At 42.8% G+C, this 72,089-nt stretch overlaps 1 protein-coding gene across 2 annotated transcripts; it reads right to left on the reverse strand.

Moving 5' to 3' along the window:
* Window positions 1-2,376: 2,376 nt before the first annotated feature.
* lmo3 (LIM domain only 3) lies at window positions 2,377-54,676 on the reverse strand. 2 transcript variants are annotated; one of them, XM_085769542.1, is made up of 4 exons: window positions 54,638-54,676; window positions 49,705-49,918; window positions 14,198-14,323; window positions 2,377-4,517 (listed from the first exon to the last, which is right to left on the reverse strand). In XM_085769542.1, the coding sequence occupies exons 2-4, from the start codon at window positions 49,908-49,910 to the stop codon at window positions 4,412-4,414; spliced, it is 438 nt and encodes a 145-aa protein (XP_085625668.1). In that variant the 5' UTR covers window positions 49,911-49,918; window positions 54,638-54,676; the 3' UTR covers window positions 2,377-4,411. The 2 variants fall into 2 exon arrangements, with proteins under 2 accessions (XP_085625668.1, XP_085625667.1); XM_085769541.1 differs by lacking the exon at window positions 54,638-54,676 and adding an exon at window positions 53,693-53,875.
* Window positions 54,677-72,089: the final 17,413 nt, after the last annotated feature.

Consider the following 72,089-nt stretch of genomic DNA (forward strand, 5'->3'; position numbering starts at 1 on the left):
CTCTTTGTTTTACCTAAATCTTTTCATGATGCCAGTCAATCCTCAAAGATCCCCATAGATAGAGAACGCTGCCTGACTCCCGACTCCTGATATCTATGGAAAAAGGAACATAATCCAGGCCTCTGATCTGCCCATACCGGAGAAACCCCTGAACAGGAGGAAGATCTGGTCCAGGAAAGAAGATGCTATGTCAGATACTGTGCTGATCAAGGAACCGGTGTCTCCATGCACAATTCAGATGGGACTATATCAAGTTCTATATCTTTGCAAATTCAATTGCACTCTCTTCATAGAAGGAGGCAAAGGTTACGTCTCTGATTACATGAATTCATTCCTCTAAAGAGGTTATATATTATTTCATTTGTTTTAAGTGTAAATTATAATTAGGTACAGTTGCTAATGGAGGTCACAAGGTGGCAGTGATGTTTGAGCCAGAGTAATTAGCGCAACACAGGAGTGTTGTACAATCCAAGAAGACTTTGACATGAGAGATTAAATAATGTCATTAATGTTATAATGCTCAGTTGTTCAGTCAAACAGTAGAGTACCGGTACCCATAATATAACAACTGAATGTGATCTATGGATAAGTTACTGTGGCAGCTGTGTTTGTTACTTCATTTCAGGTCAAATCTGTGGTATTCTTTTATCAGGCGATGTGTTCAGTCCTGTGTACCGAGAGTAACCTGGACATTTTACAGAAAAATATGTGGATATTTTGAATGGTAGTTTTTGCAATACAGAACTCCTTTAAAAAAAATGGTATTATTCAGATTTTTAAAACCCTGTATTTTGGGTGAACTTATATAGGTTAGGTAAGGGCATTTTGTTATAAATAATATAAATACAACATTTGGATTATTCTGAATAACAAAAACAACAAAAAATATTATTATCTAATAGTTACCATTGCCTTCCATTACCCACTCCTCTTGCCATATACAAGCCATGAAAAAATTGTCTATCATTATGTTCATTGCACCATCTGATATACATGGCAAATGGTTTGGTAATGTTGATTTTATTCTAAATAATATATTTCGATTATTCTAAATAATCAAAAAATGATTATTATCTAATAGTTAACACTGGCTTCCATTACCCACTCCTCTTGCCATATACAAGCCATGAAAATATTCTGTCCATTGCACCGTCTGATATACATGGCGAGTGCTTGAAGTATTCCACAGTGAGCTTCTCCCAGGCCGACCAAAGATACATTTGCTCTGGGTTGTCAGAAACACCACCTTCATTTAGGCTGTATACGTTGTAATGGTGCAGATGACTATCACATTGTGTTGCATCATCCCTGTGACCACAGACAACATGGCAGTAATGATGTCACATTATCAGCAGCGGGACTCGGGGGTTAACATCTGAGTCTGGGGGGGGCGGTGGGTGGTGGCTCAGCCGTAATAACACACGACACATGTCTGCCGTTAGTGAGGATTCTTCATATGGTTGCCACACTTTCTTTTAATTTGACTAGGCTGTAATCTCCATCTACTCTGGGTGTTTTCATCTACTAAAGGACTTTCAACAGCTTGAGCCTAATCAAAGAGTTTCTCTCTCTTCTTTGTGTCTGTGGATAAGGAAATTCAATTAGCTTAATTGGCCTGGATATTATGCTCTGTAATGTGGTGTCGACAAACTTCACAGGGCACTTTAGAAGCACCTCGCTAATGAGAGCAATAACTTTAATCCAAATGTTTTACCTCGACATTCCAGATGATTCTAAATTGAAATCCAGGTAATTAGTTGAAATAACCCATGAGGAGATGGATGGCACCCCCTTCTTGAAGTCGGCTAATGGCAAAGTATAAATGAAGTGTTGCAGTGTTTTTTTTTTTCTCCTCTTGTTCCATGTGTGACACATGACAGTACCAAAATAGAAAATCCACTTTTTACTATGACAAGATGAAAGCCTATTGTGTTTTTAGAGCCGAACAAAAGATGGATTTGAAAAATGTGTGAAGATCTCATTTGAATGGGAGATTTCAACCCTGGAACCGAGGCTCTTCACTCTGATGTTTTGTGAGCTCCCTTTCATTTTAACAAAACCAAAAAGGGCATTTTACAAGCAGCAGAGACAATAAACCGAGGAAATGATTGCACTTTAGATCAATCATATATCACAGGCTGCAACATGCTTTGCTGGTTGGGGTAATGAACGGGGGGGAACGGGAACGGGCGGTTTGCATGCGATGCTGCGCTCCTGAGCTTGATGCTTAACCTTAGTTGCTTCAGTAAACATGGTGACTTCTAAATGGATGTATAAAATATGAAAGTGCAAAGTGTCCTCAGATGTAAACTTCTGCCTTGAGACTTAAAAACAAAACAAAACAGGAAGAGACAAAGGACACCACACTCACTGGTAACACAATAAAACTGTATTACATTTGTGCTTAAAATTATTACAATTACAGTATTTACAAGCGTTGTCCTAAAAATAAACATCTCATGCTGGATGACACATAAAAAGAAATCATTGTACAATAGCAAGCAAAAATGAATATTTCTTTTATGTACACCCATAATTTACAAATTAGAGAAGGATCTTTTCTTTTTCAGCTAAGAAATGTTACTGAGCCGTTGCACACACTCAGCTGCTGATCGTTTAATATAGAAATATCAATGGTTTGTTGGTTTTGAAAAGGATGGAGCCGCTCTGCAGCAGGGCGTCACCGCGTCGTCGTGTGAGCGACCTGTCGGAGAGGAACGGTTAACTGAACCTAAAAAGCGTTAAAATTACACAGCCATCATGATCCAGTGATTGAGAAAAATCAACAATTGGATTCAAGTAACCAGCATGTCAAACAATGCCAAACTTTGGACAACTGGTGATTACACTGAATGCTTATCAAATAAATAGTGTACAAAAAGTAACCAACCCCCCAACCATCCCAGACCGATCTCTACACCCCCCTACCATCGCTACAACAACCATACGAGAACCTCCCCGTGTTTTTAACTTTGACCAGTGTGAAAGCAAATGTTTTTTTTTCTTTTTTAATAAATAGAAAGACTGTTTCCAGCAAAAAAATACACAGCCTTCCTTCACAAGAACAAGAGTCTGGAGTCCACGAGTCCAAACCCAAGGTTGCCCAAATACTGCTGAAAGTAGCTCTGACGGAATGCATTTAAAGAATGGATCTGACTCTCTTCACCCCATTAAAGACGTCTCACACGGCCGCAGTCTGGTCCATAACATTTAAAGCTGCTTTAATTGATTTTTTTTTTTTTTTTTGGCCACTTGGGGGCTGCAGAACAAGCTGAAAACACAACATCCTGAACTATCAACACATTGGCGAACAAATGGTTTCTTTGTTGCACAGCCGATCATTCTTGTACTTGACGGTTATGGAATAAAAACAAACGTACAGAATGTAGCACGACTCGAGTCATCATGGGGTTAACAGCACAATGGCGCGATGGTGTTTGGGGTGATGTAGCAGTTACAGATCTCATCCATCCATTAAAGAAAAAAAAAAGCAGTGATTATATCACACTGTCTGATTGTTTGCCCGTTAGCCAATGTGAGGTGACAGCATGTCCACAACCCATGTGATCAGCTTTGGGATCCTACAGTACGGGACTGTAAGGACTGTACGGACCAGACCGAGCCTTGTGAGACTGCAGGGCGGACAAGTCCTAATCCTGAAGAGGGATCCACATGCTCACACACACACACACACACACAAACACACACACACACACACACACTGCAACAAATCAATCATCCAAAAAGGCGTTATTTTTGCCGCTCTTCAGTTTACATTCACCGTGTTTTTAATCTGATATCATACAGTAAAAAGGTCTTCATCGCAAAATTACATTGATTGACAATACCTCAGTGTATTTTTCGATTCAAGTAGAAGTTGTTGGACTGTGCAGTCAGGCGGGACAGTGTCTGTACTTGTCAGATAAAATGAGACAAGTCGGGTTTTGGGTGTTCTTTTTTTTTTTTTTTTTTGCTGTTTTTTTTTTTTAACGTTCTTTTTTCCCCCCAACAATTAGGAACACCTGTTGGTTAGAAATTGCTCTGAAGCCGGTTTGTTTGTTTGTTGGCCAGAAGGGAAGAGGCAGCATCCGTCAGTCACAAACAAAGAAATGGACAAACTGTTTTTTTTCATAGTCGTAGTTTGTTGTTGTTGTTGTTGTTGTTGTTGTTGTTGTATGCTTCCATGGCCTTCCCCTGCGTCTCTATGGCTATTTTGTACAGCAGAATGTGTCCCCTCCCCTCCCAGGGAGACTTGCTTTAGTTATGTACATGTGGGGGACAGGAGATGGACAAGGAGGCAATAGTGCTTTTTGTTGTGTGATTGCAAGCTCTCCTTTCGGTATCTCTCCTTTCTCCCACTCCTCCTCCTCCTCTTCCTCCACGCTGGTCTGTAAGGGGTGGGGTGGGGGGGTCAGCGGACCTGGGGAGCGTAGCCCTCCTTCATCAGCCCCTCCTCGTAGTCCGTCTGGCACAGGATCATGTTGTTCTTCAGGAAAAACTTGTCTCCCACACAAAACCTGCACCACACAAAGAGAAAGAGAGAAAAAAAGAGGTGAGGGGGGGGGGTTTACATAAGCATCAAAGGTAGAATCTCATCATTAGTACTGAGCTGTAGGCTAGCAGGCCCAGCCGGCTGCAGCGCTAGCTCCCCGGCTATAGTGCAGTATCTCTGCCGTAGCTAGCATCCCCCCCCATCACCCCCCCTTCAGCTGCAGCGCTACAGACAAGGAGTTCTCCTCTAGGAAACAGTCAACTCAATTACAAGGGGGGAGATGCAGGGCTTGGGGGTTGGCTGTTAGTTTGAGCGGAGGGTGGGGTGGGGAGGTATAGGGGGGGGGGCTCCGGTGTGTACAAGTGGAATTATCTCTGTTTCGGGGGCCAGGGTTCCTTTCCACCTGCAGCTACAACAGAAACCCCCCAACCGACCACGGCAATCCTGTCCTGCTCCAGCCGGGGGGGCCCACAGTTACGCTTGACCTTTTAGCACAGCACCAAGTGGAGATTATGTTGAACACGTAAGAGTGGTAACTCTCCGCTGTATTGTCCTGAGGGCTGCTTATCTCTCTCAATGTGCAGGTTGGACAAGGTCGGAAACGCAGCAGTGCCAGTGTTTACCGGGGAGGGGGGTGGGGGGGTGGAGCTGAGCTGCTGCTGCTGCTGCTGCTGCTGCTGCTGGTGGTGGTGGTGGGGGGAAACTCTCAGGGACAGTGAGTCTCGCCTCCGTTTGACTTCCCTGGATGTCAAGACTGCTGAGTTCAGTGCTGGGAGCTGCACACAATGGATGCAGCTCTGCTACCTGACAAGCCCGGGCTGTTTGTAGCATTTATTCAGGGCTGCAGGGCAGATTGAGAGCATGATTTGTTACATCCACCTGGGACCAATTAGCAGGATTCAAATGCACCGTAGGTATTGGCACAAAATACTAAAAAGTGTGAGAATGGTGTGTTTTTCTTGAAATGAAGCCAAATATTCTGAGGAGGAGATGACATTTTTTTTTTTTTTGGGAAAGAAATATGATGTAAAGCTTTCACGTTCCGCGTAGGAATGGATGGAATCTGAAGGATGAAATGGGGATAAAGTGTATAAAGGTAGAGGTAGGGTGGGTAACTCCTGCTGGTTTTAAGGACACCAACCTGCCAACGTTCTCAGTACGAGTGGAATTAAATGAAGTGGCCTTTTCCCGCTCATTCTTAGAAGCTTTGTCCAAAGAAACTTGCCATCATCCCATTAGGAAGAACTTTTCTTTTTAAACCCGTGCCCATTAATGCCTGCATGGGCCAGTGACAGGCAGACGCTGCAGCTTTTTGTTGTTGTTTTAAAGCTGAACTTCAGCAATGGCTAACACAAACTTGAAAAATCCCAATATCTGCTCACAGAAATCAGAGATTCAAATCCTATGTTTGATGAAAAACAAGTAAAACCATAGGATTTTTTTTTCATTATATGATTTTTTAACTTCTCCTATGATCCTATGACATTCCTTGTCCTAAAAGCTCCCTATTCAAAACAGCACAACAAGAATGGATTTGAATGATGGCTTTGAAAGTATTAACTTGGACTGATTATAAAATTGTATATACGAGATTATTATCAATCCAATACAAGATTATCAATTCAAATTCAAGCTTTATTTATAAAGTGCATTCATGCACAAGGGAGACTCAGTGTGCTTCACAACTGGTTACAATAAAAAATCAACCAGAAATCAATATCTATGTTTTTCTCAGTAGATTCTTCCTTCATTAGCAGACATATAGACAACTGGTGTCCATTCATCTGAGCTGTGTGACACAGTGAGCAAAGGCAAAGCCCTGTTTTACCAAACGGTGTCATTCACTCTAATAAAAACATCCTGTTTAAATGACATGTTCTCTCCCACAATCTATTAATGTCTGTCTTTACTGACACCGTGCCCACTCCCGTTTTAGCTTTATCTCCTTTTATTTATATATTTTTAAACCTTCTCTCCACTAGTAGCACTTTCTCTCTCTCTCTCTCTCTCTCTCTCTCTCTCTCTCTCTCTCTCTCTCTCTCTCTCTCTCTCTCTCTCTCTCTCTCTCTCTCTCTCTTTGTCACTCTCTCCCTCCCCCCTTCTCCTCCCTTTCTTCCCACAGCTCTTATCCCTGCCCTGCACTTATTTCACACAGCCAAATTGTTTCTGCTCGGTGAAATGTCAACAGCATATGTGACATATGTGCACCAATTATGATGAGGATATTACACTGGGCCCATCACAGGCATGTCTAATAAAAGACCTTGTGACGCCCTAGTACTTCCACTTCCCCTGCAAACAATTGCAGTAACATCTTCTATCCAGCTCTATTAGGGCCTGTTGATATATTGGTTTGCTGCTGCTACACTTTCAATCAACATCTGAATATCAGCTAGTTTGTGTTGCTCACTGCTGATAGAACAAATAAGGATACAATGTCACTATATTAAATAGAGCGGTATAAGCCTATAAAAACTGCAGTGGAGCCTGTTTCATACATTTTGAGGAGCTTTTCATCCACTTCAAACTTTCATCAGTTCCCCTGAATGAATAGAGATATTGAGTTAAGGCCCGCTGTGCTTGCTTAGCATTTACACAGGATATCAAATCACCAGGAAAACCTTCATTTCAGTATTTGCTTTACTGAGTGTATTTTAAGGTTTTATTATCACTCATATCTCATTTTTAAATATGAGTACGAAGGAATATCATGCAATCTTACAATATATAATGCATATTGATGTGGAAAATATACAATATAAATATGCAGTTAATTTTATTGTTGGTTAAAGCCGAACAAATAAATGGAAAATGCAACTGTAAGTGTGCTGAACCTGCATTATAGCTTTGTTCTGATTATAGTCCTATTATAAGACTACTTGTAATCAGACTAATTAGATTATTTTGGTTGTGCCTGGGGGGATATCATTTGTAAAATAAAATTAAAGATGATAAATTATGGTTAGTTATTTCTTCTCTGCTGCAAAATCTTGAGATTTCAGACACCTCTTGTGTTTAATTCCACCCACAAAGCTGTGATTGGTCAATTCCTTCTCCAGACTTGCTGAGATGGTCGTTAATGAGCCACAATACCTGATCTATGTTAAAAAAAAAAAAAAAAAAAGTCACAAGGATCTTAGCTGTGGGCAGTGACTCTGAGGTTTGGATCCAGGCTGGCTGACTCACACGCTCCTTGGCTGCTTTGGGGAGAGACTCTCCTGAAAGTGTGTCTCAGTTAATGATGGCAGTCTTTTCACCTACTCTTCTTCCACTGAGGCAGATACAGTACAAACACATACATATCCCTTCATAAGACATACAGTATCCTCTGAACTAGATCATTCGAAGCACACAGATGCCACAACATGCCCGCTGCCGGATCGAACACCGGTGTGAAATTAGGTAGTAATCTGGAGACAACATAACACAGCGTATGTTTTATATTCTTTTCACATTTTCACAATCAATAGGCTACATTTTTTTTGTTCTTTTCACCCAGGCACAGATAGATATTCCTTTATTATGTCACCCATCTGTACCTATACACACGTTACTGCTCAGCGCTCATCACAGGAGCCAGCTCTGGCCCAGCCTTCATTATCGGTCTCCCTTAACATCACATCTGTTATCACATGTATAATAATACAGTGTGCGGTCGTATCACGGTTTCTGCTTTTACAGTCAGTCGGCTTCTGCTGGTGCTGTCTCCCCCCGAACACCCCCCAACCCCCTGTACCTGTGCTGCCTTCACTTTCTTCCCTCCATCTTCCTTTACTTAGAGGTGACTGTGACTAATGAGTCTTTAGAGACCTATTGTTGTAGGAGGAAGAGAAAGAATGGCTTCCACAGGCACACACTTAAAAGATGTATTGCGATGCCAGCGAGTTGCCTCGGGGGCTCGTGTTAACTAGAGTATTCACTTTCCACTCAAATGAAGAAACAGGGAGATTGTCAAAGAGAGAAAATAGTCTCAACTGCACCAAATCTAATTACTGATAGGATGCATACAGGTTCACAAACACTTGGCCCTACGACACTGATGCTTAATTGTAACAGTATGTTGTAAATCTTCCCTGGCAGATTGCTGCCGGGCAACCGACACAACAGCGGCACAAGGACACGCTGGAGATGGGTTTTCTTGAGGGAGGTGAATGTAAGAAAATATCATTTCACATTTGTAAAAAAGAGTCGATAGAGAGTTTATTTTTATTTATTTTGCTTCCACTTAGCGCTAAACATCCACCGCAGAATGCAATGTTTTATTATCGCTGTCATTTCTTCATCTAAGATGCTCAGATGTTGTGTTTCTGAGGCTGTCATGTTAGACCTTCCTCCTTAATATGACCCTGCTGTGTTGGTGTATAGGCAATAAAGGAGTCTCCAGTCAGTTGTGGCAAAAGATCGTGCTCAGAGCTTGTGCTTACAAGCAGAAAACAAACTAAAGTTACATAAAAGATACAATTCTGGCCTGAGAATTCACCGAAAAAAGGCTATCCTATTTTAAAAGTCCCATGTTCTACTTAACTGTTTTGTTTTATAAGTGTTAATCCATATAATGATATCTATGTTTTTCTAAGTAATGAAAGCTAAATGTAGTTTTACATCTCTCTCTTCTATCTGACAGTTCCGAGGCTCAGTTTCTGAACACTGGCTTTGATACTTTTACAGTATTAATATAGAACCTAGACCTGCTTTATAAACAGAAAAGACAATAATATCTACCATTATGCAATATATGACCTTTAAATATAAACTAATAATGTGCACAGTGTTCCATCATGATGAGTTCAGTCTTAACATGCAGGCACTGAAAGAAGAATCTGAAAATGTATGAACTTGACTATGGGTTGAAGCACTTCTCTATTATCTCCATGCACAGAGACAAATTGGCATTTATTTGTATGAATTTTGTCATTTTTACTTTGTGATTTGTCCCCATAGTGCCCGGATTATATCGTTGAATTGTGTTCTCCAGTATAGGCTGGCTGCACACAGGCTCCGAGTCCTCAACACCAATCATACACAAAGTGACAACTGTGTCCCTTATTGCCTATTAGGCCCCTGTCTAACAAGCCTTACTCGTGACATACAAGGCACCAGTGGTTGAGCTTAGCTGTGCTGAACCCAATTGGTGTCAGTTTCTCCTTTCAAAGCTCCAGCATGGAGCCTCCTCCCTATATCAGCGCTGACCTTCCCCTGCACTGTCACCCATCCTGCTCCCCTCTCCTCTAACCTTCCTCCAGCCTCCCTAGACTGTGGCCTCCAGCTCATCAGGGGGAAATTGGGCCAGCACTGGCTAGATGATGAGGCTGGACGACAGCCCCATCGATTAGCTGTCCCCCAGGGCTGATCTGTGGCTAACTGCTTGCTGGATGGAGTCTCATATCACTTTCCTTATTCCCCCACCACCACACACACACACACATACACATACACACATACACACACCCTCACCAAAACCTCCTCATCCTCCTCCTCAGAACCGGCTCATCCCCGCCCCCTTTCCAGCTCTAAGACCACTGCCGGTGCTTCCCTTCCCCGGCTCAGGTAGGGGAAAATAACAGGTCTGACTGGTGGGAAGGTCACGCCGGTAGATTTATGTCCAGTTTAACAGAGTAAGGCCACAGTGGGTGCAGACATGAGCAATCAGAGCCAATGTAGGATCCTATATTTTCACTGATAGACCAGGGACAGGAGCTATTCACTCCCCTCAGCTTGATACCATTTCAAAGTCATGCACAGAAGTGAAGAAAGAGAGAAGGGCGGCTGGCAGATACACAAGTAAGATAACTGTTTAGGCTGTTCCATTCATCTCATTCTGAAGCCTCGTGTCGTGACAAGAGAGAAACCGGTGACAATTTGATGGTGATGATGACAGAGAACAAGGAAGCCACCGCGGGTCAGGATGTCGGCTACTCTGCTCACCTCTGCCCTGCACTAATTAGTCTGTCATTTTAAGCAAAAGCTGAACATATTGTAGGAAGGACCATTAAGAGTCCTGCAGTGACGGGAATCTGAATTGAGGTACAGTAGGACGGTTGTGCCAACGAAAGCTATCCAAAACCGGACAAATGTGTACATGTGTGTGTGTGTGTGTAGCGGTGGAGGGGAGGGAGCGGCTGTGTGTGCGTGTGTGTGTTCATACTTTGATTGTAGCAATTCAACCTTCAAACGTCAACACGGGTTTTGCGGCTGACCTGCAGGAGCGGCGGATAATTACACGGCGCGACCCCCGGTGACCTTGTGATTGCCTGCTCTGTTTATCAGATTTCACATTTTATGACAATGTTCCGCGGAGAAATCTCTGGGCCATTTGTGAGATGGATTAGATTGCTTTATCGAAGGGCCCGTTGGGGAGGAGGAGGAGGGGGGGTCGGGGTTTTCATGTTTGTTTGAGGCTGGGAAACAAGAAAGGCGATGGAGGGAGGGAGGGAGGAGGTGTAGATGAACAAGGCGGCAGATCGGTATGCCAGACAAAGAACAGCAGCCCCATTTCCAGCACGGCTGCAACAAGATGTTGAGAAACTATTCAGGGAATCTTAAGTGAGATCTGATAGATCACAGGCTGAGGCTGAGAAAATTTTGGAAAAGGTCATTCTATTAGTCGGGACACAAATGTTGAGAAACCCACTTAGTGATGTGAACGCTGCTTCTGTCATAGATGTTGGCTTCATTTCTTCTGTTGTCTTGTTTACAGGCACAGATCGTGCGCACATGAGAGTTTATTTCAAATTTATTTCAGATTAGGGTTGCAAAATTCCGGGAATTTTCAAAGTTGGAAACTTTCCATGGGATTTAACGGGAATATATGGGAATTAACGGGAATATATGGGAATAAACGGGAATAAATTGGAATAAATCCGGCTATCTAATCTTGGCTAAAACAACCAGATTTAATGCAAGTGCACTTGAATATCTATGCTATTCCTCAATCATCACAATCATTCATGCAGTGGGGGGATGTAATATTTTACTCAACATTCATGTTTTTGTTGTTCAGTGAAATAATTGATTGTTCATACAAGAATTAAAACTTGATAAAGTTCTACTCACAAATAAATCTGTTGAAATGTCATGTTTTTTAATTGTATTATTTTGCAATATTTACATTTATGTTTGGATATGATACAGTTTGTTTAAATTACCCCCAATTTCCAGTTAATTCCCATAAATTCCCATAAATTCCCATAATTCCCATGGAAGGTGTCCAATTTGGAATATTTCCAAAATTCCCCAACTTAATATCCCATGGAAAGTTTCTGGAAATTTTTTCCACCCCTTTGCAACCCTATTTCATATTGATATATGCAGGTATCTTTCCAAACAAAATGGTAAAACAGAAGCCAGAGGCGGGGGGGTGGGTGGGGGGTGGAGGGGGAGCAGCTTCAATTAAAGCCGGTGCCATGCGATAAATCTTGGCCGGGTCGCGGCGGAAAATTGTGATGGGCATCTGAACGGCGCTCGGCCGAGCCGCGGCGGGCCGCGCGAAACACACTGACGTCGATTTTATTCAACAGTCCAGCAGGCGCCCTAATGTAAAAAGAAAGATTTGCTCGCGCTTAAATGGGTTTTAATGTGGGAGAGCAGAGTTGGCCTGCCTGGGCCTGGCTGATGAAGATTAGCTGACTTCTTCCATTAGGAGAGGCTGTCTGGTGCAGCCGGCTGAAGTGGCAAGACAATAACCGAGTGCTAATTGTGCGTAACCGGGGTCCTTTGCCTTTAGCATGCACAATGTGTCTGGTTTATGTGTGTGTGTGTGTGCGTGCGCTTGTGTCTATGTGTCTGCAACAAAGTGGGAGTTTTGGGGGGAAAAAGGATGAGAGAGAAACACAGGAACCGAGCCAATGTGTAACCTTCCCGATGCTCCCCTAAGATTCTCTGCTCAGCACCGTTTCTTCTAACCTTGAAAGGAAAAAAAAACTTTACTAACATTCTGATTTGTTTGTTAGCTCCCAAGAAGTCTTCGCAGCGTGGCCGTAATAGCGGCACGACTACTGCCGGGGGACATGGGGGATCTGGGTTGGAGGCTATGAGGGGACGCTGTGTGTTTAGATGTGCTTGGACGAAGTGTCAGATGTTTGACTTTTTCCAAGGATCCACCACTCCAACACTCTCACCGCGTCTCCCCTGAGGCTTACGGCCTGAGCCCCGGACCCTCACCGGCCAAATTGACATCTCCTTCCAAGTGATTGAGTGTGAGAGGCTGCAGGGACAATGATATGTGATGAATCCTGTTACTCTGACAACAGCAGAAGATGCTGCATACAGTTGTTGGTTTGGGACTATTGAATTTGCATTCAACAGATAAAACCCTATTTGTTGTGTATGTGTAATGTATGCATCTCCCAACATCACATCATCATACAACAAATAATGGAACAGGATGTTTATGCTACAGAAAGCCAGAGCAAATTATACTTAACTCTACTTAATGTTGACATTAGACTTTGTTCCTTTATGCTCGCCTCTCTTTGTAATTTTTCTGTTTATGCCAGTCGTTTACATCCCCTGGTAACCTTGGCAACCCAGTGTTTGACATCACAATGCTATATAATCTATGAGAGCTCCAGTGTTGACATTAGAGTTTGTTCCTTCCATGCTTTCGTCTTCTATTTTTGTCATTTTTCTGTTAACGAAACGCCAGTTGTTTACCCTGCCCCCATGGTAACCATGGCAACCCAGTGTTTAACATCACAATGCTGTAATCTATGGGTAAATCACAAACATACAGTATCAAAGCATCAGCTAGGGAGTCACCATACACTGGTTTTACAGTGGGACAGCACGGTGGTGGGTCGGTTAGGGACTGTGTCTTTAAAATTCGGCTCTCACACTGTTTTTTTTTTTTAAAGTAAAATAAGTGGAATTGGGAAATAAATACTAAATAAATCAAAGACAAAACGTGTAATATTCTTTTCATGCATTAAAATGGGATGAACAAAACATTCCCTTACAGAAAAACCACATGAACTTCACATGTGATTCACATGTGACAAATTTTGCACATGTGAATCATGTTATTTGCACATGGGAAACATGTGGTTTTGGTCAAATTTTATGTGAATCACATGTGAATTCCCATGTGCACCCATTTTCCACATGTGGTAACAAGTTTTACACATGTGCTCTACATGGTAACACATGGTAGCTAACACATGGTAACACATGTGGTCACGCTACCACATGTGTTACCATGTAGAGCACATGTTTTTCTGTAAGGGTTAAAAGCACTTAAACTATTTCAATTCAACCCACCACCTCTATTCATGCAACAATAGTGAGTATTATAAGCCATGTGTTGCACGGCGGCTGGGTTGGATTCTAACTGCTCTCTCTCTCTGCTGCTGTGTGTAGAAGCAGTGTCCTGAAGTCTCTGACCACATCCTGATGCAGGTGGAGGCCCAGTAATGAAGACTGATGGGAAGCATATGTACGGACATGTAACTGCGCCTGTAGCTCTAGACCGACACGGTGCAGTACTAGTGGAGCATCGTAATCACTGTTCCGGGACCAGCAGGCGTCCTTAAGGCCGGGGATGTGTCTATTTGGTCACTGGTCGGAGCGATAAATCTTAGCTGAGGGATTTTTTTCCTTGACTATGAGCATCACTCGGGATTCACCGTGCTGCGGCGTTGGTTCCCTGACCGGCCATCCGCCCCGGCGCAGGTATGTGAGAGGAAGCGGGGGTGTGGTCTAATCACTCACCTCTGATTGCAGAGCTGGCATGCGAAGCAGTCCAGGTGGTAGACGTTCTCCTTGGCCCTCATGACCATCTCGAAGGCTGGGATTAGTTTGCTGCAGGCCGCGCAGTTTCCCGTTACACCAAACAACCTGAAGCACACACACAAAGAAGATACATGATGTGAAGTCATTTCTTGCAAAAACCTTAGTACACAAGTGTGTGTTTGATTGGTTCTTCATTTATATGTTCAATGTTGTTCATTAAATCCTGTAAGAGAAGTAAAATGTGGCAACCAGTGGAATTAAGTAGGCTAAACACACCCTACAATAGCACTGGAACTTCCTGTCAGAAAATTTCAGAATAAAAGCTTATGACAGCTTTAAATACAGCATCCGTGTAGAAAAACAAAAAAACATTGCACTTTTATTTTGTAGGCAAAGTCAACAATGTGGGACTATCAGTCTGATTTGAAAAAATAAAAACTAAATAAATAAGAAGATTAAAAGATATTATTGGTGGTGGCCAGATTTGGCCTGCAAGGTGTTAGTTGTATGTATTGCTCAACATCCATAAAGTAACAGTTACATCACTTCAAATGTGAGTTCATATATACAGTGGGTGTAAATGAGACCTTCCTTGTCTGCGCTGGTGAAGTTTTTCATCCGATTCTTGTCTAAGAAGACAGTCAAGCATAACGCAAGTTTTTCCATAAATTGTGTGAAACAAAGGACTGTACCTTTTATCCTAAACACATAGGAATTTGACAGTGACACATTTGCCACATCAAATGGCCATAGAAAACTCGGTGGTCTTAGATGTACACTGACTACCGCTGACTGCTAATTGCATAATACAACCTTTAATATGAATAAGTGCACAGCTGTCAGATATATTCTGAAGGCTTCAAAATGAGATTTAATGAGATTTTTCAGTCTATTAGTTTTTAAGAAAAGCAATAAAAATGACAAGGACTCACAAACTCAGTGCTGTCTTTTATACTGATGAATATTTTGGGCACAATTTTCAGCATTTTGGCCCACAGCATCAAACACATTATTATTATTATTATTATTATTATACAAGCCAGACTTTGTGACATATGTACAGCACAATTCCAACCCCACCCACCATTATGTCCCACCTTTGCTTCCCATAACCCCTGGATATACATCAAGACAGAACAACAGGAGCATCACAACTGCTTCTTGCCTGGCCACTTTGAGCACGAGAGTGACAGCTGTCAAAGCGATCATGATAAACACACTAACATGCGTTTCCTGGACGGAGACAGTCTCTTAATCAGTTACAAAAATAGGCCGGGCCGAGCCGGGCTACAGTAGCATGGTAAAAAATAGCAGGGCCACAGCTTGTGCCATAGAAATAGATTCGACATGGCTAGCACCACTGCCCTGGGAGGACCCTATTATTTCTTCGCCTGCTCCGGGGACATTAATGTGAGTATTCATTAGGGATTCAGGGCTGTTACTACACAGCGACCTAGACCAGGCTAGCAAAGGAAAAAAAAAATCTGATAACGAAATCATATAACAAAATAACCTATTAGGCGGACTTCTTGAGGCACTTTTAGCCGTCGTTGTTAAAATGATAAAACGGCATGCCACTCTCAGAGTCTGTAAGAGATCGCAATCTGATAAATGATCTCAGGGCTTGGGATATGCAGGGTTGTTTATTAACCTTCAGAAAGTATGTTTCCCAGAGGCAAAGGAAGCAGATAGATTGTGCCCTCATAAATACCTACAGAATTAAGGACCACTGTCAACACACCACGAGACAATGAAGGATATCTCTTGTAACATGGTAGGTGGGTGAAAACACAGAGGGCCCATTGGATGGATTAGCGCCGACTTAATTAAAAGAATTATGCCTTTTCCTTTGAGCAATTTAAATTTAGATACATTTGTGGTGCTGCTTGTCCTTTCTCTTTTTCTGCACAAATGTGCATTGCCTGAAGCGCTTCACATGAATTAGATGAAATGATGATTTCTCTCCTTACAGAGCCGAGTAATTGATCTAAAAAAAAAAAAAATCTTTTAAAAAAAAAAAGAACAAGAAATGATAGATTTAGTGTGAGATAATGAGCTTGAGTGTTTGAGCATAACAGCGGCACTTTATGTGGTAGCTTGCGACAAAGAGTCATAATGCAGCCACCTCTCACTGAGCAGGGGGTGAGTGTCCTTGTCTTCCAGTAACCTGAATCATTTTCAGATAGCATACACTCAAGGCTCTGGATTATAAATGATGGAGGGCATTTGTGTAAAAAAGCAACGTTTTAAGCTTTCTGCCTGTCAGCTTGAATCAAAATGGTGTTCTGTTTCACTGTTCATCGTGTCTGTCCATGCTCTTCTCTCATCTCTTGCAAATTTAAGCCGGCCTGTGCTGCTGAGAAGGGACTGTCACACTACTTTGCTCTGAAGCATTCTGGGTGAAAGTCCTCGTATATCTGCGAACATCCAGCACTTGTGCGCGTGTGTCTCCTGTTCGGTGAGCACTTGAATCAATAAGTGAGGCCAGCTCATATGATAAAGAAGCATCTTACATATGTGTGTGTGTGCGTGTTTGCAACTGGTTTCCTTTTCTATGCGTTACATTTACTGAGCTGTGCTCTGCTTGTGCAACTGGTGTGATAAATGTGAGTATGGCTTCCCATGCTCGTGAAATAGAAACACAAAATGCAAAAAGAAAAATAATATTATAATATGGATTGAATTTAAAGGTCACAACCCTTTGGTTTAGGTGTGTGGCCCAGCTGTCACTCAATGTAGCCTGGCCCTCAATTATGCAAAACCCTAAAGGGATAGTTCAACATTTTGGCAAATTTGCCCATTGCCATAATCCCTATAGTGTTAGGAGTAGGTTCGTTACCTTTAATTGTCGGTGCAAGCTATTTTTAGAACGGCGGAGCAGAGCCGTGAGCTGTTCAGAGCTACGCTACAGAGGCTAATGGGATTTCTTGGTTTCCCTCATCAGACTCATCAAATACACAATCCAACACCTCCAAAACGCTCTGGTGGACAAGTTGTTACCTGCACATTCACCACGCTATGAGATAATAACGGAACGTTACAGACAGAGTTGTTTTTTCCTGTCGGGGGCAGTTTTTTGGCAAGCAGTCTCTGCATTTGCCTCGAAAACAACTCTGTCTCATAACATTCCATTATTATCTCATAGCGTTGAGAATATAACGAACCTACTCCTAAAACTATAGGGATTATGGCATTGGGCCAATTTGCCAAAATGTAGAACTATTCCTTTAAGTTTTAATAAAATCAATAGTGAATTATCAATTCTATATAATTTCCCACCCACATCCTTTCGCACCAGGCTGTAAACATGTTTATTTCTGTTTAGTAAACTTGGACATTTTAAAAATGGGCGTCTATGGGGATTCATTCACTTTTGTAAACAGACTCTAGTGGTCATTAGAGGAACTGCATTCTTCTGTGTTGACTTCATTATTTCTTATTTTGCTGGCTGGTTAGAGGCTGTTTTCTATCTCTACGATGACAGCTGCTCTACGGGGCTGATTTCAGAAGCAGTGTCGTATCCCCCAGTTCTGCCACACAACACCTGGAATCTGCCTCTTGTATAATCTCCTGAGCAGAGCCCACACTCAGCTCCAGGAACTCTGTATAGATCTGTATACTCTGTAGCACTGTATAGAAGGAGAAGCGTGGGGATATAAGTAGCACCTGTGACAACACATACACTTTACATTACATTACCTTCCTAAAAACTAGAAACCTCTTTGTTGTTCCGTTGTGATGCTTTCTCACGCTCCGCTGTCTACGCCTACTGTACTTTCATGAGAAAGGTGGGCCGCGCGGACAACTCAGCATATAAATGACGACGTTACAATAACAAGACATCACTCTGCCGTGACATGTTTTATCATCGCGGCGACAATTTGAAGTCATTCATATGAAAAACGCCACTGTTAGCACAGCTGCGATAACAGGTTTATCCCCCTGTCAGTGTGTGTTTGCCTGTAACACTGATGCTGTGTGCAGACTCACATTAGAGTCTCATTGGAAGTTATGGATGTATGGCACGGTGACTGAAGTACATTTCTCACTCAGGTAGCTGCTGTAGGAACATGACAGTTTTACACTTTTTACTATTGTTTGACGACTGTATGGGGTTTTTTTTGGCATTTGTTGCCTGGTTTTAGACTGTAAATCACATCCCTGTATTTCAATATTTCACTTTACTACTTTAATGTCTTTAACACTGTAGTTGACACTGTAAAAACCCACCTGGTGACAAGAACTGAAAATAAGGAGCAGCTGTAAATTCTCTGTGCAACGCATCAGTCCCAGTCATACAAAGTAAAATACAAAAAACAAACAGCTAAAATAAAAAATAATCCAAAACTAAATCACAAATTGTGCCAATGTTCCTCTTAGCTATGAGACTTTTAATAAACATATTCAACCTAATGATAATTTTAGTGGCAGCAGTTTGTGTTGCTGTATTGGACAATACAGACTGGTATTTTTTCCACCCCATTAATATCAGTGATGGTTAGCTAAATAACAGAAACACCATATTGTATAACACCATACAGCTCAACTCTTTCACTGTCATGCAACTGAACCAACAAAAGTTTCAATGTAAGCTGAACATTATAAATATATACGTATATAGGCTATACCACAAATACATACATTTGTAAGGGAATGATGTGCGCTCATGTGAAGCCCATCCAATAAAAAAAAGAACTTCCAAACTTCTCTCTGCTTCTCATCCACTTGTTTGCTGCATAATTCATCCTGCACCTCCCTGCGCTGCTTTAACCACTGCTTTGAATGATTAAACCTCCTAACCTGTGCTGACTTATGGGAATACTTACATCGCCTCCTCAAATCAAACAATTTTTCTAGTGTCTCTGACAAGCTGCGCTGAAAAAGTGCTGATAACGGTCTTCGGAGGTTTACCCAAACGACGGCATCTGCGGCAAGCCGGAGCACATCCAGCCAGCTCTGGCTTTTTCGCTGGGCTCTTGTGTGGCAAACACTCTTTAAAAAAAAAAACGACTGCACACACAGGAAGCCCCCTCGCTCGCCCCTGTGGGGAGGGAAGATAGATGGAGCGTACCTGCCACTCGTCTTTCATCGTTCCGCCAGTTTGATGCTACAGACGCTAATGGCTCTCGAGGGAGGAGGAAAATTAAGCACGGTTTGGTTATAATGAATTCAAAGGCACCGGCAAAAAACCCAATTCAAGGATGATGGTTTTAGAGGCCTTGTGTGGATGTGGAGAAGACCCAGGCCTGGGACTCCATGCTTTTAGCCCTGGATTATAATTTGTGATAAATATATACATTTCCAACATGTCTCTCAGGCTGACAATGGTACAGCTGTCTGCTGCATCCAACTGTGGCTCCAGTGAAAGAGCCAAAACAGAATAACATATGTAGAATAGCGGGGCCTGACATACACTTCATATCCATCGCTGACAAGACGCCATGTATATTTAAAGAGGCTGAAGATACAACATGAAATTTAAATTCATGCTTTGCTCAAATCTGAATTTGAAAGAGAATAGATGCAGTCAGTGCCCGATACCTTGTTTCAGTCAAAAGGCATTCACTGTGCATTACAGCCTGGTACAGCTCAGTGGTACCTATTTGATGAGAGAAAAACAGACACCAATTAAATTATTCCACAAGGCTTTAGCCCAGTGGACCCCAAAACCCAATCTGAGTGTGCTGTGTGTCTGTGTGTGTGCCTCCACCCCGCCCCGCCCCCAGCAGCCTGCATGGGGTGTATAGCAGTGGTGGTGTCATGCCAAAGCTTTTTCTCGTCTTTGTCAGGCTAATTCAAAAATACAATGACCCCCCCCCCCACCACCACCACCCCCGCCCCCCTCCTCCCTCCCGGTGATTACTGGGGTGTAGGAAATAAATTATCCTGAAGTGAATTATCCTTGACTTTGTACATGGAGCTGTAGATACTGCACAAGGCAAACGTGTCTAATAGTGGAAGAATTTTCCAAAGCCTCCTCTTTGTATGTATATATATATATATATATATGTATATGTGTGTGTGTGTGTGTGTGTGTGTGTGTGTGTGTGTGTGTGTGTGTGTGTGTTACTGTATGCTGAGATTTCACATTTCTTATAAAACATCTTGACTGTAGTCAGTACTGAATGAAGTCACTCAGAGATGAGCAAAAATCTGCCCTTTGACCCTCATTAGAGCTCTGTCCAAATTGCATGTTGCACGGTTGGATTGTGTCGGAGCCCCTCCCCCCTCCCCTACAAAACCCGTCCAACAGTGGACGAGGGGGGGGCGTCTGTGTCGACCCTTTTCTGTAACCAAACTGACGATCCTACGGTCGTACCAGCTGTGGCCAGCTGTGTGGGGATGAGAGAGAGAAAGATGCCAGACATTCTTCCTCTGCTCTCTCTAGCTCTCCATTACATTTATTACTCAGATATTTGTCACACTTTTGATATGAGGGTAGACAGATGTGGATATGAACAACTGGGTACAACACTCTGTCTTTGTGGGAAGAGTTACTGACAGCCGATACCGATTGCAGGAAAGGTGCCCCACATTCAAGCAGAGTCAACTTTTTGGAAATGCACGCTTAGATAGAATAGAATATTTAAACAATAATGCAAAAAATATGAACAATCTCGAGTTACAAATTACAACACATTTGTTTTTACAGTGTTCCCTCTGACACATGATGCAGTGTCTTTTCTTTACTTAACACAACACACTCGGTGGCACAACACAACATCACTGCACACAGTTGTTTTCAAAACTATATTGAGATCAGGCAACTAAATCTGGATCTGAAAGATGGAGCCAAAGTCCAAGTATCAAAAACTGCAGTTCCTCTAATGACCACCAGAGTTTTGGCTCCAACAGTGAGTCAGTCTCCACAGGGAAAACATGTTTATTTGGCCTCTATAGCTAATTTCCTGCTTCATGACAACTTTATATATGTATGTTGCAGCTTTTCATTCTTTAATACCTGCGTTATTGTAAGGTATAAACAAGATAAATTGATAGCTGCCAATGGATAGATGAAAGAAAATGTATTTTTTTTTATTTTCATAACTTGGATGGACTGACCCTTTAAAATGAAATGGTTAAATGCTGCCTTTTAAACAAACTTTGTTGAAACTTTAGAACCAGTGTGTAAACCTATTTACAGTGGCGCTCTGCTCTCCTCTCCTCTCCTCTCCTCTCCTCTCCCTGGCCCCAACCCCCCCACCCCCACCCACCCGCGCCCCATCTCCTCCATCTCTCCCACCACTTCAATTGCTCCAGCCTCGGCATGCATTTATCAGCCGCTGGATTAGAATTTGTTTCCTCATAAACCATTGATCATCGGCCTATTACTAGGCAAATGACAGTTAATTACCCACTACATTAACCACCGGGACCTGGGGACCGACTCCCTGTGCCATCAGTCAACATGATGAATGTGGCAAGTTCAGTAATGCACGGCCGTTCCCTCATCTGCCTGCCACGCTGAGAACAACACCTGGATCTCACTTCCAGGCACCCAGGGAAAATCTATGGCAATCTGCATAATTACAGGCTCAGGGTTAATAACGGACAAATGATTTGCTGCATCTCAACGTAGGCTTTTTTTTTTTTTTTTTTTTAATGGGATTGTGCTTTGTCCGTTTGATGATCCGCCCTGGCTGGAGCTATCCGCGCTGGCGTCCCCTGCTCGGAATTTAATCACAGCGAGGAGGAGCTTAAGTTTCAAGAGTCTTGTCCACAAAAGGGACGAGAGAGGCAAGAAATAATTGATTTGATTTTGCCCGTCGATGCTTCATTACGGGACAATCTTGACGAGAGCAGGGGAACACAAACTGAAAGGTGGAGGCTGCAGAAATCCGAGGTGCTGATGGGAGCTGTGGTGGTCGGTGGGGGAGGAGGAGGAGGAGAGGAGAGGAGACAGTTAAGGGTGGCAGATGTAATCAGACTCATGCGTTGCTCAATTTAGTCCTCCCTGCATGTGTGATTGTCAGTGATTAAACAACTCTAGGGGCAAAATTATTTCAATTACCGCGGGCATGACCTGGGAATTGTCCCTGGGATAAGATTTTCCTCCTTGAGTGCCCCGACTTGCCTGGCTGCCGGCTCTATCAGTTCTCATCTGCACCTGGACTCTGATATCCTAATGATGAATTATGGCCCGCTTTTTGAGAGACTGCCGACCATATACCGAGGAGCACTCCCCCTGAACTGTCAACCTGAAGTGCAGCCGTGGAGAGCTGCCTAATTAGCTCCTATAGAAACTCCTTGGAAAAAGGTTGAAAAACATTGCACATCACGCATCTCTGAAACTGTGCAGGAGAGGAGATAAGCTACTGGTGGCAGCCATGTCCTGTGTTACTATAATCAAATATTAGCTTTATCCAAAGTGAGTGCATCGACAAATCTTTTGAAATTCGAGCAAATCCCACCCTAACCCATTAAGAGATTACCCCTTATCTTTAACCTTTAACCTCTTCTCTCAAGCATCACTCATAATTCAAAACTCATAATGTATTTTTATGTTTTTCTGTCCTTAAATAAAAACAACTCTTTTTTTCTTTTTCTTTTTAAGTGTATTCAAAACAAAGTAAGCAGAAAAAGGGGCTTTCAGGACTGGTTTTTTGGCAGTGCTGTGTTTCGGTCCATTTTGGAAACGGGTGTAATGAAAGATTTTGACCCCCGCAGGGGCCAGATGTGCAGTTCGATAGGCACTTCCCTTCGCCAACCCACCTGCAATCCCAAGCTGGGTGCCAGGCTGTAGCACACTAGCCCTGCAATTATCTGCACCAAACATGCACAGTCCCACGAGTCATTGCTCTTCACAGCTAATTTAGCTAATCTCAACTGGAGGGGACGGTCCAAAAAAAATGATGTGTCCAGGCGACTGAACTGAGGCATTTTAGTTGAAATGAAAAGTAGCAGCGCTGTGTCCCACATGGAGACAAAATGGTGGCCCGTGTTATTCCAGGACAGTCAGACAAAAAAAAAAACAACAGAGATGTGTCAGTGCAGAAAATGCCGCCGTTTCCTTTTGGACATGAACTACACACATGCATGTTGAAACAGGAAATAATTATGCAGCTTCTTGAACTAGAATCAACAAATACCACAGGAAAAAAAAAGCGTCACGATCCTTTAAAAGAAGCATTATTCTATATCCAGTGACCCACAAAGGATAAGTGGTGGCTAATGGATGTGTCATTCTATATACAGTAGACAGAAATCCAATGGAAAAAACAAAACCAACAGCATTAGTTCACATCTTATTACCCCCTGATTCCCTCCCCAGCATTCAGCTTCTGTAAATCTTTAAAAAAACAGCACACATGTATAAAGTTTCACTTTTCTAAAGCTCAGTTGTTTCTTAAAATAGGACAAAAGTCCTCCACAAAAACGTCCACACGTAAACACAAACAACGGAAACTGGATACTTTCCTATGTGTTCTAACATTCATGTTTTTGGTCCTGAAAAACTGATATCTTCAAAAACTCCATCTGGGCAGTAGTAGTAGTAGTAGTAGTTTTTGGTTTTCGAACTGCTGCTTGCCAAGACACTGGCAGATGATTGGCAGATGTTGCTATGGGTTGTGAGCACGCTTGATGCTAAATCTACACAACTCCTTACAACACAAAGTTTGACGGTAGTCATGGAAGTAATAAACAAAGATCAGACTGGAAGTACACTACTATACTATGATTGGTCAATGTTTTTAAAAGTTAAAATGATATCGCCGCTTGCTGGTGTGGATGCAGATTTTCTTTTTAAACTGAGGGAAAAAATCAATTTGCAGAAATATGTGGACTAGGCCTGAATGTGATCACACAAAGTTATACTAAACTTTTTTCAGTGGTGCTTGTGAACCCTTCAGACCCCCATAACAGACAAAAGAAAATTGATAGTAATTGTGAGATATTTTTTTTTACAGTGCAGTTCAGTAACACTCATGTAAAAGTCCTTCCTTATTGTGAATCCAAACACTCTGATAACTGCATATTTTTTGGGATTAGTCTGCCATGTTCATCACCTTGAGAGGGCTCCAGTTATTCATTCACTGGGGAGCTGCCTCACTTAGATATTGGAAATGACAAAAGACCGCTGAGCTTCGGTTAATAGCTTTCTCCCCAAATCATAAAGGTTGTACTTCAAACGCAGGCTAAATGATATTGCTATTGAAGGCCCATCATTTTTTCCCATCAAATGACATTCCCTCTGTGCTTTCCGGAGACAAAACAAAGGCGCCCCCACTCTTAACCTCTACTTAAGGAAATGTGACCCCTCTCATCAGGACAATTAAGTGCTGTATGGAAACAGACCCTCCAGTATGTGTGACCCTCCTTCAGACTCAATCACTCGTGATTACCGGCACCCGGTTTGACCCCTTAGCATTTCCAGATTACATGTGAAAAGCCCAATTTAATTACAGAACTTCAGAACACACGCATTTGCGAGCTCGGGCATTATTGGTGAGGTAATTGCTAGATGTGCGAAGAGAATTGTGGTGTTGGGAGGTTAATGGCAGCCAAGCTTTCCCAAGCACAACATGACAATTATAGTGTGCTTTCAGAGCTTTTAACATCTATGTGCCATCTCATTAAACTGCAAACTGAGGTGGAAGCTGCAGAGGTGCACGCACACACACACATTTCTTTGTATTATATTGTCTGCCATTTGAACCCTTAAGAGATAGAAAAATAGAACAAATGAGTGATGTGTTCACAAACATTACACTTACTGCACTTTAGTTGGAAGAATGTGCAACAAAAAATTAGGCGCTGTGACTTCCTGTGATGGTCAAATCTGTTCAAATGATATATTTTTTGGTTTTTAAAAAAGGAAGGAATGCAGTGGAGCTAACAGCTTTTCTCCTGCACCCACAAAACCGAGCCATGTTGTTACACCTCCAAATCAGCGTGTGCAGGATGCTGGCATGACACATGGCCCATCAGGTGAAATCCGGTTGATTGACACGTTGCTGAAACACTGACATAGATGGGAAATATTATAAATATTCCCACCGCTGCCTCCAAGCCAACTGTCACAAGCTGTCAGCAGCAGCATCTTCTCATATTCATCCCATTCTCTTATTATGCTATCTGCTGCAGATCAGAGGAAACACCTAAACCCGCCTGCCATCAAAAAAGGTCAACATTTCCTCCCCACAGTTATTCTTTGATAAACACTGCGGCTCATTCTGTCATTCAAGGAAATTGGTGGAAACTACTGTATCTCATTCTCAGCATCACTCCAGCAGTCTGTTGGTTCATTTTTAACACAACCAAGTGAGTTAAGAGAAACCTACTGTAGGAGTTGACAAGGGGAAGCGTTTCAGAAGGAAACCTGCATTCAGCTACAGTTTAGTGACGGATTCAAGGTTATAATAGTTGCGGATTATTCATCAGTTTTTATCTTTAACTTGTTTGGACTTTTTCTTTTCAATTTCAGTTTAGTTTTAATTAGTTTTCTAAAGCAGGCTTGCTGCTTTTGTTTGTTTTTATTTTTTGATAATAATGTGAACAATAAAAAGTGGCGAGACTGAAGAAGATGAACCAACTTCAAATAACTCATCAACAAATTGGACTGCAGCGCTGAGGCATTACAGTTGATTAACTTAACGTCTTACATATCACTTGACGTCATTTATGCAGGTAATGTGCTGAACACTTTACCTGTCGCGCACATTGGCTGGTAAAATGCTGCTCCGCCCATCTGGCAAGGTTATAAATGTTTTATTCAGTCTTTAGAACAGAGTTGAGATGATATTTAGATGCAGAGCTCCCAGACTCAAAGAGGTTACAATTCAGCCTAATGTGCTCCTCCTGACACCTCATACATTTTAGTGTTATACAGTCTTTTCAAAGGTGAGGTAAAAGCTAAGTGCCTGATAATTACTGTTTTTTTTTTTCTTTCAAAGTAAAGGTCAACTGAGACAGCACAATGCAAATCATAAATTCTGACATAGGTCATCCGCCTCAGTGACACTGAACAAAAAAAATGCAGCATTTAAATATTGTTAGGAATAAAAGATTGTCCCTATGGAAACGCTCCAAACTGGTCAGAGAGAAAACAATAAATATTATATTTTTAATGTTTTAGAAGTAAACTTAGTTTTTTATTAGTTTTTGTCTCTTATTCTGAGAAGAGATAAAAAATACTAAAAAAATACATGAATTACTGATTTCTCAATTTGTTTTTCAATTGAGCTTCAATTGTAATATTGGAAAACTGTGTAAAATTGTGATCATTGGTTCCCAGAAGCCAAGGTAATGTTTTCAAACAGCTTGTTTGGTCGGAGAAATAGTCGAAGAGAAGAGCCTTGAATCAGAGACCAAAGAGATTAGTTATATTAATGAATTAGCAAAATTACTGTGGCTTAATTTCCAAACAGTCACACTGCATTCTAACAAAAATATTAGAAATCATTTATTACACAAATTACTAAAAATTTGTTTGTCTCGATCTTTCATATTTTATGGTCAGTGCTGTGGTGTTTTTTTTTAGTTTCATAATTTTTCATCCACTTTCTAAGCTTCTCTCTGGAGCTCTAGTAACAACAGGTTGGTGTTGGCCAATCAGAAGAGAGGATGCTGTGAGCCTCAATTTGAATTGGCTGACTGTTTTCTGAAGTGTTACAAAAATGTAACAGATTTTGGTAATTCACACTCAGAGAAAACAATTCCTGCCAGATCAGATGGTGAGTCCAGGTGGGCGGGGCTTGGGGCATGTTTACCAGCTATAACTGCTGTTGTGACATCACAAAGTTACCAAGGTTTTGATGGCCAATTGAAGGCTCTATTTTTGAATACAGGCTTTGTGCATTTCTGTTAACTGATGTTTTAATACTTTACAGTATTAATATGGAACCTGGAGATGATTCATAATAATAAAAATATATAAACAGAAATTTCACTACTTACAATATGGGACCTTTAAATGCTAGTTGCTTTTTTTTCTTTTTTTTAAATGTTTGTCTTGATTTCCACATAATACAATACTGAGCATTATTGTTGGTCTTTTTCAGGGCCTCATGGTCTGATCCCATTATCAGTGATGGTCAGTATAGCACACAATACAGGGCATCATGTCAAATCCTCACACCACAGAGAAAATAAAAGCCGACTTGTTATTTCGGGCCAGTGTGATACGTTGTGACGCCAGCTGGCAGGATGATTTCTGTAGCCCACCACCTCTGTCTCTGTCAGCAGAAGGCCTTCTGCTGACGGCTCTCCCACCCGTTGATCAGACGTTTCTTAATGCAGTGTAGGTGGCTGAGAAATCACCTGGACACTGCTTTGACAGTACGCCTTTGATTGCCTCTTTAGCATTTCACAGATTAAAAGCATATGGAAAACTAGTGGAAGGTGCAATCAATGCAGCAGCAGCCTCTCTGCAGTCTCTGCTACCTTCTCCAGTCCCTCTCTAGCAGATACACAGCAGATATACCAGAGACAGACGTGACCTCTGCAACACATTGATTTTTTTTTTTTATTCCCCCAAAACCAATCATACATTGGATGTGTTCTCCATAATGAGTCTTTGTATGGATTTGGCCAGTGATTTCTCCCAGCTGTCAGGTCATCACTTGGACAAACATCCTGAGATAATGCCTTAAAAGCAGTTTAAACTAACACTGTTCTTGGGTCATATTAAGCCTGAAAATTTATTCCTGACACCTTCTGTAGCAGTAGATAGCTCTTGCATCAGCCCAGCACAGACAAAGTGATGCGGTGCTGGATGTGCCAGCGCTGTCAGGTAACTTAATGAAGTTGTTAATTCCTTTGCTGAGTGACTTGTTTGTCGATGTGCCCTGGCCAAGGGCAAAGCGGTGTGTAGAATTAGCATTCTTCTCTTTCTTTTTTTTTTTGTTGCTTCCCAATGAATAAATCAGGCTGTTAAAATTGCCGCATTTACATCTCATTTTACACAAGCATAGCACAGCAAACTACGAGCATGGCTTCGGCTTGGTTACACAAGCCGGGGCTCTGTCTCTCCTTCCTCGCTGCGGCGGCGCAGCGTTATCGCAGAGATTCAGGTTTGACCCGTTCGCGGAGCATCAGACGCCTCCGTTCTGAGCTCTGTGGTTACTGTGAAGGAGGGTAGCGACATCAAAAACCAACCGTGGTATGTCCGCCAAGCCTCCGCGCTGTAAAAACAAGAGTCGCAAAAAGTGCTTTTCAATAACTTGAATAACTTAACAAAAATGTTGATCATTGTCGAGATCTGGCTTCCATGCAGCCTGGGAGGCAGCCGCTGGATCAGGGCTGGATTGGAGGGGTGGTGGGGTGTGTGTGTGTGTGTGTGTGTGTGTGTGTGTGTGTGTGTGTGTGTGTGTGTGTGTGTGTATGGGGGGGTGGGGGGGTTGTTGGGGCGCACAATAGTGTCTGGCAGTTCCGCTAGGCCGCCCACTAATTGAGAAGTCGCTCAGGGGTTCAGCGCAGGCCTCACAGCTCTGCCTATACCATCCAAATAACGCCTGTAAGTGGGGCTGACACCGACCAATCAGCATTTTGAAATCCTGTTTTCCACAGCGCTGCCCCACTCCACCCCTCACTGTTCTAACAGCTGCAGCCAGCTCCAGCCTCCCTCGCCATGGCTCCCGTCTCCACATCCTGCTCTCCTGCACCCCCACTTCATCTCCATAAAGGCCTCATTAACCAGGGGTGGCACAGAAGGCCTGGCTGAAGCCCACCACATGCACACACACACACACCACCACCACCACCTGTCAGCTGAACTGACTGACTGCGGCTCAGATTCGGTGTAACACATGCGGACGTGCTGCTTTCATGCTTCCATAATAGAGCTTGACTCCATCTCCCACATTTCCATTAACAACACAAGGTGACCTCCCTAATATGAGACACCACCTCTGACACCGGGAGGCTGCAGGACGACTGACGGCGGCTACAGACACCACACAGAGCTGGTTGGGGAAGGAGCAGGAAGTAGGTGCTTGTAGGGGACAGTGTGTTCCAACATAAGTCTGATCTCCTCAGTGCTGTCATCTGCTGTTGTTTTATTTCAATATTCACTTTTTATTAACATTTTTATCTATCTGTAATGAACTGATGAACTTAAACTTCTTGGTGATGCAGAGAATTTACAGTTTGGCTCTATTCTGACGTTTCATTGTTGACGGTATAGCCAGGTTTACATGCAGACTTTAAAAAATATTCTGATTCAAATCATTCTGAATGAAGATTTCATGTCACCTGTTTACATGTACCACTACATCTTTTCAGAACAGATGCTTTACAGCAGTGTGACATGTGCTGAGTGTTTTGAACAGGCGTCTCCGCCCTGAACGACCGGGGTTCAGGCCAAAATTAAATATGAAGACTTGGGTCATTCCTCCTTTCCTCTTTTTTTTGGCCGAACGTAACCAGACAATGTTCCGTTTCACTGTTTACATGATAGAATTTTACTTTTGATCGGTTTGGGAGAGGGAATATCCCCCCCCTGTGAAACCAAATGAAATGCCATTCGGTTTGGGCCTGTTTATTCTGATTGAGGAGCATTTTCTCTCAGTTTGGACATCTAAACTGATTGCAGCCTCCTTCTTACATGTTTTACTTTTACTCTTCAGATCTTGTTTCATCTTGTCAAGATTTCTTCAGCACTTTCTTCACTTAATTCAGCATTATTTCAACAATTTATTCAGCTCATTCAGCTTCCAGCTTCCAGCATTCCCCCACGTATTTCCTTCAGGAAATGCATTCTCTAGTTGGAATATATGGCTCCATGTGAACCCACTTAGTGACACTGGACTTTGCAGATTTACCCATGATGCTCCTGACGTGATGGACTCACTGCTGCAAATTGACATGCACTCTCTTTTCTAGTCTCTGGACATGTTCAGAGTTCAAACTGATCCAGGTCCTACTGAGGCCTCGGAGCGGAGCGGGTGGAGGTGGAGAGATGGAGTTCTCTTCTCGCCTTCTCGTCGGCCTCAGCTGATCCCAGACCAGAGCCCCGGTCTCTGAGCTGCTCTCAGCCCCTACAGCTACATCTGCTTGGATCTTCACTGAGCTGGTAACTCACTGTGTTTGCACAGACACTCACACACACACACAGACGCAGAGGTTAAAAGTCTTTCTAGAAGGGGAGTGTTTAACTAACAGGTGCTTTTTCTCTTTGTCCTCCACCTCTCTTGTATCTCTCCCTCCGCTGCTTCATCTTCTCTCTCCATCCGCTCACTGGCAGGCAAAAAGCCAGACCCTTGTCTGTCTTCATCTGCTCCGCCGGGCCACATTAATCATGCATGCATCCCGCCTGCCGGAACACACCTGCTTTTGTCACTTGGAGCTATTTAGCATCAGCGGTTAAAGAGAGAGCGAAGTGCAGGTTCACAGGGGACAGGGTTGTGTTCCTTTTCGGGCATCAAACAGGTTCCACCTTGCCCCTCCATCACACTCAACTTTCCAGAGGTGAGGAGGATTTTCTTTTTTTTTCTTTTTTTTTTTGGACTGACTAGGAGTGTGTGATTGTATACAGGCTGAAAACTGTGGACGATTCCCAAACACACATAGCCCCCCGAAACAAAACAAAACCGATGTGTGCCAAAGCCTGTGGGGCTGAGGAGACGGGGGGGAGAGGGGGAGAGGTGGGAGGGTGCCGCATATCACTGTGTGTCAAACAACAGGGCCGTTATCATGCGCTCACATGCCTGCAGAGGAGAGGTGGCGGCCAAGTATGTGGCGGTGGCGCTGCAGCCGGCGGTGAGTTCCAGGCAAAGCGAGGGGCAGCAGCCGCAGAGAGGAGCTGTTTTCTACCCACACACACGGCATTAAACATGATGACAACCCACAGTTCAGCAGTGACACAACTAAAACAAAGAATTCCATGATCAGATGATGAGCACACGGCCTTTTGACCGCCGATTTCTCTCTTTTTTTTCTCTGTCGTCGTAAAAAGCAACGCAGCGGATCAATCAAGATTAATTCGACGTTCCGAAATGTTCCCATGGGTCTTGTGCCTGGAAATTTGGTGGATTTTCAACCACTTCAGTTGCAGAATGAAGAATCAAGTTAAAACACAGCAAAGACTATAAATTGTTGTAAAGTATTTCACTTGCAGAATTAAATCCTGGTAAAAGCACTAAAAAAATTAAATCCTCCATAAAGGCACTGGAACAGCGTTTAGGGGATTAAATTTATACTGCGGAATAGTTTATATTTCCATTTCCTATATAGTTTTGAGGTCACGCTGATATTGAAAAAATATTAAATATTATGATTTATTTCACAATATGAAGAGGAATTTTGCATTTTCCCTGAAGTTTAAAATGTAATTATCAAGAGACCTCCAGAAAAGTGCCAAAAACTGTAGTTCTTTGAACGACCACTTGAGCCTGGCTATAAAAGCAAAACAATCCAGAAACTCTGATGTAAAAATGTGAAACTAATGTTTACCACCAGGTACAGAATGATTTTAGCCTCTGAAGATAATTCCCTGACAACTGTGAGGAATGAATCTCACTCAAATTCATGATTGAGAATGTACAAGAGTGCCCATTTTTGGATGAGGGGTGGAGTCATGTGCTGCCAAGATGGAAACCGAGGGGCAGCCCACTCTTCAAAACTGTCCTTAGCTGATGGCACAAGGAGGCTACGTCTATTTCTATATTCTAAAAAACATATAAGCATGCCAATAGACTTTCCATAAGCTCAATAAGATCGTTTCAGCGGCTTGGACCAAATTTTTTGCAGATATAGGGAATTTATGGAAAATATACCCTAAGTGATTGCTACAATACTTCATTTTGATGGATAACTGATACTATCCACTTGCATCAGATACTGCAGCGCAAAAAAACACGCAGACAGAGAGAATAGCAATTTCAAAGCTGCTTCAAGAGGTTAATCGTGGCTACGGACAAAACAGTCACTTAAAACACACTTCCCCTCACCCAAAGCCTAAAACATTTTGCTTTTGCTCTATCATGGAACTTCCCACATAACAGATTAAAAATGGGTAATACTCGAGACCAAAACCTCTCCTTAATCTGTAAAGCCTCAAGGATCATTGCCTAAGAGGAAAAGGGCCATTAATATATGCATGGAAATGACCTGCGGCACTCCCCATGAAGAGGGGGCAGCAAAGGTCAAATAGCCTCCAAACTGCACTGGAGTTTAATTAAAAAGACAAAGAAGAGCATAATTTCGAAGTGGACAGCCGCGATTACGGTTAGGTGAGAAGGGGAGCTGGGCGCGGGTTCTTTCAGCGGGCCTGTGTTCCCTCTCCCATAAGGCATAGCGCCATCTTCCATCCCTTTGATGTCAATATAGACCATTTATTAGGGCCATAAAGGTTAATCTGGAAGGAGAGAGGATATCAAATAGTTGGGATGAGGAGAGAAATCCACATGAGCTATCACTGTGGAGGGAAGTTAAATTTAGCCCGAGTCCAGTCAGCAGGTAATGGAGTTCCCAACATCAGGTTCTACACTGTTTGAAAATTAAATGAAAACCTTGAAAGAAATTTAATGCTGACACTTTGGTGCCTGTGACCAGAGTGGGGCACCACGGGCTTCATACATTTAAAAGGCTCGATTTGCTTGAATGAATTTAACGCAATACGAGTCAATATTCATTACAAAGAGGTCCGCCCGGTCAGAGTGTGGGGGTGGGGGGTCCGCGGCTGGGACGGTCACATGATTTACAATATTACAAAGTATCAGGAGATGATGGATGTGTTCAATTGTACAAAGTAACTGACACAATGAATTTTTCATTACCCTGGTTGATATGTTTGGGACACTGCATTAGTTAAGGCCGCTGATGAAACACTGAGCGGAGGATGTGTATCAGCTGGCAACACACTCACACACACTCAGTAGGGATGCAGCGTGATGTTTGAGTTGTTTGTACAGGTACACAACCAGTACCATGATTGTTATACTATAAACAGCTCCATGACAACATTGAGACATTGACTATTTTAAGAAATGGTTGCTCACTGGCCTGTTGTCAACAAGTTATGAAAATAAAGTGATTTTTCTATAAGCACCGCTTAAATAAGTGTGTTCATATTCTATTTGATAACATTGTACTCACTAAATTTAAAGGGGAACTATGCAAAACCGGTCCTTTTTCACCGTTTTGGTCGCTTTTTTTCCTCTACAGAGCTCCCCCTACAGTTTCGGAGTGCATATTTTCACTGTCGTAAAAACTCACAGCTAACCCTGCTCCCTCCTCCCCAGCCATGTGCGTTTGTTTTCAATGAAGCCAGCGGGAAGGAATCGGTGGAGTGATTTCTACCGAGGCAGGTAATGTTAAGAAGGGATTGCAGATTACGGGACGTGTTTGTGCCGTAGTGCCATAAAGCGATAAAGCGGCCCATGTTTCTCACGAGACGAGATCTGGGACACCGGGTTGGAGGCGCTGATCTTGCAAGGTCGGTTTTCTGGCCAACAAACACTAGGTGGAAGGCAGAGAGTCTCCATTTCCCCCATAACAAGTCATTTACCCATCACAATTATTTCAAAGCTGCTTAAAGGGACAGCGAGGAGTTTTGGAAAGCAAAGTGTTTTCACACTACATTTCCCATGAGCCTCCGCGCACACGGTGAAATTCTTGGACCAGCGCAAGACGGACGTCTTGCCAAGAAAGTTTTCATTAATCAAGAATGAAAGTCAGAGGCTCGAAGACGATCAGATACCGCCGTAGTTCCGACCAAATACAAACTCCTCGTTGTCCCTTTAATTAAGGTGCAAATCTTGCCTAGTTTCTCTTTAAAGCTGATATTCTATAGTCAGATAATATTCTGAGTCAGATAATCAGACAGGTTGGGAACAAGCCAACAGTTTATAAAAATACTCAAATGCAAGTCAAACTGAAAGTGAGCACAACTTGATCTCGCTAAAAACGTCTCATTTCACAGGAAAACTGAGAGAGCACCAAGTCATCAATACCAATCGGTCAAGGCTGAGGCAGGAGGTGCAGGTCTGTAAACAGTCTGACTGACCAGGGCCACAGTCTGACTGATTACATTCAGTCAGATAGATTTAACTTTAATAGCACAATTGTAAATGATTGGGAAAAAAATCCAAGATGTCATCTGAGACTATAACTACAAACGCAGACTGACACTGATTGTATTAGATTCAAAGGATCCATCAGCAATAGCGGAGAGCAGGGTAAGACGAGCCTGTGTTTAACCCTCTATGGTACGCATTATGATCCCAGTTGGTAAAAAAATGTTTTGGGTGTTTTTTTGTCTTAAAATAGACCAATTAAACATAATCAAGAGAAATTTTCAAAAAATATTATTTTTTTAGTAGTTTTTAGGGTTCGTTGCCATACGGCAACACCGTATGATAGTGGAAAGTAATGAAAATAATAGTTTTGTCTAAAATAGTAATAACATTTATTTTAAAACTCATGTTATAGTCTCAACAATCCCCAATAGCCTGAACAGTTAAGAATGCATCTCATTTGAAAGTAAAAACCATTTAAAAAGACATTTTTCACTGCACTTTACCCTCACTATCCTCGCTGTCCTCACCATCTCCACTCTCCTCATTGTCTCCACTGCCCTCGCTGTCTCCACTGTCCTCATTCTCTGGCTCATAGCCTTCATCATTCTCACTGTCTTCATCTTTCACTCTGTCCTTGCTATGTTGCCAGCTGCTCATATTCTTCAACACTGAATGCAATTGCTGTTAACTTTACTACAACAGTCAAATGTGTATCTGTCAAATTGATGGACCTGAAAAAATAACTAAATGATTCTACATGGTTGTGGAGCCTGAGTCCATAAAGTTTACAATATTATTTTGAAGAATTTAGGCCTATAACTAAATACAAAATGTTATCAACATGCCAGGCTAGCAATTCATAATGGTACGGTGTTGCCATATGGCAACATACACATTTTAACAATTTTCTAATATTTAATGATCAAGTACAGTGCAATAAACTACAGAATAATGAACTTAACTAATCTACTATTGAGTATATATTTTTTTCCCAGTTGAAAAATGTCATTAAAACACTTTTTTAGATCATTTTTGAGGGGTCAAATGGCGAGGCTCCTCCCTGTGAAGACGTCTGCAGAAAAGGGCTTCAAAATGGCCTCCAGTGGGTCATGTAATATATTTAAACACTGCTATTGGTTTACTTAGAACCCCACCTCTCTTTTAATGCATTGCAACATAACTGGGGATGTATTGTCTGTGTGTAGAAGGCTTAAAATGGGTTTGTTGCCATATGGCAACGCCGTACCATAGAGGGTTAAAGGGCCCTTATCTGACACTTTGCTTTTGTGTTGTTTGAAGTCTTGATCCACAAAAAGACATATTTGTGGGTTTGAGAACCAAAAAAATTCTTAGCGTAGTTTTACATCTCCTCTCTTCTAGCCTCCTCAATGGGGCTCAAGTAACAAGAGGTTGTTGAGCCAATCAAAAGAGGGGATCTGAGCCTCTCTTCTGTCAGCCAATCAGAAGAGAGGATTTAGGCCTCTCTTCTGATTGGCTGACTGTTTTGTGACTGATCAAATGAAAATCTAACACACTGCAGGGTTGGATGGTGGGTACAGGTGGGTGGGAGAGTGGTGACTGCTTTGTTGTGACATCATACAGTTACAGAAGTGCTGCTAACTCATTTTAAGGCTGTGTTTCTGAATACAGCCTGGGTATTTCTCTGTGAATTTAAGCTTTGATACTTTCACAGCATTAATATGGAATCTAGACCTACTTTATGATTAAAAAGACATGGATCTCTCTATGTACAGCAGTGGACCTTTAAAGTTGAAGCCTCTCATGTGCATTGTCAATGAACAATCTGTTTCAATTCATGGGGCCATGAATTAACATGACAAGAGCCTTTCATGTCTTTGTGTCTGTGCTGGAACCAGACACTTGATCACACCAACTAAAGATTCCTTCCACACGAAACTGTAGAACTGTACATCAGCCGAGTGAGTGTCAGCTGTGAAATAGAATGAAAATGAATTTGCATTATCACATTATGTGACTGTCAAACAAAACCGTAGCCAAGTTATACAATTTAAAAGCGAATCACATGAAATAGAAATACAGAGGGGTTTGTATCTTATTGAGATATTACATGAATCATCTGGTGGCTCAGTTACTGCCACACAGAGGGGGACGTGATATCTACATTTCAGAGGCTCTATCTTCCCTCTGCTTTTTCCTCTTTGCCGCCATCTTTTAATTTATTTATTTTGAAGTCTGCATTCTTGTATGTAATAAGTATTTGAAATCGTTTCAAGACAGGAATTTATTTGCACCACATGTGCACTGCAACATTTGCAAAACTACGTTGCATCACCTGAATTTGTATCATCCATCTTTCTCATTGACATTTTAATAAGAAATGACTCTCCTTAAACACTTTTAATTCAATTTGATTGCATACAGCATCACAATAAAGTAAGATTTGCCCTTTAACCTTTCATATCTATTGTCCATATTACTATGCAGATGTCTTTGACCGCTGTGGTTGGATGGTGAGTGAGAAGTTATGAAACTGGAATACAGTATGAAGAAGAAATTAAAACAGCCACGGGATGAAAGCTGAACAAGCTGAGCCCACTTTACCGCTGAAGCATTACAGCAAACACCAGCTCAGCTACTGAGCTGCCACGCTCCCCACTGACCCGTCCTCATACCGCAGCTTTTACTCACATTCAGCATCATTAGAATCAAATCTCAGCTCGGTGATAGACACCAATATTACTTTTATATGCACATGTGTACAGTATATTTTAGCTGCACAGAGCAGCTAGTGGAATACCAAAGCACAGGAAAACCACGCACTACAAAAAGACATATGTCAAATTAACTAAGGTGGTGTTGCTGTTTGGTTTAGTTAACCCTCCTGTTGTCCTTCTGGGTCAAATTGACCCAATCTGTTTCTTTCCTCCATCCTTCCTTCTTTCCTTCCTTTCTCCCTTCCTTCTTTCCACAATCCTTTTTCCCATCCTTCCTTCCTTCCTTCCTTCCTTCCTTCCTTCCTTCCTTCCTTCCTTCCTTCCTTCCTTCCTTCCTTCCTTCCTTCCTTCCTTCCCTCCTTCTTTCCTTCCTTCCCTTCTTTCCCTTCATCCACCCTTCTGCTTCCTTCCTTGACCTAATCTGTTCCTTACCTCCATCTTCCTTCCCTTCCTTCCTTCCTTCCTTCCTTCCTTCCTTCCTTCCTTCCTTCCTTCCTTCCTTCAACCTTAATTCTGCCTTCCTTTTTGATCCAATTGACCCAATCTGTTCCCTCCCTCCATCTATCCTTCCTTCCCTTTTCTCTTCCTTCTTTCCACAATCCTTTTCCCTTTCTTCCTTCCTTCCTTCCATCCTTACTTCTTCCTTCCTTTTTGACCCAATTTGTTCCTTCCCTCATCCGTCCTTCCTTCGTTTTTCCGTTCCTTCTTTCCTCCCTTCTTTCTCTTTGTCCTTCCTTCCTTCCTTCCTTCCTTCCTTCCTTCCTTCCTTCCTTCCTTCCTTCCTTCCCTGACCCAGGAGGACAACTCGAGGGTTAAGTGATAGTGTATCAACAAAAATGCAATTTCTGAACTGAAAAGTCATTTTAAAATGTGAGACCAAACACCTGTCTTAGAGAGAATCAACTACCTTCCTCAGGACTCTAAGAGTTAAAAGAATAAAAAAAAATGTGGGAGTTTTCCTCTTCAGACAATCTTTGAGATCATCCCTCTCATGTAACAGCCTGAGCCATCAGACTCTCCTCTCACTGACCGTGTGGGAGGAATCACTGTAGCAGAACACATGCCGGTTCCCTTCAAATCCCCAAAACAAGCAGGAGAAAGTCACGCAGTAATTTTTTAGGCCTTTGCATCCAGGCATGAAAATAGAAAACTATAGGTGTGATAGCTGCGCAGGGAGGATCACAACATTCTGTTCCTCGGCACAGATTAGATCAAATAATAACACAGGCCACTCTGTGAACCCTGAACCCACCAAAACAACTGAGAACAAGCCACCGGATACAAAAAATAAAATCTCTCTAAAAATGGCAGAAAGAGGAAAAAAGTGTGGCAGAAAAATCGAAACCACCGACTCATCTGTCAAACATGGTTTTGGCTCCTTTGGGCTGACAGAAGCAACAGGATGAATACATCAGGAGCATCCTGCGCTCACATTCAGACAAATATCAGAATTCATTGGTCGACATTTCATCATTCAGTATAAGCACAACAATCCAAAAGTAACCGCAGAGCCTTTCAGGGTGACCAGGTTGAATAAACTCAACTGGTGTCAATCACCCGATCTCAATCTGACTGTGCTGCCTCCCACCTGCTGAACACCAGATCCAACAACAAGGAAGAGCTGAAGGTCTGAGAACAAAGTGGTTGGTGCAAACAAAATGAATGCAAACGCTCTGAGCTGCTGCTCCTCAGTTTGACTTCTTCCTGCATACCATTCCCTTTGTCCCTGTCCCTGCATTTCCTGTGTCTCTACACTGTCCTGTGTTTAAATTAAATTTAAGAAGTAAAATGAAAATAATTTGAAAGAAAGAAATTATTGATTTTTTTCTTTATTGTTTTCTGTCCAATTGAAAACCTAACTTTTGGACAATATATCTTTAATACACAGTATCTCTCACACACACAGTTCTTTATATTGATGTGAAACGGTTCGCACCTAAGCACAGTATGTTGATGTAGTATATTTAACTTCAAATTAAATGTACTGTAGCACAGAAGCTAAAGAATAAAATAAATTGCAACTGTGAAACACATTTTGTCTGGACTGCATTTTCCCTCCATCACCTAAATAAAATAACATGGGATTCAGATTCAGAATCTGCAACTTTCCCACTTTGATAAAAAAAAAGACCTTGTCTGAGCCACCAAGTGTATTTTGTAACCCAAACTACCTGCTGTGCTGAGCAGCTGAAACCACCATAAAAACCCCCCTCTATGAAATCCACTAACTAGAGATGTCCCATAATTTGACTGGTGATTAGCATTTCTCCCATTTCCCTGTGGCCCCTCCCTGTGGCTCTGTACTCACCAGCCATTTGAATTTAATACTGCCATCAGAAGTTTAACGACAATGCAGGGGTGCAGAGAAAGAGAGAGGGTGTTGGAAATGATAGCCCCAACCCACTCATATTCTAATACCTTCCTCGCTCAGTGGTAAAGGTATGCTTAAAAGCACCAGGTGGTGACATCTTAATTTTTCACGTCTGAAGAATGTGGCTATGCGGCTCTCCCCTCTCTCTTCCCCATGCATTATTCTTGCTTTAAGCAGCATGTCTCCTCAAAGGGAAAGAGGGGAGAGGGGAGGGGGGGTATTGTTTTACAACACAGCCAGTTGCGGCCTACTTGCCTTGCCCGGGGTTCTTTTCAAGGAGTAGTCTTAGGTGACCCCTCTCGCTGGCAGTTATTAATAATAACATGTGCTGGGGAATAGTTCACCTTGTAGCGCTGAGGCTGCCTCGCCACTGTGTGTGTGTATCTAGCCTCATACAGAGGAGTCTCCGGGGGGGATAGGGGAGAGGGGTGGGTAGAGGAGAGGGGATGTGTGTGTGTGTGTGCTGCAGGGGTGAAAGCTATAGGAAGCCACAGAGCCGACGCACAATAGACATCAAACAAACTTTCCCCCTTGTATGTAATTAGAATCAGGTAATCATCTATCTCCTCTAAAGTGATGGAGAGTCTGATTAGCGGCATCAAAGAAGGCCAAGAGGGCTGAGACTTGAGAGGGGAGATGGAGAGGAACGGTGAGTGTGTGTGTGTGTGTGTGTGTCTGCAGAGATGAAGGAATAAGAAGGTAAAGTGGCAAGGCTGACAAACTCGGCGCTGCATTCTCCACCTAGAGGTCCCATTAAAAGCTCGAGCAGGAGAGGCCCTTTGTGCATGCTGAGTGCTCTATTGTAATAACAAGCAGTGGAGACAGGATTCAATCTGGCGCCTGAATGAACCGACGCCATCCAGGCAAATTCTCCCCCTCAAGTGCTCAGGGGATTCAAAAAAATAAAAAATAATAAAGGCTGCTTCTTTTTGAGGGCCTCGGAAAACATTTTGTTCACAGAGGAATCTTTGATTTAAGGATGAAGATCTCTACATACCAACTTAACCTTCAGGAAGGTATTGCCATTTAACATAATGAATGATTTAAACAAATGGGAACGCACTTAATGTAAGAAATCCAATAAGTGGACGTGGTAAAGCCTGTTATTCTGTCTCTATGTGACTGACTTGGGCTTTTGAATTTAAACCACAGCCATTAGCAGAGCGCCGTTCTTTTGCTGTCACGCCAAAGAAGAAGAAAAAACGCACACGATAAAGCACAAGGACAGAGTAAGTAATGATGGTGGCATTCACTGGCACAGTTGGCACGGTAACCTTTTCGAGAACCGCATCCTTCAAAAAAACACAAAGTCCTCCTCTTCCTCCTCCAGAAAATAAATAAAGAAACACTTACAGCCATGGGTGCAGTCACGAGAGAAAGAAAGAAACATTATCTTTGATGTCACACTCGCTGAAGTCGACCTTACATCTGTTAAACACTGGAGTGAGGAGGACGCATCGAGCTAAACGGGTCCTTCAGACGACTAAATTAAAAGTGTCCTTGATTTACAGAGCAATTTTCATGACACTTCTCCCGCTGCTGCTGTTCCCTTCTCCGTTTCTCAGGTTATGTTTAGTTTCCACTGTGTCTTTGCCATGTTGCAACCAAACATCTTTATCTTAGACAAGATAGCTCACTGTTAGCTCCAGGAGACTGTCCTACAACCCATAGTTACATTTTATTTCTAGGCGACCCCTAGTGGCTGCAGTGAAGAACGGCCATTGACAAGAGATGTTTGGGTGAATGGATGAGTTTACCAAAGACAGGCTTTTCCAAAGTGAATCTTACCCTTTATTATTATTCTAACCAATGCAACGAAGGTGCTTTACCCAAACTACAACCTTTTCCGAAACTCAACCAAGCTGTTCCACATCATTGGGTGTGTAGCCTGTTGGTGAACTCCTACTATCTCCTGCTGTTGCCATTATTATTTATCTGTGAGATAATGAACTTTTGATACTTGCAGAACATAATTTAAAGGTAGATGCCAATGTGTTTTCTGATTACTGTCAAAGTACCACAAAGAAATGTGCACAGCCTGTATTCAGAAACTGAGACTCGAAACGAGCTGTTAAGACTTCTCTAACTTTGTGATGTCACAACAAAGCCGTCACTGACCTCAGCCATGCCTCAAGCCCCGCCCACCTGGTTTTTAAATCTTAAAACCACAAATATGTCTTCTGGTGGATCAACACTTCAAATAAAAACAAACAAACTGTAATATATTTAAAAACACTTGGCACTTTTTTTTCTTTCTTTTCTGAAATCATCAAAGACTCTTCTAACTCTTTGGATGAAAAGAAATTCTGCCCACCACACATACACACACACACACAGAAAAAAAGATTTTTAATCCAAAGTTGTTACTCGTGTTTCCTATCCAGGTAGCTGGCAGGCTGCCATCTTTGTTTGGGAAATGGATGACAGCCGCCCAAATGTATTTTTATCCAGATGAGAGAGTCCTTGAGGTTTCTGGAGGAACAGTAAGTATTTTAAAATGACCTTCTGCGATTTTCACCTCAACTATTGAACTGTTACCTCCGTGGCCTGAAAGTATGATAATAAATGAGAGGCAGAAACTGGGACTAGGTTAAGGGAAGGGGAAGAAGATCATAAAGCTAACAGAACAATAGAATAAAGTTAAGTTAAATGAAAATTAGAGACAGCGTGGTTGCCTTTAGGGAGTTGTAACACTACTACATGCTTTAGCACAAAAGTATGAAGTACAATAGTTGTACTCTTTAAGTGGACCCTACTCTACAGCGAGAGTGGTGCTGCTCTGTAAGGAAGTAAGCTGCGGTGTCAGTGAACAGCGGCCCGGCTGAGGATGTCCTCGTGCCCTACAGTGTTAGCTGGGAGAACAGCTGAACATCTGTGCTAGTCATTAGAGAAGGAGAAGCTGCCCTGAATCTTTCAGCCTGCAGAGAATCGTGGAGGAGAGGGCCTATGACAAACTATACCCAGCTTTACCGCAAATCTCCCAGGAGCGCGGCTATCATCAAGTGAGCAGGATTTTTTTTTTGCAGTGGAAATCACTGGCTTTCAGCTTTTTGTGGGGTGTTTGCCATCCATCACCACTTAAATAATGAGTGATTTAGCTGAAAGTCCGGTCCGCTCTGTGGAAAGAGACCGTTTTATTCGGGTAGAACTAAGCTGTTTCTTTAGCCTCATATTCACACTGAATGGCCATTTAATTACCACTTCATTATTCAGTCTGCCGCTGTCTGCTCTTTAGCTGCTTTTCTCTACTGCTGTTGTGGGATGAGATTTCAATTTTTATAACCAGTCACTTGAGTGATGTATCAAGCCGCTCTGAAATTATTATCAGTGACGCTATAACACGGCCAGTGTGCGGTTAGCAAGAATGGCCAACAATCCACTGCTGAGAGGAAGCTGAAAACTTTTGTCCTACATAGTGGCTCTGGTCAGTTGGGATTCGTGTCAGTTACGAGTGGCTGCAGTAATGATATATTTACACTGTGTGTCCTTATGCCCACTGTTCCACAAAGTCATTGTTTCAAACTAGTGTTAAATATGTTGCATCTGCATTGACACTGTCCTCAAAACTCAGCCTGTCGTATAGGCTGTAGAACGTAATGCTCACAGGTGCAAACAGAGGTGAAGTTTCTATGGAGATTTTCATACTAATGCATGCTGGGAAAACGTACAGTCTGCAGGGGACTGAGTGCCGGATACTAAAATATACGTATATATATATTTTAGTATCAAGGAGTGTTGAGACTGAATGTGAAACTAATTTTAGAGACGGTACATTTAAGGCCAATGTTGTGAATTTGCTAAAGGCAACATAAATGCAAAGATGCATTCATGTGCACTGAAGGTGTTTCAACTTAAAAAAAAAAAAAGTGTGCTTATCTTGAGACTCTTTTGGACTTCAAATCATCAAGAGAAGGGGAACAGTCAGGAGCTGAGCATTAAACATTCACACAACACACACACACACACACACACACACTCACTCTGACGTACTTGTGTATGTTGCCAACTCGCTACATTAAAGCATTTGGTTCATTGGCTGTTTGGGGGTGATTAAAGATAAACTGCACAGTCCAGCACCTCACCAATCTCAACGCGCATTTAGGATATTAAAACTGAACGCTGAAAAATATTAAAGGTACACAGAGGACGGAAAAGTTACAGCTGAGATTAAGTAAGTATTAAGAGACATGAGCAAAAAATCTATCTATATATTACACCTGAAGTTTTTCAAAAATAAGTTTTTGAACTTTTACGCCTGTCTGCCACAACTGACCGGTGAGCCAATAAGAGGAGAGACTGACTGATTGGCTGAATTCTCTACTGATTGGCTGACTGTTTTCTGAGTTGAACAAAAGGAAAAAAAAGATGCAGGTAAACCAGTTCTGTAAGACTGGATGGTTGGATGGATGACTGCTTTGTTGTGACATCACAAAGTAACAGAAGTCTTGACAGCTTGTTTTAACACTCATTTTTCTGTGTACATTTCTCTGTGGAGGCTTTGATACTTTCACAGGATAAATGTTGAACCTAAACCTGATTTATAAACAAAGAAGACATAACATTCTCTCTATGTACGATAAGGGACCTTTAATGCGTCCTTGTGCTCAAATGTAGGAGCCAACCTCAAATTTATCAATCAGTATTAACCGATTTATTGAGGAAATAAAGACGTGTGGCCAACAATGTGAAAGAAGAAAAGAAAAGAAACAAAGGTGTGGTTGGAGCTAGGAAAACAATGGTTTTACCACCTTGCGAGTGATCACGCACTGAGCGGTTTATTTTTTCACATTAAAGGTGTGACACATGTTCATAAGGAAGAACATATCTAAATGAGATTTCTGAAAAGAAAAGATGAGTTTCAGACAGCCCGAGCCGGTCCTCTGAGATAAAGCTTGACTTGATGTCACATTCACGCCTGATGCCGACACACAAACTGACAATGCTTCATGAGCGGCATTGCGAGATGGAAAAAAAGATACATTTTTTCATTTACATTTACATATATGGTTATACAAGGTGGCTGTGGACTACAAAGTTGATTCTGAAGAAGGGAGAAAAATGTAAGTTATTACACTGAACCATGCTCTACATGTTGGTTATCTCGCACTGATAGCCAGCTTTCCGTTAATAAATCCAGCCATGTTGACAGCTCTGTGAGTTTGCTTGCATTTACAATCTTAGTAAAACCACTGTAGAGGAAAATTGAAGTTGGATTAAAAAAAATGAATGAATAGATAGATAAATAAATAAGTGTTCTCCTAGTGCTGTCTTTAAAATGGATGTCTGGAATTTACAGTTTTTCATTAACTGATGCCCAACAGCTTTTTTTTTTTTTTTTTTACCCGGCCTTGGAGCCAACGCTGGTGTTGTGTGTATGTGTGTGACTGTGTGTGTGTGTGTAGCGGCACTCAGCAGGCCACTGTGCCGCAGTCTTCATTTTCTCAGCGTTTTTTAAACTTAAATGTGTCAGTCTGTCTGCTCTCCTCCCCTCCTCTGGGCTTTCAAACATTTATCGCTCTGTACCGTGAAAATCACACATCAGCATAAACAGTGGCGTCGCGCCATTACCAGTATCATCAATGGAAGCTCCGGTTTCAAAGGGATCATTTGTTGATAAAATGTTCTCGCTGAATTTCTCCACATTCAGAGAGAGAGAGAGAGCAAAGCACAAATCAAGCTCTAGTAGATAATACCTGTAATTATGTTTGTGGTTGCAGGTTTATGAGGGGACGGCTCGGCTCCACACACACACACACAAATGCCTCTCTGTACATCATATTTGATCACAGAGGGACTGCTGAAGCTCTAAGTTTTTTCTCCCTGTATTTGTCACTTTTTTTTTTTTCAGTCCGTGTGTTGTGAGGATTATTATTTTCTGCTGGGGGGATCACATCGCTCATGGTTGTAGACCCCTGAAGAATTCAGTTAGCCCTGATTATGCCAGGCCTAATAACATGCCACCCTGCTAAGAAGAGTAGGATTGACTTGGAGAAGGATGTGGGGGTTTATAATGAAGCTCCAAATGATTCACTTTTAAGCCCAATGCAATGTAAAAAAAAATGGACTAAATGTAAAGTCATCATTTTCTTCTCCTCCTGTCACTAACCTGGGCTGACAGACTGAGATAAACATGAGTAGAAATAATATATTCCAGGTCGCCTTTTTAGTACAGGGAGTGTGTATACGAGCGTGTGTGTGTGTGTGTGTGTGTAAAACTGTATTGCTTTGTGATGTTGCAGCAATCGATTGCCTGAGTGATGGAGCTCAGGCTTTCTTTGTCGCTCTGCAGATCAGATGTGGATTGCTGCGGTTTGCTACATTTGCCATTCATTAGCCGGCAGTGAGGAGATGTCAGGGCGCATTCGCCGGCGCCGGCGGGGGCTCCCCAACGCGTGCGATAGCGGGCATCAATTCAATTCAATCACCTTGAACTTTGAGGATGAAAGGATAACATGTTGGAATTGGTCTCTCACTGCAGCCCCGGCGGCGCGCACACACCCGACCGCCTGCTCACGTATACGCTCACCTGGCCCTCGCCGCCGCCGCTGTATGTGCCGGCAAACAATACACACAACAGCTAATGCACCGATGACAGTGACCGAGCTTTTGCTATACAATAACAAGAGGAGGAACAAACTTGTCCTGAATGGAGAGTGTGGATGAGACACTAACACACACCATACTGCACTAATGCAGCGGTTCCCAACCTTTTTTGACCTGTGACCCCATTTTGACATGTCAAATGCGCCAGCTCAGATAGCATTTTATTTGAACTCGATTTATATTCAAAAAAGTGAGAGTGTTAACACTATATTCTCAACATTCTGTGTTATAAACTGTTATATAAACTACATGTGTATACAACATCTATTGCACGTCTGTCCATCCTGGGTGAGGGATCCCTCCTCTGTTGCTCACCCTGAGGTTTCTCCAATTTTTCCCTGTTAAAAGGGTTTTCTATGGAGTTTTTCCTCAGTAGATGTGAGGGTCTAAGGACAGAGGATGTTGTTACTGTATGATGCCATGTAAAGACCTTTGAGACAAACTGTTTGTAAAAATGGGCTATACAAATAAAATTGCCTTGCCTTGCCTAGAATACAGTTGTTTAAGATTGTGTGTGGTGTTTTTAATCATAATTTTAAAACAAAAAATAATTAGTTAAAAAAATCAGTAATTTAAAAAAAATCAATTACTAGACATTTCAGGCGACCCCATTTGAATTCCAGGCGACCCCACATGGGGTCCCGACCCCAAGGTTGAAAAACACTGCACTAATGGATAAATGTGATGCCATTCTGCCGAGACTCGATAATTACCTATAACAGCTGGGATTACTGGGACGAAATCTCAGTGGCGGATTAATACGCATTCTGTGGTTTATTGTGGGCCAACAGAACAGAACAGAGTGTGTGGGATCAGGTCAAAATAAACGACAGCATCTATCTCTGTTGTGATGAAGCTTGTCACCCAGCACAATGGCTGTGAGCTCTCTGGATCACGTCTGTGTACATGACTCTCTACGGTGATACTTTGTGCTTTATAGGCTGAGATCAGGTCAAAAAACAGTCAGTTTCCCTTCGTTGCTGTTTCTTTTCCACCATTTTTTAAAAGTATATTTTTGGGGGCTTTTTTTCGCCTTTTCTAATGGATAGGACAGTTGAGAGAGAGACAGGAAATGGGAGGCAGAGATGGGGGGGAATGACACGCAGGATAGGGCAGCTTGATGCGGGATTCGAACCAGGCCGCCTGCAGTGAGGACTACAGCCTCAACACATCAACACATGGGGCGGGTGCTCTACCAACTGAGATAAACACCGCCCCAAACAGTTAGCACTCCGCTTCCTTAAAGAGAAGCAGAAGCTGAAAACATGAAACATTTCCTCGGAAGTCTTTTCCAGAGCTTCCTCTCCCAGTAGATTCACCCAGGGCCGTTGTATAGGGGAGAAAGGTGATGATAATTCTAGGGGCCCAATGCCGAGTAGGGCCCACAAAAAACCCCAGTAGTCTAATCTTTGTATGACTGAATTATCCTGCATAAGGCCCTGACTAATACTCATAGTAATGCTGCATTAGCATCAAAACAAAGTAGGCTAAATAAAAAATAATAATAAATACGTAGTCTAAGAAAAAAAGTGGAAAGGGGCCCACTTTAGTATTCTTTAAGGGGGCCCAGAATTCCTAGCAACGGCCCTGGATTCACCCCCGACAAGCGCGCGCAATGCATGCATGCATTGCAGCTGCGTTTAAAAGACGTAGGAAACCGATATGATACACTGTGTATAGATATTAGATTTGCAGGGCAGATACTGAGCATTAAAGGTCTCACACTGTTGTGTTTGGATCGTGTCTGTACTTCTGACCTAAACGCGCCGACTCTTCCACAACACACGTCTTTGTCACTTCCAGCAGAGCGGTCCCCTGACCTCCTGAGCCTCCTGCCTCTGAGCATGCATCACAGAGTCAGAGCCTCCACATCACGGCTCCTTCTCTTGCTGTCCACTAAATGTGTTGTGTAGATTACTTTTCACCCCTCACGCACACATCAGGAGGAATTCAGGGGTTGTTCAAGGACATGTTGTTGTTGTTGTGGACGAGAGGAACCGGGTACCAAAGCATCAATCTTTCAATTAATGAGTAACCTGTGCTTTCACCACCGCTACATCACGCTCACTAATTTTTCCGCTCGTGTTTTTCAGAGTGAAAGAAAGAAAAAAAAAACATTCTATGCCAAGATAATAAAAAGTGAAATGATGCACACTCAGCTGGAGAGAGAGAGTGCAGGCTAAAGTCTCCAGTGACTCTCGCATGACAATGCTGAAACAGAGTGGTGTGTGTCTGGGACTACAGCAGGTGCACAACACACACACACACACACACACACAGATTGATATACATTAGCTACAGTGTACTACATGAATGATGAGCTGCACTGAGCCACACGCAGAGTCAGAGAGAAGAGACGTGGACATGAATGAGAAATTCATTCATGTGAGATGATGATGAAAAAAAAAAAAACTATTTACTGACAGAATTTTTTTTTTTTCAAATATCAAATAATGCTAAACATTTAATTTTGTTGGGTTGAAAACAAAATTCTAATCTAATCCTGTATATTTTCTAAATATTATCATGTCTATATGAGATCAGTGTATCAAATGTGAACTGATCCCAGCGTCTACATCGACATGAAAGGCTGAGGCATGTATTCAGCTTTACATGTGTCAGACATGCATTCATGTCTTATGTAAACAAGTGTGAAGGCAGCAGCTGCCTGTCTCTCTGGAGGCCTCACACAGACACCTCAGGACTACAGGCTCTGAGCAGAAAGACCACGTTGCACAAACTGAAACCAATCTCCATGTTGCCATAAGATTACAGCGCTGGAAAACATGACAGTAGTTTGGTTTGGTTTGGTTTGGTTTGGTTAAACCACCTATTTAGTCAGACATGTTAATCAAATGAGAGCAGCAGGAGTTAGGCTTCCCCCCGTCCGCAAACTGATACTGACTCTAAAACGCTGTGCTGACTGAAATCTAAAAAGTCAGGCAGGTGCATGGACTCGATTTCATCGGAAAGATTTGTCTCGGCTAAGATACAAATAAAAGCTTCTGCTCTACTTGACTTTTAGAAACAGAAAGAAAAGAGGCAGAGTTTGTCACATCGGGACAGAACAAGACAACTGGTCACTCTACTGAAATATAAGTGTTTGGCCCACTCTCTGTGTGTTAAGTTGCCGTCACTTTCACTAAAAACCACAAATTCCCCTGATTAGTTGGATTACTGTTCTGTAATGAGCTGTCAGATTTTAAAATTGAAGTTTTTTTTCTACCTGTATATATAATCCATTAAAAACATGCCCATTCACACCAAATGTTTATTCATTTTAAAACAGCCCTGATTATCCAGGAATGAAAAAAAAAAATGGTGTCACAACAACCATAGCTGAAGCTAATTAAACTTTCCAAAGCCGATAAATGGAGATAGAGCAGAAATGCAATTTATGGAAATGAGGTCACATAAGGCTCCTTTGATTTTTACTAATAATGGAAATAATAAATTTAAAAGATAATAGAAAATATACATGAAATTAACTAATTAAAAATAGGAAATATGAAACGAATTTCATTGGGTAATTTACATATCAGATTTGTCACTGGCTAATTGCTGGGTTGTGGCCTTAAAACAAGGTCAGAGGTGGCTCGAACCTTTTTTTTTTCTTTTTTTAGGAAATAAAACTCCGGCTGTGCTCCGTGTCTGAAAATAAAAAAGGAGCTCAACAGGAATTCTAAATGTGTGTAAAGTGGATTTCAGTGAGTTAAGTCTGGAACGCCGCTGCACACACTGTGACCAGACACTGTGCGTTTTCTGGATGGTGAGCCATGTTTGTTGAACATCACACACAGACACTGTTGCAAAAAAAAAAAAAAGAAAGTCAGTCAGCTGTCTCTCTCTCTCTCTTACCGTAGGTAGTCTCTCCGGCACAGGATGAGGTTGGCTTTGGTGTAGAGCGTGGAGCCCACCTCGCCCAGCCTGCAGTCACAGCAGGCGCACTTGAGGCAGTCCTCGTGCCAGTACTTGTCGAGGGCCTTCAGCAGGTAGCGGTCCTTGATCTTCCGGTTGCAGCCGGCACAGCCTTTTGGCTTGGTGTCCGGCTGGACGGAGAGCATTTGTATACCTGCGGGAGAAACACAGGGAAGAGGGAAAGCTTTGAAACACTCAGCGAACAGCGGCGCACTGACGGAAAACACTTCTCCAATGTCTGAAGAAACACACAAAAAGTTAGAATTAATTCTGACATTTATCACGTCAAGGAAAACAAGATACAGTTACTGACTGATTTAAGCAGAAGTGACACAACATTCATTAGTTAAATCACTAAAATAAAATGAGACAAAAGTAGAAATGAGCTTCGGACACTTCCCGTATATCTAAATGTAAAAAAAATAAATAAAAAAAAAGTACCTGCAGCTTCACAGCAAACTGTGTGCCAGGAACTGTATGTAGGCGACTGACATTTTCAACATGTTGAGAGTGGAAATAAATGTCAACAGCTGCCACACATGTATACAAAAACACCCATTCAAATCTTTTAAAACCGTGGGTCTCAAACCTTGGCACAGGAAGGGCCGAGGGGTTTGACACAGCACGACACAACTCTCAGAAGGTTTAGACAGAGAGTTCACGCTGGACGAGGGACAAAGTATAAAAGGTGCATAAAACGAACTCGGTGAAAGCCAGAGAACTGAAGTGGAGCATGCACTGTTATTCCAACGCAATGATATTCAGTATTTTAAGAAAAAAAGTCATAATTTGTAATGAAATAAAACAGTGTGCAGCTGAGGGGTAGGGTTATTTTCCCACAATGCAATGCACAAAGGAAATAGATGATGATAAGATGCAAAAAATGTTTGTTTTTTTTAAAGTTGCAAAGGGTGATAACACAGCTCCAAAAGTGTGTTACAACAGTGTGTGTGTGCTGTAAGGTTCAGGGACACACACCAGTGGTAAAGCTTCAATCCAAGTGCATCAAAATTAAAAACTATAAAGTCCGGTGTGCTGCAGACACATGGTGTTGTGTGTTTATAGCTCCTGGAGATGCAAATACAGAAACAGGTGATTTCACTGATTAACATATTTCTCAGAGAGGAGGGCTGAGCAAGGAGACACACACACACACCCACAAGCGCGTGTGTTCTGCCCTGTGCTTTGTGAGGAGAACAGTCTGTATCGATCTGACCTTAATTAAATGTTCTGACCTATATTTTATTGTTTTGAAGGCAGTTTAACTTTCAGCTTTCAGAAACAGGTCTGGGGTCATTTCGTTTAAAGATGCACAACACTCGTAGCGTTGTCAGGGGGGCAAATTTGCCTACATGCAATAAATAATAATTCAACAGAGATACTTTTAAAGTCTTATTTGAACCGCGGTGAGGAAGTCGAAGAAGTGAACAAAGAGCTGTTTTAACAGCTGTGGGTAAACAGGCCGTGACTGCTCTCTGTAAAATCACTGAGACTGACAAAGGAGAGGCTGGTTAGTGGTCACACACACCGGCCTCAGACTCACACAAGTTCACCACACCAGCAGCAGCAGCAGCAGCAGCAGCAGCAGCAGCAGCACTGTTTAAGTGTTATGAGACCAACAAGCAGCCCACACAGACACAAAGCCACAGTTTCACATTTTCTCCTGGACACTTTTTTCTTTCTTTCTTTCTCATGTTGACCTTCTCTGTATTTAAAGGGGCGTGGCTACAGGCGAGGAGCTTTGCAGCGGCCGTATTGTTTGGCCTGAGCTGACTGTGGAGAGCCTTTGTAGGCCCATTGGGGGTGAGGAGGAGGAGGAGGAGGAGGAGCAGGGCAGAGTTTGGGGAGGAGGAGGAGGAGGAGGAGGAGGAGGGAGGGGGGCAATGTGGCTTCGCACCAGGCTGGAATTAGTATTCTCCTACTATTCCCAGAGGACAGGCACACCCCCACTCCCCTTTGTCCTCCTTTCACGACACACACACGCTCGATATTTCTCAAGGTATAGTTTCATCTGTAGTTTGGGGTTTTATCTTTAATTATTCACTGAAACTCTCATTTATCACTTTAGCTTCAACGTGTCAGTCGCTGACAGCTGCCCCCGAGTACGAACACACCACCGTTTTCAACTCCTAAATCCAGTCACTAAGCTGTGTGTGTCTGTGTGTGAGTGTGTGTGTGTGTGTTTTCACTTCCTGGATGTTTCCCTCTTCCTTGTTTACAGTGATTTCACTACAGATAACTCCAGGGAACTTAGAGCTTGTTTCCATCTGAGTTACACTCTTGAATCATTTTATATTGTTGTGTGTGTGTGCGTGTGTGTGTGACTGCGGTTGTAAACTGACCACAGGACAGTAATAAAACCTGCACTCAACTGTCAGCTTTAGGGTGAGGTTAAGTTTCTGGACAATGTAACTTAACTGTTAACATTTATACTAAATAAAATGTAACACTTTGACACTTTTAGTTTTTTTTTTTAAACTAATAAGATACAGTGATTAAAAATAAGTCGATTAAATTGAAGCCATGGTCCTTTAACTGAAAATCCAGCCACTTAACATGAAAATAGTCATTTCCCTGCCTCCTACGCTTTCTATTAAAACTAATGCATTTTTTTTCCTTCTCTTTTTTTTTTATAGTGAGAAATCATTTGCAAAGACAATATCAAACAGGTTGCAGCGCGGTGAGCAGCTCAGGCTCATTTGTTCCAGTGCGTTGGGGTGGGAGGGGTAAGGGGGGGTGGGGGCTGTTGATCTGTTAATTGGCTGGATTTAGAGGAGCGGGGCGCGCGCACGGCTGCTCTCTCCTCTCCGCCGCTCCGCCTGTTTAGCGGCACTGATCCGTCCAGCCTCGTTACCACCACAAAGTCCCCGCTATACTCATTACCAAACCAAAAGGGGAAGGAAGAGTTTCGACTCCCCCCACCCCACCAAACCCCCCCCCCCCCCCCCCCCCCTCTCTCTTTTTTCTCTCTTTCTTTTACTATGCAATCAACTCGGGGGAGAAGGAGAAGGAGAGAGACAAGCATGGCAGGAATTCGGCCGCTTCACTCTTCCGATTGCCGGGGGTGGTAGTGGAGGTGGTGGTGGTGGTGTTAGAGGAGGAGGGAGGTGGGGGCGGGGGGGCAGTGCGGAACAAAAGCTTCATTTTCCGTAAAGAAAAGGGGAAATCACAGCTGCTCGGAGCCCTAATGATTTCTGTTTTATTTGCTCGCTGGCTCGTACCCTCCCTTTCCTCCTTTTTTCTCTCTCATTGTGGGGGGGGGGGGTTCCAGGCTGCAGCCGCTGCATGCGCGTCCTCAGCCACATGTATCATCATCTGAGCCCCGGAGCGGATGGAAGAGGAGGAGGAGGAGGAGGAGGAGGATGATGGAGGGATGGAGCGGAGGACAGGCAGCTATTTCAGCCCCAGCTGTTCGGCACCGAGATGCTGACATTTCACCCTATCAGTTTAATTACTGTTGCCATGGCAGCGGAGTTGCTGGTAAAGGCCAGTAACGGATTTAACACAGAGACTCAATTTGCCATGCAGCTCTCTCTCTCTCTCTCTCTCACACACACACACACATACACACACATAACAGAGACCGGGGCTCCGTTGTGAACGCGGTCACATCGCCTGTATAGCCTATCAGCTGTATGATCACACACTATAACACTACACAACACCGGAGTGTGTGACGGGAGTGTGTGTTGTGTTATTTCTTATCAGAGAGGAAACAGCACATGATGGATCGGATCAGCAGCAGGTCACACAGAGATGTGATGTTGTGGTGTCCTACAGCTCTAACTTGTCCGTCGCAGGGCATGCACACTGCAAAAAATAATAAAACAACACACACAACGCGAGTAGCCCGAAGAGGCAAAGAAGAAGAGGAGGAGAGGAGAGGAGAGGAGAGAGGAGGAGAGGAGGAGGGGGGAAGACGTCTTACCGAAACTTTTCTCCCTTTTCTGCATTTGTTGAGCCGCTGAAGCAGCCGAAGCGCCAACCACCATGCAACCCACCCGAAGCCGCCTGGTCCCGGAGAGAGAGAGAGGAGCTTATGCGCTGCGCAGGGAAAAGACTGGAGGGATCAGGGCTTTGTTAAAGAGAGAGAGAGAGGGAGGGAGAGGGAGAGAGAGAGAGAGAGAGAGAACAATCCAGCACGGCGACCAGAGAGGAATGAAAAGAAGGGGGGAAGCACCGGCTAACAACACACACACAGACACACACACGCGCAGACACACTAAAAAAAAAAGAAAAAAATCGCAGACGGGGGGGCTGTTTCCTTCTAGAGCGTCACGCGGCTTCATCACCGTCCGGACGGAGGAGCTGCGCGTGCGGAGCGATGCAGGCAGCGAATGACAGGACGACAAAGAGACGGTGGTGATGATGATGATGATGGTGGTGGTGATGATGGTGATGATTCTCATCCGCCGCGGTGCAGAGACCGTCTAATCCGCGCTGGTCACCTAATCACACACACTCACACACACACACACACACACACACACACACACACACACACACACACACACACACACACACAGGCTCCATGCTGCATGCTGCTCCACTAATTAGCGCTTTGACGTGCCACCGGTCATCGCGCGCATACACACACACACACACACACACACACACACAGCGGCAGGAGGGGACGGTTCAACCTGTTCACCACCATGAACCTGCTCTTTGAAAACTCTCAGTTCCCTCACACACACAATTCAATTTCACAACATTGCATATAAGATCTATGGAATGAAAATAATCTGCCCTTTAAAAAAAAAAGAAAAGAAAGAAAAAAAAAGATTAAAACTAGGCTAAATAGTGCCAGGCAAGAAGCAATATGCAAATGCTAATATCCCATAATAACAATAGTAGTCCTCATCTCGCTCACCTTTCTCAACAAGTTCAGTAGAAGTCTCAACTCCAGCCGCGGGTTTCCAGCTCCAGACCCCGCCCCCCAACTCTCTCTCTCTCTCTAAGAGGAGAAAAAGTTTAGCAGACTGACACCGCGCGTTGTGCTCGCACCGCGCCGATCTTCAGGATGGAAAATAATGAGCTCCACATGGATCAGGAGGAGAGCGAGGTTGTAGAGTGGTCTAGTACCACCAGCACCACCACCCAGCTACAGGTGTTCATCCGCGCAGGAGCAGCAGAGAGAGGCTCAGTCCCCATGCATCAGAGACTGAGTGTGGAGATACCGAGGGGGAAGTCAAGCTTTATTATCTCCGAACCCCCCCAATCCCTCACCGGTGAGCCATTACACCGCCACGATAAGGTCATTCATTTATTACAAGACGCTCCACTAGAACTGAGAAGCATGCAACGCGCGCGCGCCCCCCGGAACGCCCACTTTTTTTTTTTCATTCCAACGTCCTTCAATCTTTAGGAGGAGGAGGGGGGGGGGGGGGTCTCGTTTTCATTCTACAGACAAGAGACTCAGGTGGGTTTGTTTTAGAGGTGCACGCGCAGCAGCTGGCAGCGTCACAAACAAGTTGTTATCGCGATGGTTTTAATTTAAGGTGGTGATTTAAAGATGCTGCTGAAGGAGGGTGGTGGTGGGGGGGGGGGGCAGCTTCTGACATATGACTGACAGCTCTCCTTAACAAATTACATCAGAGATTATTATTCAGGGCTGTTCAGATCTGCATGTGCACAGCTGCACCCAAACCAAAACACACATACACAGGCGCGCGCACACACACAGCTCTTCCAAAAACCACATGGCACCGCGGCGTGATTGAAGGCATGGGGGTTTATTTCAGTCATGCAGGCAGACTGATGCGTCTTCATGCACCTTCTACAAGAGGACTGTGGCAGTCAATCACGCGTGTTTGTGGTTTCCATGTTGTGTGTGTGTGTGTGTGTGTTTGTGTGTGTGTGTGTTTGTGTGTGTTTTTCATTAGGATCAATGAGAGATTAATCTGAGAAAATAAAAAGATCAGAGTGCAAACAGGAGGCAGATCTAATGTGGACAACTAAATCAATCTTTTGCTGAGGACATTGATTCCTGTTTCCTCTTGGCATTCTTGCCCCCCCTATAACGCGCGCACACACACACGCACGCACGCACTCACGCACGCATCATGTGAGGTCCCGAGCTCCACTAACTAACTGTGTGAGGCTGCCCGGACTGATTATCTCCCCTCCACAGTCTTTATTTAAATCATTCCTGTAATTAAAGGAGGGAATTATTCTTCGCCCTGTTATTGCGCCGCGTGGACGAGGCCGGGATGAGGGCCCACATGTCCCCCCCCACACACACACACACCCCCTCACACCTCACACCTCACTTCCGCCTTTTTTTCTTTTTTCTCTCCCTCTACCTACCTACTACCTCACGACTTGCCATTGCATACACATCTACACACACCTCACTGTGTTCCAGTCCACAGCCTGACAAGTTAATGGTTGGCATGCGGCTCCAGCCTAAAATGCAGGCGATAATGAGATGGGTCATAAAATGCTCTCCGCGCCATTATGAGTGATGAGATGCATTAAAGTTGACAGGGTATTACCTGCCAGTAATTAGGTTTTGTCATGGATTGAATTATTTCAAGGCGGCCTATCTTGGTAATCATGCAATTTGCTGCAGAGTGTGTATAGTGTGTGTGAGGCAAGGCTGGCTGCTGCCACCTCTCTCTCTTCTCTTCTCTTCTCCCCACCACCACCACTCCACCTCCCTCCACCTCCTCTCCACCCCCGGTGCCCTTCCACTCTCCTTTCACTCGCTGCGTTCCGCGAATTATTCATCCTCCGTTTGAATGGAAGATGGAGACAGAAAGGCAGCGGTGGAGAAGTGGATGGATGGATGGATGGATGGATGGATGGATGGAGGAGGGACCGTCACATGGCGCGGATCGAGTCCCCCTCAAATTCATCCATAAACGGAAACACGCACATCCACACAGCGGTCGTATCTGCGCAAACGGGGAGCGGAGAGGAGACGCTGGATGTTTGTATACCTGACCTCAACCACACACACACACACACACACACACACACACACACACACACACACACACACACACACACACACACACACACAATGGAGAAATATGATGAGAGCGCGCGGACCTGCACACCGACAGCCGCGTCCTCGGCGGCGGCGGAGGATGAGGATGGAGCCTGATCGGAAGAAGAAGAAGAGGAGGAGAGAGAGAAGCCAGACCATCAGTGTGATGATGCTTCCTCCTCAGCAGCAGACCAGACCATACAGCTGTCTGTGTTTATGTCGCCCGACGCGACGCTCCTCGCGCGCAGCCGTCGCTCTGAACTCCCCAACCACAGAAACACACAAAAGAGACCGAGCACCGAGCACCGGGCACGTACCTTGAAGTGAAGCCAGGGATGCCCCGAAAAAACAACCGGCCGCTGCCTCCTGTTTCCGCTGTCTTCTGCTTCTCCTGACTTTGGATCAAAGTGTCCACGAAGGCAACTTTCTTTTTTTCTTTCTTCTTTCTGTTGTTGTTGTTTTTATCTTCAAACTCCAGATTGTCTAACAGGAGGAGAGGAAAAAAGAAAAAACTTGGCGAGAAGAAGTTGGGAACAGTTTTCTTCTCTGCTCAAGTTGTTGGGATGTCAGATCAAACTAAACTCCGCTTTTTCTTCTTTTTTTTCTCTTCTTTTTCTTCTTCTTCTTTCACCCCCCGCGGCTCTCTGCGCGTCCCGGACCCGGCTCACAGCTCACAGGGCGTCTGTCTCCCCCCTTGTTGCTTCCTCACCTTCTTCTCCCTCCCGCCCTGCACTGTCTCGCGTGTCTCTCCCTGGTTTCTCTGGCAGGGAAAAGCGGTGGAGAGTCGAGCCTCCTCTCCTATTTAAGCCCCTCCACCAGGTCCCCAGTCAGCAGCACACTCCAGCTCATCCAAGAAGCTGACAAGCACCGTTAGGGAAGGCAGCGCATGTTGCTCTAATGGACCTCATTAAGCTCTACTTACAGATGTTCTCTTAACATAATTGATCTGCAGCGAGTTGAGAGGACGGCAACCTATTCCCCAGCCCCCAATTATGGCCCGGTAATTAGATCCCCAACCTCCAGCTCTCCACACTCACCCTTCTAACATTCCGAAATATCAAAGTATCTTTCTCTCAAAGCGACCGCCCCCCTCCCCTCCTCCCCTCCTCCCTCCACCTCCTCCTCCCCACCACCTCACCTCCATGTCTCCTCCCCTCCCTCCCTCCCTCGCTCCCACCCACAAGACACTATTGACAGTCAGATCTGCTAACCTTTGTAGTGTAGCCAGACTTAGCAGTGCACTGACTCCAACTGACAGAGCTCACTCACTCTTCTATTCCTCCTTTCTCTCTCTCCTTTGCCTTTCTTTTTTCTCCCCCCTCTCTCTCTCTGTCTATACCCTTTGGGAGACGGAGATAGAGAAAGAGAGACGGAGTGAGTGGCACAGATGGAGAAAGAAAGAGAAAGAGAAAGGGAGGGGGAAAATAAGTTAGCACTTTCCATAATGGTTGTAATGATAATATCTGTCAGGGGAAAATCTTTTTTTTTTCCATAGTGTCTTTTATCTTAAATAATTCCTGTGATGGCAACTTTGAACAGTGGGGGTGAGGGGGTGGGTGGGTTGCTGGGAACCAATGGATAGTGATTGTGCAGCTTTTTATAATGCCAATCAGTGCCACTCCTATCACCCATCTAATTAGCCAGACTGCTAAAACAGAAAAGCACTTGACGCATGAAAAAAATCAGTGGCGGGGTGTCGTCGTCGAGTGTTTTTACCGAGCAGGCCGTGTTGGATGGGATGTTCACATGTATTCGTGTTGTCACGTTTGTACTGCGCGTAATTTTTTTCTGGATGTCTGGATGTGTGACCCAGATTGAAGTGTTGCTTTAGATGTGTTTGCACAGCAATACACATCAGCACCGTGGAAACCGTATAGGTCTTAATACAAGGCCCTGTGGCTCCTGAGTGGAGGATGTACGTATGTCTTCATGTAGCCTACATTAGTACACTGCAAAAACTCAAAATCCTTCCAAGAATATTTGTCTTATATCTTGTCAAAATGTCTCATTTATAGTCAAAACTAATCTCTTTCCACTTAAAATAAGATTCATCATCTAAAAATGAACTTGTTTTTAGATCATTTTCATTTGTGTCAAACAAATTTTCACTTGAAATAAGTAAAAAAAATCTGCCAGTGAAAGCAAGTTTTTTGTGCTTGTAATAAGAAATAAAAATTCTCTCCACTATCAGATTTTTCTACTCATTTCAAGTGAAAATCTGCTTGAAAGAAGTTAAAAAGTGTCTAAAAACAAGGTACTTTTTAATGTGATGAGTCTTATTTTAACCTCTTAGGGCTTAGCGGCCACATACGTGGACAGCACTTTTTAGCTCTTATGTCCATATTTGTGTTCACTGCTGAATTGGGGGTGTTGTGGACACATACTTGGGCACTTACACTGCCATCTGGTGGTGTCAGAAGAGTCAAGCATATTACGGTAAAAATTCAATATGGCGGCAAACACAAGGGAAGATTCAAGTGGCCGCTCCATACACAAACATCGACCAGGTAAGAATTCCTGTCTTATTTTATGGCTTATTCTTATTTAGATATTTATAGGAGTGTTGGACATTTGTTATGACAAGCAAATTTGGAAAAAAAAAAGTAAAAATAAGAACTTAGCATGTCGCTAAACGTGAAGTACACATATGTGTACTTATGGACTGAAGCTCCTCGAAACAGCTAAAATGCTTGTAAACATGCACACATGTAAAATGAGAAAAAAAGTATCTCTGGTGCAGCTAAAAAGCTGTACATTGTCTAAATGTAATAAATAACAATTCAATCACTAAATACATATATACATACATAGATCAGTTGGGTTAAAAATGTCAGTAAAATGTAATATGCTAGTAAACTAAACTAGCTTGAAGCTAACTCTGGTGCAGCTAAAAAGCTGTACATTGTCTAAATGTAATAAATAACAATTCAATCACTAAATACATATATACATACAATGGTACAATGTACTGTACAGCTTTTAGCTGCACCAGAGTTAACTGCAAGCTAGTTTGGTTTGATTTTAGTAAAATGTAATATGCTAGTAAATAAACTAAACTAGCTTGCAGTTAACTCTGGTGCAGCTAAAAGCTGTACAGTACATTGTACCATTGAAATAATTTACAAATAAATAATGCATAACTACATGAATGACATTGATTTGTATTTGATTTTATCATGTTTTTATTTCCAGAGCGTTTTTCTGTGGAAAAAGCTTTGGAGCTACTTGGGTTAATTGATGGAGAGAACTCAGATTTGGACTTGTCTGACAACGATGATCCCATCCTGGATGAAAATTACCAACCATCACCACAGGAGCAAAGTAGCAGTGATGATGAGGGTAACAGTAGTGATGATGAGGACCCCATTCTTGAGCCCACTGAGCACAGCAGAGGACGTAAACGTCTCCGCGATGCAGATAATGGTTAGCCAAGACCCAGTAGATTTTTGTTTATGTTATGTAGTGGCCTCAGGGCTACGTGAAGGATTGGAGGCAAAATGCTTATTTACAACACTTGTTGACAGGTTCATTGACAGGGACAGAGAGTACAGGGACAGTTTCATCTCGCACTCCCAGACGTCGACGTCGAACTGAAACGATTGAGACTGATAGCTCAGAAGATGACTCTGAGGAGCCAACACCAGGACCAAGCCAGACCAAAAAAAAGAAAAACGCAGAGTCCAAACAAGGTAATTGTTATAATGTTAGCACGCCTTGAGGGTAAATCTTCAAATTTCAAGTAAACGTCAACACAGATTCAAGTATTTTATGCACCAATACACCTCATGTGCTTACATGGGTAAAATGTAACTTACTGCAATAAATACTATTTTATTCTGATTCTGTTTGTGCAGGACGTGGAATACGCTGGAAGGCTACTCCATTGATGCCAAACCTTGCAGAGTATCAGCATCAGGACGAAACTGATCTAGACAGACATGGCTGGACCCCATTAGACTATTTTGAACAGTACATAGATAGAGATCTGATGACAATGATTTCAGAATGTTCTAATGTCATGTCACTGTCTAAGAGTGGGGACCCACTCAACATGTCAGTCGATGAGGTTTACCACTTTTTTGGTGCCTGTATTTTGATGTCCTGCATCCGATACCCAACCATTAGGATGTATTGGTCCAAAGCCTTGAAAATCACTGCCATCACTGACAGATTCACGCGTGCCAGATTCTTCAAACTGAGGGGAGCAATAAAAGTGGTCATTGATGATGATGTGCCTGAAGACCTGAGGAAATTGGACAAATTCTGGAAGGTGAGGCCTTTCCTGGATCGGATTCTGCGAGGCTGCACGTCTCTGAATCGACCTGATTGCGCATCTATTGATGAGCAGATGATCCCTTTCACGGGAGCCTGTCCGTGCAGACAATATCTGCCAATGAAGCCAAACCCAGTTGGCATAAAGAACTTTGTTTGTGCTACAGCAGATGGCATTGTGCTTGACTTTGAGCTCTATCAAGGTACAAATTCACTGATTGAGAAGGTCGAAGAACCCGAGGGCCTGGGTTTGGGAAGCTTAGTCATCGAGCGCCTGTGTCAAACTCTGCAACGTGGCACAAAAGTGTACTGTGACCGGTTCTTCACCACCATCAAAAGTGCGCAACAAATGATGGAGAAAGAGCTGTACATAACTGGTACAATAATGAAGAACCGACTCGCTGGAGCGAACCAGAAGTTACCCAGTGACAAAGTCATGAAAAACGCAGGAAGAGGTACCTCATCAGAAGTGTCCGCTGAAGATGGAAAGTTGTGTGTAGTGAAGTGGTACGACAACAAACCAGTATTGATGATGTCTGTTGTTCATGGTATACAGCCTGAAGACACCTGCCAGCGCTGGGACAAGAAGTTGAAACAATATGTCACTGTCTCGCGACCAAGCATTGTCCGTGAGTACAACATCAAGATGGGTGGAGTTGACTTGGTGGATAGAATGATCAGTTACTATCGCATGAGCACCCGTACTAAGAAGTGGACAATGCGGATGGTAATGCACTTCACAGATCTGGCATTAGCCAACAGCTGGCTACTCTACCGCAAAGACCATGCAATATGTACTGGACCAAAGACAAGACCCATCCAGTTCCTTCAGTTCCGTATGGAAGTGGCAAAGACCCTCTTGGCCCAGCATCACAGTGCAGATGCTGACCTATCGGAACAATCAGAGGAAGAAGATTCAAATCAAGGGGTAAAACGTCATGTGACAGAGTTGCCCCATGTCTCGGCCCGCAGGAGGGCTAATGCCCACCTCCCAGAGATGATTGGCCTGAAGAATGCGATGCGCTGCAGACAACCAGGCTGCACTGGAAGAACCCGAGTGCGTTGTGTGACCTGCAAAGTGTTCTTGTGCTTGCAAACCGAACGCAACTGTTACTCAGCCTTTCACACATAGGTGATGGCAGTGATTACTGTGTGTGTGTGTGTGTGTGTGTGTGGGTGGGTGTGTGTGTGTGTGGGTGGGTGTGTGGGTGTGAGCGTATGCGATTAGTCACATTCCTCCTCCAACTCCTCTCTTCTCAGATTCTGTGAAGGTCATCAGGTCGCACCCTTTCACATTTTTTTTACATTACGAATACAAAATTTCACATGAGCCATACTGTAACTGTGACTGTCAAAAAGGGGCGACATTTTTGTTTTTTTCTCTATGATGTGTTTTCATTTTGTTTTTGTTTTTTTCACTATGACGTTCAAAACGCATTAGTAGCCTGATTCAACTGTCACAATTTAAAAAAATTATTTGAATGTTTTATATTTTGTTACAGGCATACAATGTCATTCTGCAACTGTTTGTAGCTTTTCAAATGATCCATGCAGCAGTTTTAACTGTCCAAAAGGGGCAGAAATGCAATGTTTCCATGTTGTTTTTACTTGCTGATATTCAAAACATGTTCAAAAATGTGTGTGTATGTGTTATTAATACATGCAAAAGCAGTCAGGAAAAAAACTGCTGTGTTCAAGGTGGAAATAAAGAATTTTTCATTCTATAACACAAAGGTGACTTAATTGTGTTTTATGGAAATTCGGAACAAGAGTCCACATATGTGGACATCATTTTTCTCAAAAAGTACATCATATCAAAAGATGATGCTTAGTTTTTATTCTAATTAGGTTCCAATAAGCCCAAATAGCAAAGAGAAATAAAAAATGCATGTAAAAAAACTCCTTGGGCCTTAGGAGGTTAAGTACAATGAGATTTGTTTTGACTAGAAATAAGACAAATATTATTGGTAAGATTTTGAGTTTTTGCAGTGTATATATATTGTTGCTATAGGAAGTATGTATCTATGTATCTATCTACTGTATGTCTAGCTACAAACTGTGATCCTTATTTTTCACTCACATTACTGTCCCCAAAAACTGTTAACAGCACGTTGACCACACTGTTACACTGGTTTTCATAATTACCATTAACACACTGTCATAATAGATTTATGACTGTCTTGTTTACACCATCCTGCCCCCCCTGAAATGCTAACGAGAGCACTCAATGTGGGTAAATCCGCCAGAGAAAATAGTCCTCAACAAGTGCACTCATTCCATTTAACTGAGTAGTACTTCAAGTGTTTCAGTTTGTACTGCAATGCCCGCTTTTCAAGCCACAGAAGCACTCACTGACATTTTGTGGCAGCATTATGAGAAAGCAGCACACCAATATATGATGTTGTTTACATCCAGGTAAATGTAGCCAGCTACGTGCAAGGTAAAGGGCCTGTGTGGTTATTTAGGCCAGAGGTTTTCAAAATGTGGGGAAGTGAGCCCCGCCTCCCATCCCCTCACTACACTGCAGGTCTTCATTTCTTTGAAACATCTTATTAAAATACATTTTTATCATCTTTACTTTTTCTTTTCAAATCACATTTTGATCAAAATTACATAATACACATTGCAAGACCCTTTAGTCAAATTTCACTTAAGTCAAATAACTATTTGACACATCAAAGTGAGTCAGACACCAAAGGAAATCACTGCTTTCCATTCACTCTCAACATTGTGCGTAAAGCTGTGGACACATTTTAGGTGTTTTATTGTGTATTATGAAATAACTCCTGTCTGCAGAGCTGTGTAAGTCATGGCCATTGTTCTGCGATATACAATGTGACAAAAAAGGTGCACTTAGGCTGTATTCAAATCATCCATATGACTACCATTGCACAATAAGCAGAGTGTATGTTCAAAATGTGCCGGCCTATAAACACATATAACTCTCTTGATAATGTGTCCTTAAAATAACAGTGACACTGTGACAGATAATAGTACAAGTGTGTTTATTATTTTAATGGCGTGGGCACTGGACAATAAAGTGACACCAGCGTCACTGTAAAACGAGCAAAGACTCATGCCTTCTGCCACTGCTGCACTGGGTGTACACTGTAAAAACTCAAAATCTTTCCAAGAATATTTGTCTTATTTCTTCTAAAAATGTCTAATTTCTAGTCAAATCTAAACTCTTTTCACTTAAAAAAAGACTCATCACCTAAAAATGGACTTGGTTTGAGATCATTTTCATTTGTTTCAAACAAATTTTCACTTGAAATAAGTAGAAAAATCTGCCAGTGAAAGCAGGTTTTTTGTGCTTCAAGGAAGAAAAACTATCAGATTTTTCTACTTATTTCAAGTGAAAATATGCTTGAAAGAAGTAAAAAGTGTCTAAAAACAAGCTACTTTTTAATGTGATAAGTCTTATTTTAAGTATAATGAGATTTGTTTTGACTAGAAATTACATTTTGACCAGAAATAAGACAAATATTCTTGGTAAGATGGTGAGTTTTTACAGTGTAATATACAGTGGCATGCAAAAGTTTGGGCACCCCTGGTAAAAGTGTCTGTTAATGTGAACAGTGAAGCAAGTGGAAGATGAAATGATCTCCAAAAGGCAAAAAGTTAAACATGAAACACTCTTTTGCAATATTTTAACCAGTGTATTATTTTAGAGTGAAAAAGGGAAACAAAACAGCAGCCTGCAAATAAATAGGAAACCCAGGAGACTTGAGCTCTCAGATAAATTAAGCGTATAGCGTTAGTTCTGGCAGGCCATGACGTCAAGCTCTAATCAGCACAGCGTAACTGTCTTCACCTGTGCAGGTCAGCTGATGGCTCAGCTGACTCCCCTATTGGGGAACTGCATTCAGGGCGCGCTGTTTAAACTGCTGTAGCCCGACGTCACCTCCCTTGCTGCTGCTGCTTCCTCTGCCGGCTTTTTTGCAAGACGGGCTCCCGCATGAGGGAAGGATCGCTGGTTGTGTTCGTGCTCGCCCTGCTGCTCCCGATGTCGTCGCCCCGTCCACGATGCGGACCCGCGGCGGCTGGCGCGGTGTCGTGTCATGGGGCTTCAGCGAAGCTCTGGAACGGAGGACGCCGTCTGCGACGACGGGGGAGGGGGGCTCCTTCTCTCCGTCGGGGCTCTCACCTGGCAGGTGGGGGCGGCGTCACACACAGCTGTTCCATTGACCGGCGACGGCTGATTCCGGGGCTGTGGAGTTTCTGTTTGCCAGCGATGCTGCCAAGCGGTCGGAGCGTCACACAAGGAACGGTTTGCTTTATTCTTAATTTGCGCTGGGTTTCAACCTCCATAGCGATAATACAGAATCATATTTGGCATTGAATTATTCACTGACGCAGCTCCTTTTGCGGGTTTTGGGGGGTTCGTCTATTTCCTTTTAAATGGGCTACATTTATTTCCAACTTAAATAGCCTCCTGACATCTCTTGTTGCTAGAGGGTCAGGGATTTGCCGGCGTGGTCGTTTTGGGGGGTTTTCTTTGCTCCCTGTTTTCTTGTCTGTAACAACATCTATTGCACGTCTGTCCGTCCTGGGTGAGGGATCCCTCCTCTGTTGCTCACCCTGAGGTTTCTCCGATTTTTCCCTGTTAAAAGGGTTTTCCATGGAGTTTTTCCTCAGTCGATGTGAGGGTCTAAGGACAGAGGATGTTGTTACGATGCCATGTAAAGCCTTTGAGACAAACTGTTTGTAAAAACGGGCTATACAAATAAAATTGCCTTGCCTTACTGCGCCTGTCAATAGAGCATTCTAGATGCACAAAAAGCTATGAGCCTTTCATTGTAAATAATTGATTTAATATTATTATTGTTATTATTATTAATAATGGTTATTATTATTGTAAAAATTATTATTGTTAAGAGGTAGCGTGTGGCTTATTCCCTATTAAATTTTATAGGCAAAAATTAATTCCATTCTAGATAGCCTCCTGGCATCTCTTAGCAGAGGTTCCAGGATTTGCCGGTGTGGTTGTTTTGGGGGTTTTCTTTGCTGCTGCGCTCCCTGCTTATGCCGTTCATGATGGCTCGTGAAGGGCAGGAAGGTGCTCTTCCTGCCTCAGGCTTTCCACGCAAGCGCGTGGAAGAGCAGGGGGTCCCAGAACAGTACCATACCGCCAAATTAAACTGTGCAAGTAAATAAATATTATTTTGACATAGTGGTCCTGACAGAAATTAAGCGTATAGCGTTAGTTCTGGCAGGCCATGACGTCAAGCTCTAATCAGCACAGCGTAACTGTCTTCACCTGTGCAGGTCAGCTGATGGCTCAGCTGACTCCCCTATTGGGGAACTGCATTCAGGGCGCGCTGTTTAAACTGCTGTAGCCCGACGTCACCTCCCTTGCTGCTGCTGCTTCCTCTGCCGGCTTTTTTGCAACCCACCTCCGCCCCAGCTCCTCCTGTCATTATATCTTGTTGGTTGCTCTGCTCTGTCTGGGTTTTCTTTGCTGCTGCGCTCCCTGCTTATGCCGTTCATGATGGCTCGTGAAGGGCAGGAAGGTGCTCTTCCTGCCTCAGGCTTTCCACGCAAGCGCGTGGAAGAGCAGGGGGTCCCAGAACAGTACCATACCGCCAAATTAAACTGTGCAAGTAAATAAATATTATTTTGACATAGTGGTCCTGACAGAACTTTGACCAAGGTATCAGACAAGATACCTATACCAAGATACTATACTAACTATAGGGTGGCCAAACCTTTGCTGCGGGCCCTTTTACTTTTCTGTCAAAATGTAAATGATGAAAAGAAAAGAAAAAAAAATGTTTAAAATGTAAAAGGAATGTGTCATCTGGAGATCATTTCATCTCCCACTTGCTTAACTGTTCACATTAACAGAAATCTTGACCAGGGGTGGCCAAACATTTACATGTCATGTGGGCATGTGATGTAAAGAGGAATTAACATTATAGACTAGGTCCTATAGCTGCTAAAAATGTAGCCACTGATACCTGCTAACCAAGTGTTTAGTGCTATGTATTCCTGGTTTATTTATTCTTTATTTTAAACATCTTCCCTGATGTTCTCTGGTGACACCCAGGTGGGGCATACCTCACATTCAGAACACAACAGATTTTGACTCTTTACATGCTGGATTAAATGGGAGAAGTTTAAGGTTTTCTTCGGTGTGTATAATGTTATGAAAATGTGGAACCATGATTTTTTCCCTAACCCAAACCAAGTAGTCTTGGTGTATGAACCTATAGCTGAACTTATATCATACAGAAAAACAAGGCGAGTCAACTCTGTATAAAAGTAAATAAATACCAGCTTTTGATTCACACTGAAGTTGAACCGAGGTCTCCTGGGGAAAAGTCAAAAAGCTTGACCCATTCATCCATCACCACCTCCTCCCTATGTGGCCTTCACTCACTCTTCATACTATCTTTCCTGACCTCTCAGAGCTTCTCTCCTATAGTGTTAATAAGCACCGGAAGGCAGCGGACATTTAGAACAGCAATGCACCACACAAATCTGGTCCAAATGGTCCCACGCCATGTCTATGCAATCTCTGGCATATGAGCTGCAATTCATGAACTTTCAGTGCTGCAAATTAGCATCAGTGAAAGTAATAAGTATGAAAAGTTAGCATTAATATATTCACAGGGCTTTCATTAACGGTCTGCTGCAGTCTCACCAGACACAAATTCACTAGGATGCGTTCAAGGCCCCTGTTCAGACCTGGTACTAACATCCCTCTCAGGTCATCTGAGCACAAGTGCACAGCTCTGAATAAAGGTGTCAGATTGGTTAAAAGCAATAACGTTTACATTACCAGTCAAAGGTTTGGGCACACCTTCTGAGTCAATGGTTTTCCTTAATTTTTAATTACTCTCTACTTAAGACACTGACACTTTAAAGGAACACACCTTTTGCTTTGATTGCAGTTTTTCACGCTCCTGACATTCTGTCATCAGCTTCAGTCCCAGAGTTTCCAGTGGTGCTGAGCACTCTGTGGTCCTACTCAACCCGAAACGTCTGTGTGGCATTTTTTAAAAAAACTTTATACCTCATTAGAAATTAAGCATCCAGTTTTTGTTCATGTGATTTGAGCGTGTTGTCTCCCATTTATAACCTACTCATCCCAACCCCTCTTAGTCGGGTTAAAGGGATAGTTCAACAATTTGGCAAATTGACCCATTGCCATAATCCCTATAGTCATAGTAGTAGGTTCGTTACCTTTATTTGTCGGTGCAAGCTATTTTCAGAACGGCGGAGCAGAGCTGCAAGCTGCTCAGAGCTACGCTACGGAGGCTAATGGGATTTCTTGGTTTCCCTCATCAAACTCATCAAATACACAATCCAACAACTCCAAAACGCTCTGGTGGACAAGTTGTGACCTGCACATTCACCACGCTATGAGATAACAACAGAACGTTACGAGACAGAGTTGTTTTCGAGGTAAATTCATGCAAAACAAGTGATGCGCATCTCCATCGGGGGCAGTTTTTCGGCAAGCAGTCTCTGCATGACAACTCTGTCTCGTAACTTTCCAGTATTATCTCATAGCGTGGTGAATGTGCAGGTCACAACTTGTCCACCAGAGCATTTTGGAGTTGTTGGATTGTGTATTTCATGAGTTTGATGAGGGAAAACAAGAAATCCCATTAGCCTCCTTAGCGTAGCTCTGAGCAGCTCATGGCTCTGCTCTGCCGTTCTAAAAACATCTTGCACCGACAATTAAAGGTAACAAACCTACTGCTAAGACTATAGGGATTATGGCAATGGGCCAATTTGGGTAACACTTGTTTTAATTAACACATCTGTGTTTACAACATGCGTGCCTTCATAGTTTTGATGTTTTAAGTATGAATCCACAATGTAGAAAGTAATACAGATGAATAAAAACCAATACATGAGAAGGTGTGTCCAAACTTTTGACTGGTTGCATATGAAGCAGGGAAGTAAGATCCAATCACAAGTGGTCACTGAAGACAAGTTATAAGGCAGGTATGAGACGTGCTCAGTGTGACCCCTTATGATGGGATCACTGAAGATTCATGTTTATGCAGATCTTAAAAGGAGAGGAAACCAAGCAGGCAGACCCCTGAAGCCTTGACACAGATTTTTTTTTTTTTTTTTTGGAAACATGAAAACAAACATGAGGAAACCCTGGTGGTCATGGATCATCTTAACTGCCCCCTTTTATCTATGTTCAAAACTTGAGAAGATAGCAAAAATGAAAGCCTAGCTGAAGTTGTGCACATATACAACCGATTTACAACCAACTTTTTATTCTGGTAATGAAGCATAAATTGTAATATTTCATTCAACATCTGCATATCATGGTGCTGTGCCTTGCAATCCTGCTGCTTGAGGAGGAAAGAGCATTTATACACGAAATGCAGTGGGGTAGTAGTATAATAGTATGAAATGAAACATTTGTGTTAGTATAAATGGGCTAACCCTAACTATCACAGGACTCAAAGGAGAAAACCCTCAGATATCAGCTGTTTACAGCAGGTTTTCATGAACAGGCTTCTGGTGGTGAAAGAATAGAATACTGATATGAAGCCGTCATGATAAATGTGAGCGTTTTGTTCCGACAGTAACGTTTCAGATCTCTGTCCTTCTAAGAGAATTTCTCCAGCGAGGGTTTTGACATTTAGTGGAGGACACTCCAGTCCCTCACTGCTGTCGTCCGTCTACAGTGGAGTCATCTGAAGCAATTCAGAAACTTAAGGACTGGATAATGCACTATGATCCTCCAGCCCTTCACACACACACACACACACACCTTCCCCCTCTCACCCAAGAGGATGAAGCCAATGGGACCGTCGACTCTAACGACCAGCACAGCCTGTCCTTAAAAATGCACTCGGTAATTGCTACCAGTATACAACCCTCAAGTGGGGTCAAGGGATACGTAATTTTAATGACAACTCTTACCGAGCAGGCCAATTTTGTCTTCTGGCAAAAAGGAGAGGTGGCAGCGCTAAGCTCCAGAGTCATCTCTCTGCAAAAAGTCTGGAGAATCACCTTTGGTAATATGTCAGAAGGGAGCCTTCCAAATCCAAAGAATAGCTGGGCCAAAGAGTATTGACCCTTCTTATTACTCCACTGAGAGTTAATGGAGATTACTTAATTCCAGCGCCTATTCATTTAGTCTGAATATAAAACGAGAACAGCTGCAGTCAAAGAGCGGAGAGTGTGGTAAAAGGCCGTCTTATTCTCTCTGACTCAGAGCAGGAAATATTAGACGGTGGCCAGTGACAAGTAGAAGATGAAAATCAAAGAGAAAGCTGCTGCTTGAACTTTTGTAAGGGTTGGAAGGCTACATTAGCTTTGTTGTAGGTTAAAATTGTGTATCAAAGACAACATCATATAAAATTTGAGATTTTAAAAGATTAAAGGATTTTTTTAAAATCATAGGCTACTGTCATTAAGATTAAAAAAAGAAAAAGAGCTACTGCATCTCAACCATTAAGACCTTTCCTTCACTTACCTTTCCATGAAGTAATCAGGTATAATCACATCACCTGCAGAGCATTCAATGCCTCTTTCACTCAGCTCACCTGTGAATCTGTAGAAATACACTCTGCCCTGTAGTTGCACCTGATTGCAGAGGTTCAATGGCCTCAACAGCACAAAACACTACAAGAAACCAAATCCTGCAAGTCTGGATGGTGTGTCAATCTGGCTCGGACTTTGGGACACTACTGGAAGTAGTGACTGTTTTGTTGTGACATCACAAAGTTACAAAATTCTCACGGCTGGTTTTAAGGCTCAGTTTCTGTGTGCATTTCTCTGTGGACTGAGACTTTGATATTTTAACAACATCAATATCGAACCTAGACCTGCTTGATAATCACAAAGCAGCTTTTTCTCTATGGGACCTTTAACAGGAAAACAACAAAACCATTAAGGGTCATGGGAGAGCCATAGTTTATGGATGAATGAGAGTTAAGTTAAATAGTTTCATAAGTTTTTGAATTTCATAGTTTGTACTTTTAGGCTATGCATTATGTGTTTAAACTCTTTTAATTTGAGTATTTAAATGATGTCACCAACAACTAAAGTGTTCCGATGAGAGTTGCGACAAAAAAGGGAGCGCATAGATTTTATACAGAATGATGTGATGGATGTAATTGAATTTTCCTTTAGTAAACTTTAATTTTTAAAATGGAGATATCTCTTTTTTCATTCTCATAAGAACACCTATAGGCTACCTTTCCTGTAACTCATGCGGCTTTGACACCCTGAAGGAAAGCCACAATAGGTCACATTGTCTTTCAGAAAGCCTTTTAGAGAACTTAAGATGTCTACCAACAGGCCAAATATTTAGCTTGACACATAACATAACACTTTCAGATTCACCTATATCGCTTCAGAGATTGACTTACTGCTTCTGGAGTGATTCTACTCATGCATGTGTTTTCCTTGTGAGCATGTCTTTTTGTTTTTCTTGTGACATGCCTAAAAACTTGTAATCCTCCCCACCCCATGAATAATGTTTGAAAGTTCAACTTCCTACAGTTTCCTTCACGTGTGGTGTGTGTGTTGCAGTTACAGTCAGATACTGTACTTGCTTGAATGGAAACTCAGGGCTTTATTTTCTTGAATCACGTGGTGCCATGTCCAGCGTGTCGAGGGCCGTGATACTTTTGTGTCTCGGCTTGCACATAACGGAAAGAATACATTATCATACATTATAAGTGGCGTCTCAGAGGCTGCCACAATCACGGCCAATCACGTTTGTTGCTTTCATCCCCTTTAAAGACACGGTCCTCCCCTGTCATGATGCATTTGTAGTTTGGGAACCCTGTAGAGAGAAAATTCTTACGATTACAGCATCTCAAATATACTGCCAAGAGCAGATGATGACTCTTTAAAGCTGAATTAACTTTTCTGGATATAATCCAACAGTCTCCATGTTTTCATACGCAGTGGTGTGCAATTTTGTCGTCACAGGAATCAATACAGTAACCACCCACAACAGAGCCATAAATAAAAAGTAGAATAACGGAAATAGAAATAATTGAGTTTTTAATCAAACTATTTTTTGTCTAAGTAAAATTCAGTTAAACTCAAATTGTACATACTTAAATAA

The sequence above is a fragment of the Trachurus japonicus genome, chromosome 23, assembly GCF_045865225.1.
Source record: "Trachurus japonicus isolate A0001 chromosome 23, Traja_1.0".
In the NCBI taxonomy this organism is placed as follows: Eukaryota; Metazoa; Chordata; class Actinopteri; order Carangiformes; family Carangidae; genus Trachurus; species Trachurus japonicus.

Coding starts and splice junctions, on each gene's coding strand:
- lmo3 (XM_085769541.1), bottom strand. CDS start 53,756: ATGGTGGTTGGCGCTTCGGCTGCTTCAGCGGCTCAACAAATGCAGAAA. Junction 49,919..53,692: donor GAAAAGGGAGAAAAGTTTCG/GTAAGACGTCTT, acceptor TTTCTCCCGCAG/GTATACAAATGCTCTCCGTC. Junction 14,324..49,704: donor TGCCGGAGAGACTACCTACG/GTAAGAGAGAGA, acceptor TGTGTGCTTCAG/GTTGTTTGGTGTAACGGGAA.